The following is a 72,089-nucleotide window of genomic DNA, read 5'->3' as shown; positions in this document are numbered from 1 at the left end:
AAACGAGGGGGTTTCATGGCCCTTTAAAGTGAATGAACCATCAACAGAGCCAAATGTGAAATAACTGCAAGAGCTTTTCATGAGAACTTTGCTTTATTTTGGCTTGAAAGCACTTGCTTCCAATAAAGCTGTGCGGCAATCATCCCCCTTGCAATCCCTGAATCAGTGAATGCACATATTAGCGCTGACTGATGGATGCACTGCATATGATAAACTGTTGCCAGTTCAGCTTCTGTACACGCCATTTAAAGAGAAGCGAAAGTGGACACTTTCGGATTTGGGTGTGTGTTTAAACAAACACACTTAATAATATGCAAACATGTCCGTCCTTGTGTGTTATTTTAAACACAACTAATTTTCATTAAATGTACACAAACAGTTACTAAAGTAAATAAATGCTTTCATTAGCTTATAGATTCAAATACCCTAGTAGCAAAGAATTCCAGATTTGGCAAAAAGCTGGCACAGCAGGCATTCATCCGGCACTGGCATACAGCATGTGGGCCAAACATGGCCCGGGTTTGGCAGAGGTGGCACCGTTTTTAAGGCGGCACACAAGATTTGGGCCAGATGTAAAACGTAGTATTGGCCCAGATTTAAAAATTTGATAAGTGGGCCATGTGAGTTTGGCCAGTCTTGACCCACATTTAAAATACACTAAAATCATTTTTGAGTAAAGAAAAAAAATTCTACCAATCAGGTCACTTTGAGAAAAAGCGTGCCCATAGTGTGCCTAAAGCGCATCACTCCATGGGTTTATCAATTTCATTGCAATCGTGACACACCAACCTATCTGGCCCAGTTATGAGTTATTAACTTGGCTGAGACTTGGCCCAGATATGGTCTGTGTTTGGTCCTTGTCTGGAAGCCAGATTTGGTCCAGTCATGTACTGTAATTCACTGCGGCATGTGGGCCAAGCAAAACCTGATTGTGTGGGACAGAACTGGGCCAGAGAAATTTTGCTATGTGGGTAGTGCTACATTTTCAGAATAAGCCTATATGCATTTATGGCGATCGCAAATTATGTAGCCTAAGCTGTATGGCTGCATTTCGTCTTTAAAACGAACGCTATGAGGCTGTATGACGCCGTTCCATATTGAGCTTTCCAGCTGATGCTTACCTCCGTTTGGACGGCTTTCCAGCTGTTACCAATTTGTCCAATAGCTCAACATGTAGATCGGCGGACTTGATACCCAGATTGAAATTGACCACAACGGGGTTCAAAAGAAAATGAATGAATGAATGAATGGTTTGAGCCACCTTACCTTGTTGGGTTTTACAGTGTAGGCTAAATCTTTTGTTATTGACAATATTAACTAATGTCAATATTAACTAATGCTTGCTATGTATACTATCATTTTAAGCTAATTGTTGTCCTGTTTTTTTTTACATCCCATTGTTGACAGGTATGAACTTTTACATCAGAATGATAAACAATTACTCATGAGAAAGTGTCAAGAAGAAAGAAAAAAAAAAAAGAAATTAATTTAAAGGATTCAAAGATATCATGGAAATATAGTATTAAACTGCCATAATAATAATAATAATAATAATAATAATAATAATGTATATATACATCATTAAATCATGTTGTTCCAACATAAATTAATAAACTTTTTTTTCAGCAGGGGGCGCTCAACCTGAGGTCTGTGTGAGTCCTAATGCCCCAGTAAAAGCGAAGGCGACACTACACTGTCAGTTGGCGCCGTCTTTCGGATGAGACGTTAATCCGAAGTCCTGACTCTCTGTGGTCATTAAAAATACCATGGCACTTCTCGTGAAAGAGCAGGGGTGTAACCCCGGTGTCCTGGCTAAAGTCCCCATATTGGCCCATACTATCATGGCCTCTGAATCATCCCCTTCCACCGAATTGGCTCTATTACTGTCTCTCCACTGCACCAATAGCTGGTGTGTGGTGAGCGCACTGGCGCCGTTGTCCTGTGGCTGCCGTCGCATCATCCAAGTGGATGCTGCACACTGGTGGTGGTGTGAAGAGACCCCCCTCATGATTGTGAAGCGCTTTGGGTGTATGGCCATACAAAATAAATGCACAATATAAATACACATTACATTACATTAACAATTTAAGTTGTTTTCACATATTTAAGTGGATTGAACATAAAACAAGTAAGTTGTTCCCCCCAAAAACGCAAGAACTGTGTCAATTCAGCTCATTAAAAATAAGTAGTCTGAGCAAAACACAAAATCTAATCAAGTGGATTTGTTGCTTTTCAATATTCCAGTTTATTTTAATGAATTATTTTTAATCGTCAAATCATTTATAAAAGACTAACTGACAGGAGCAATGAAGCTTTTGTATGCTTCCTTTAGATCTCCCCAGGACCAGCATTCTAAGCAGTGGTAGTTTTATGTAAGGCTGTCCTTTTTTAGAGTGCTCGGGGAAGAAAATAGCCATCTGGCATTCTAAAAGCGGACTCTTGGACGCACCGTGCCCACGCTTTCCGCCAGTGGGTCAGTGGGTGAGAGAGGGAGGGAGGCCACAGGGGAGGAAGAGATGGGCTGAAATGGTCCAGAGAGCGGTGGGTGGTGTGGGCTGTGTGCACCTGGAAAGACAGTGTCGTTCAGGACATGTAGGCTGAGAGCGTTTGTGTTCTGCAACAGGGGTGTGAAGGTCACAGCACTCCACATGTCATCAGTTTTTTTTTTAGTTCTGTTTGATAGAGAGGGAGCCCAAAAAAAACACACTGACATAGATGCAACAGATTTGTTTGGTAGTTGCTTCCCTTTATTGGGCACGCTGAGTAATACGCAGGCTAAGAGAAACGGTTGTATAAAATGGCAAATTATTATTTTTTCCTTTATATAGAAAATGCTGTAAATGGATTATTATTGGCGACACTGAGGCTCAGTAGGTAGCACTGTCACCTCACAGCGATAAATTCGCTGCTTTGATCCCCGCCCAGGTCAGTTGACGTTTCTGTGTGGAGTTTGCATGTTCTCCCCGTGTTCATGTGCGTTTTCTCCAGGTGCTCTTGTTTCTCCTACAGTCCAAACATGTGGTATACATGAACTGAATAAACTAAATCTGCCATAGTGTATGTGTGTGAATGCGAGTGTATGGGTGATTCCCAGTTCTGTGTTTTGGTTGGAAGGGACACCGCTGTGTAAAATATTTGCTGGATAACTTGGCGGTTCATTCCGCTGTGGCGACTCTTAATAATTAAAGGTATTAAGTTGAAGGAAATTGAACGAATGAATGAATGAATGAATTATTATTTCTTCAAACAAGATATTGTTCAAAACTCTTTTCAAATGAGTAGAATTAACTTTCAGTAAATTTTGAGTTAACTACACTCATTTTATTTGATAAAGTTGACTGTTGGGTTTTACAGTGCAGAAATATACTGTATACAAGGTATATACATAGACACACATAGATGGATTTACTTATGCAAATGTCTGATAATCTGACCATTGGCAAATATTTAAGAAATTTATCAAAAAAATTTATAAATGAATAATTAATAATTATTATAAGAAACATATCTCATGACATGTATATATAGAGAGAGAATATAATAATGAACTGTATTTAACAATGTAGACGCAATATGCATGTACACTGACTGAATCCTTTTTAAGAACCGATTTGTCCAATCATGTTTTTTTTTCTTCTTCCGTCAATTAAAAATATTAGGCTACCTCAAATAGATTGCTTCACGGAAAATATGCATTTAATTAATGCTCTGCAGTAAGTATTATATTACAAAACCTCTGTCAACATTTTTAATAGACGTCATTAGTTTAAAGATTATCGGCTTCATTTTGACGATCTATGCGCAAAGTGCACAGCGCAGGGCGCAAACGCATTATGGGCGTGTTAGAATCCACTTTTGCTAACATATGGATGGAAAAATCCGCTTTGCGCCGTGGCGCTTGGTCTAAAAGGGTTGAGCTTATTTTCTTAATGAGCTATAGGTGTGTTTTGAGAATAAACCAATCAGAGTCTCATCTCCCATTCCCTTTAAGAGCCAGTTGCGTCGCAGCATAGCGCATTTGCTATTTATATGACGTAAAGTAAGTGTAACTGGAAAAACTGAGCATTTCACTAGCAAGAAAACAGTTAAACTGAGCATCTACAGCCTGAGAATGAGAGATAAGCCTCCTTATTCTTTTTCATATGTAAAGATGTTTGCGTATTGCTCTACATTTTATGTGTATTAAGCAGTGTGTAAGCGAGGTGCACATCTAAAACGCTTTGCGCTGGACAATAGACCGGGTTTGTTCTGGTCTTTTGAACAATCTATAAAAGTTTTTCAAAATAGCAATGCACCTGCAATGCACCTCAACACACCTCCATTTTTAGACCAGAACGCCTATGGGCACACAAATGAGCGCAAATGCATTTGCTATTTAAACAGTGTGGCATAAAACGTCAATCCAACTCTTGCGCTGAGCTAAAACTAGCAAACAACAATTGCGTTGCGCCTTGCGCCGGGTGTATGATAGGGCCCATGTCTTAATTATGATTACAACTTATTTCCTCTGTCAAACTAGAGGTTCATGCGCATGCTGCGTGTAATAAAAGACAATGACAACGAGCCTTAAGGCTCATATGTTGACTTTATGTGAAGTATAGGCTACTACATAACATCTAACAATTTTGTTGAGTACATATAATATTGCATTAATTTGCATACATGTTTTAATAGCTGTAAAATGAAAGGCTCAGTTTTGTGTGAAGTTAATGTTATGCAAACATCAAGAAAACCTTGTATTTGTTTGATTCGTAGATTAGGCAACGTAGGCTATTTATAAATGTATATTATATAAGAACTATTAATAACTGTAGTTTTCCGAATGGGAAAAGGTTGGTTTGTTGGTTGTAGCCTACATTAAGTCATCAATAGCCTATTTGTTAAGTTTATGACGCTGCTCCAGGCAGCACAGAGGCGATCAGCATCAGCGCTGCATGGTTTGTCAACTCCTCTGTGTCAAACTGTGACCAGAAATACCCTTCTTTCAGTTAATATAGGCTTCCCTGAAACTAAATATTTCACTTTAATTTTATTTAGGCTAGATTATTATTTTATTTAACAAACCAACACAGTATCACGGCAACTCGTGTTTTGGTGCTGAAGCATATAGCGGACTTGTTTTAAAGCACTTCACCCCAAAGGTTATTTGTTATTCTTTATTCCTTTAAATATTGTAGCCTAGATGTCTTTTTAATGATTAATGAAGGAATTAAAATGCTTTGTTTCTGTATCTTTATTTACAAGTGGCAGAGTATTCACATCTAATGTTGGCTATTTCTGTCAGTTCGCGTCCCATCCCTTTGTGTCACCTGGTGGCGTATTCACAAACTGCGGTCATACATTTAAAAACACATTCTAACCCATTTAGAGCAGCGACGCTACAAACAACGGCGATTATGGCCAAAATAACCTCTCACCTACTTTAATTTTATTTTTGGTGATAAAATAATAATTTTTTTTGTCATAAATATATAATAATAACAAATTATATAATACATTATATCACATATTAAGAAATATTAGCTACAGTATATAAACAAATACATGAAATGGTTTATATATATATATATATATAAACTTTGTAAACCCTGGATCCCAAAACTATATAATGGTAATAATGTACATGTAATGTAATGTGTATTTATATAGCGCATTTATTGTGTATGGCCATACACCCAAAGCGCTTCACAATCATAAGGGGGGTCTCTCCACACCACCACCAGTGTGCAGCATCCACTTGGATGATGCGACGGCAGCGACAGGACAACAGCACCAGTGCTTCACCACACACCAGCTATAGGTAAAGTGGAGAGACAGAGATAAAGCAAATTCAGTGGATGGGGATGATTGAGAGGTCATGATGGTTATGGACAGAATTTGGCCAGAACACCGGGGTTACATCCCTACTCTTTATGAGAAGTGCAATGGGATTTTTAAAGACCACAGAGAGTCAGGACCTCGGTTTAACGTCTCATCCGAAAGACAAAAAGTAGACAAAAATACATTGTATAAAACAAATCATTAGAAATTAAAGTAAATATTATCTTCCAGGTAATGTTTACATGTTTTGTAAATTTTGTTCCATAAATCAATTAATAAAATGCTTTGCTAAAAATGAAATTTGGATAACTTTAAAGAAGATTTTCTTAATATTTACATTTCTGAAACCTCAGATTACAGATTTTCATAGTTGTATCTCTACCAAATATGGTCCAAATTATACATCAATAGAAAGCTTATTAATTATTCTTATCAGTTTGTTTTTGTTTGTTGTGTTTTAATATATGAATCTCAATTTGCAAAAATTATATTACTTGACACTTAGTTTTGTGATCCACTGTCACACATGTGCATATTACATTGGCATACAATATGATGCAGCAGTTTATGCTATGTGGAGCAAAGTTGAAGTCAGTATTATTAGCCCCTCTTTGAATTTTCTTCTTTTTTAAATATTTCCCAAATTATGTTTAACAGAGGAAAGAAATTTTCACAATATGTTTGATAATTTCGTATTGAATTTCGTATTGAATTTAAAATATTACTTCTCAACTATAAAGCTCTAAATAATCTAGCTCCTGTTTATCTAACCAACCTTCTGTCTCGCTACAAACCAACTCGCTCTCTAAGATCTCAAAATTCAGGGCTTCTGGTAGTACCTAGAATAGCAAAATCAAGTAAAGGAGGTCGAGCCTTCTCTTTCATGGCTCCTACACTCTGGAATAGCCTTCCTGATAATGTCCGAGGCTCAGACACACTCTCCCAGTTCAAAACTAGATTAAAGACCTATCTGTTTAGTAAAGCATACACTCAATGCATCACCTAGCGGGTTCCACACAGGCTTCTGCATCTTGCTTATATACACTATGAACAGCAGCTACGCTAATTATTTTCTTTATTCTCTATTTTCACCTGGGGATACTCATCCCGAGGTCCTCAGATTAGGCGGAGTCACTGATTGGATCCAAGACCAGCGACGTGATGATCCCAAGGATTCCATATCCGGGACCAGGCCATATCCTGAGCTGCTGCTGCGCTGATGGTCGTGGGGAGTGGAGAACATGAGTCTGATTCCAGCGACGCTCCAGGGACAGATGAGTCTTCATTGAGGCTATCTTCCAGCCTAAACCACGACGGATGAAGTTCTGCACAAGACTTTTGGCCAGCGGAGAAATTAAAATGGTCGTGCCCAACTGAGTCTGGTTCCCTCAAGGTTTTTTTGTCTTCACTCCCATCAGGTGAAGATTTTTTTCCCTCTCGGCTGTCGCCACTGCCTCGCATGGTTCAGGATTGGTAGAGCTACGCATCGATGAATTTGCTCTTCAGTGTTTGAACTCTCAGTAATGATTAAATCACACTGAACTGAGCTAAACTGAACTGAACTGAACTTAAACACTAAAACCTGAACCACACTGTTCCAGTTACTGAACCACACTGTTCCAGTTACTATGACCATTTATGTGAAGCTGCTTTGACACAATCTACATTGTAAAAGCGCTATACAAATAAAGCTGAATTGAATTGAATAATATTTTTTCTTCTGCAGAAAATCTTGTTTTATTTCGGCTAGAATAAAAGCCAAAATTATTAGCCCCTTTAAGCTATTTATTTATTTCTTTAAATCTCTACAGAACAAACCATCATTATAGAAGAACTTGCCTAATTATCCTTAACTGCCTAGTTAATCTAATTAACCTAGTTAAGCATTTAAATGTCACTTTAAGCTGTATTGAAATGTCTTGAAAAATATCTAGTCAAATATTATTTACTGTCATCATGACAAGGATAAAATAAATAAGTTATTTGAAATTATTTATGAAAACTATTCTGATTATAAATGTGTTGAATATTCTCTCTGTTAAACATAAATTCGGGGGAAATAAGGGGGGGGGGTAATAATTCAAGGGAGCTAATAATTCTGACTTTAACTGTATATACAAATATAAATTCATTCATTCATTTTCCTTAGTCCCTTTATTCCTTAGTCCCTTTATTCATCAAGGGTCACCAAAGCGGAATGAACCGCCAACTTATCCCACATATATTTTACACAGCAGATGTCCTTTCCAGCTGCAACCCAGCACTAAGAAACATCCATACACTCATACGCTACGGCCAAATTAGTTCATTCAATTCACATACAGTATAGTGCATGTCGACTGTGGGGGAAACTGGAGCACCCGGAGGAAATCCACGCCAACCCGGGGACAACATGCAAACTCCACACTAGAAATGCCAACTGACCCAGCCAGGACTCGAATAAGTGACCTTCTTGCTGTAAGGTAACAGTGCTAACCACTGAAACACCATGTTGCCAATTAAATAAAAATGAAACAGTATTAAAAAAAAAATCCATAATGACTGTTTCTGGTAAGTTCCATTGTTTGAAAGCAATGATGTCCTTTGCCTGTGTCGTAAAACAAGAAATCATTATAAACCCGGCCTTGATCAAAGAACATTTTTGAAAAAGTTTAAAACTTTTTGTCCTTTATGCAGATTTTTTTTTTTTTTTTGGTCTTACAGTGCATAAATATTAAGGATACCCATTAAAATGTATTTCTTTTTCCTTGTTGTAACTGCTCAGATATAATTTAGATTAATGTGGATGTGAATGTGAATAAAATACAGTAATAGACCATTATGAGGGATGTAAACAAAAACAATGGTCTGAACGTATTTCCTGTTATACATTTTTAATTTCTATAAATGCCTCTTGTTACAGTTATGAAATATTTCGAAAATGAAAGGGTCTATAGGTATATTGAAATGGTCTATAGGTTTTGAACAAGTAAATGGTGAGTAAATGATAGTAGGATTTCATTTTTGGTCGAAAAATCTCTTTAATCCAGCAGCAGATCTTCATTAGTAAGTGGTCATGCAGCGCCCTCTGTTGACAAACTTTGAAGTTGAGTTTTGTGTTCATTTTTGTCAGAATTTCTCCAATAGTATCTGGATGCAGGTGGCATGGTGGCTCAGTGGTCGCTGGTTCAAGTCCCAGCTAGGGCAGTTCACATTTCTATGTGGAGTTTGCATGTTCTCCCATGTTCGTGTGGGTTTCCTAGGGGTGCTCCCCTATAGTCCAAAGACATGCATAGGTGAATTGAATTAACTAGATTGGCCATAGTGAATGAATGAATGAATAAATGAATGAATGAATGAATGAATGAATGAATGAATGAATGAATGAATGAATGAAAGTGTGTATGGGTGTTTCCTAGTACTAGGTTGTGGCTGGAAGGTGCATCAGCTAGGTAAAACCTTTGGTGGAAGTTGACGGTTCATTATGCTGTAGCAACCGCTGAAATTGAGACTAAGCCGGATGAAAATGAATGAGTATCTGGAAGCAGCCTTGATTATGCAAGCTGAAACTATAAGCCAATTTCGTTGTTCATTTTGAGGACTTTTTAGTTCAACATCACTAAAACATATTTCAATATAAAGCTGACGTCAGATAGATGTTATATGGCCCTTTAATTCAAGATTTAATTCAAGATCCATGATCAAGATTCACCATAAGACAGTATCACCACTGTTCTATTCTTGTTAAATATAGTTACTTACATTTTGACAATTCATTGCATACAGTATACCAATATTTGCTTACAATTATTCATGCAGCTGCTCTTCCTTTAAGAGGTTTTATTCCATTAACCCCAGAAAGAATAAAACAAAACACAGAGTTACTCTCTCAACTGCAAGAGCAATGTATAGGCTACTGTAGTATTCCTAAACTGCACTCAATAAATCTGCATTTTTTAATAGTTTACCAACAGAGATTATTTTGCAAACAGTGTTTTATAATGGAATTGCTAACCTGGTTTTCATTTCAATTGCTAATGTTTATCTAAATTATTTAACATTTTCAGGAATTACCTTCCTTATACAGTTGAAGTCAGAATTATTAGCCCCCTTCTAATTTTTTTCTTCTTTTTTAAATATTTCCCAAATGATGTGTAACAGAGCAAGGGAATGCTCACAGTATGTCTGATAATATATTTTCTTTTGGAAAAAGTCTTATTTGTTTTATTTCGGCTAGAATAAAAGCAATTTTAAATTTTTTAAACACCATTTTAGGGACAAAATTATCAGCCCCTTTAAGCTATATTTTTTTTCGAAAATCTACAGAACAAACCATTGTTATACAATAACTTGTCTAATTACCCTAACCTGCCTAGTTCACCTAATTTACCAAGTTAAGCCTTTAAATGTCACTTTATGCTGTATTGATGTGTCTTAAAAAATATCTAGTAAAATATTATTTACTGTCATCATGGCAAAAATAAGAAATGATCATTTATTAGAAATGAGTTATTAAAACTATTATGTTTAGAAATGTGTTGGAAAAATCTTCACTTCGTTAAACAGAAATTGGGGAAAAATAAACAAGCGGTCTAATAATTCAGGGGGGCTAAGAATTCTGAATTCAACTGTATATATATACAGTTGAAGTCAGAATTATTAGCCCCTCTGATTTATTACCCCCCTGTTTATTTTCCCCCAATTTCCGTTTAATGGAGAGATTTTTTTAACACATTTCTAAACATAATAGTTTCTTTAACTCATTTATAACAACTGACCATCTTTGCTATGATGAAAGTAAATTATATTTTATTGGTTTTTTTTTTATGACACTTTTATACAGACAACATTTAAAGCCTAAACTAGGTTAATTACGTTAACTAGGCAGGTTAGGAATTAGGCAAGTTATTGTTTACCGATAGTTTGTTCTGTAGACTACGGGGAAAAAAATTGCTAAAAGGGGCTAATAAATTTGACTTTAATATGGTGTTTAAAAAATTATAACTGCTTTTATTCTGGCCAAAATAAAACAAACAAGACTTTCTCCAGAAGAAAAAAAAAACATTATCAGACATGCTGTGAAAATTTTCTTGCTCTGTTAAACATCATTTGAGAAATATTTCAAAAATAAAATAAATTGAAGGGGGCTAACAATTCTGACTTCAACTGTGTGTGTGTGTGTGAGTGTATATATATATGTATATATATATACTGTATATATATATATATATATATATATATATATATATATATATATATATATATATATATATATATATATATATATATATATATATATATATATATATATATATATAGGCCCGTAGCCAGCCTGGTGAAAGTGGTGGCCCCATTTTTTTTTTTAAATTGTGGACTTTTTTGCAGTTATTCACCTCATTTTCTATTTAATTACGATGTATGTATGCTCCAATAAGTGCCATTTTAAACACTAATTTTAGCTAAATTAGCTTAGCTTAATTAGCTAAAGATTTATAATAAACAAATATAAAAAAGCTTCAAGATTTTCTTCTAGCCTCTCTTGAAAATTCATCTAACAACAGCATAATTAGTATGAACAGCAAAAGTCAGACTAAGGCACTCGAAAAATGTGGAAAAAATATGTAAAAAGCCTTTACTGACATGGCTATTTCTTAAAACGGCATCTACATGTTTTGAAAACACTTGACTTCATTAGGGTAACCTGATGTAGCTGCAGCTTTAAGGAACATTCTGATGAATCCCTAACACAAAGAGCACCAACACATTATTTAAACTACCCCTGAAAACTTTTTGTTTGGTTTTGGATTTTTATGCAATTAGTATTAAAATTAACTCTAATAGCCTGCTTTTGGTGCTTCTTTCGAACCACTCGAACTCCCCCCTGGCTTCAGACCTGATATAGGCCTAATTTAAAGGAGGTTTCAAATGTTTTCATGCCTGATTAAGCAATGGCTAATATCAAAGCAAATGTTTACTCTCTAGTGATGAATGAGTGTTGTGTATGTTAAGTGTGTGTGTTTTGTATCCTTAATGGGGAGATTTTGCATGTGTGTGAAGAATAATGTTGGTTGATATGTATATGTAGTTTTTGGACTATTGTATTACCAACCAGTTTATTTTAATCAATTGACACACAAATGTAGTAATAATTGGATTTATCACAAATACTAACATCACTATTTTGGTATTGATATTAATATTGATATTTCAGCCCCTCGTAGGACACCAAATAATAAAATAACAGATAAATATTTCCTTTAAACACGACACCAGACAGCTTCGACTGTCAAAATAATTAACAATCAAATATTGTTAATCGAATTATACAAATGTATAAAAAGGTGTTTATTATTTGGCCAAATATGAAGGATAATGAGATCGTCTGACTTGCTTTATCAGCACAAGGAAGACACAATTGTAATACATTTTTATTAACAAAAGAATATACAGAGGTAACTAAAATTACTAAATGTACAATAAATGAAGTGCATAAACAAGAGTCACGAAGAGGATTAAGCTTAGTATTGTGATTAATAGCTCTATTACCTTTCCTAAAGACAAGCTAGAGTCTGATAAGGTAAACCTAATTCTAAAATAAAGAACTGAGGAAGTTTTTGTTATTAATGAATATCAGTTATGAGCATCTAATTAATTAGAATATTTACTAAAACACAAAATGCCAAGCTCTCTGTTAAAGGGTTGAGACGTGCTATATTTACGCTTTTGCTGTTGATGCAGTGGTTGGAAGAAGCTGGGTATTCCTGCAGGCCCTGATGCATAGAACAAGCATATGTATGCCTCTTAAGCTTTGAGAAAAAAAATCGGAAGAATCTGGAACACACACAACTGGAGATTTCCGGACGTGGTGGTTCTGACACGCCGACGTCTTTATCCTTGAAGGTAGAGTTCCTTGAAATTTGGGGCACGCAGATTTCTGGAGGTGGTAGGCCTAGTCCTGGAGCAATAGTTTCAGATGCCTTGGAAAAAGCACTGTGAATCCAATCACTATGAAAATATAGCAAAGTTCTGAAGTCTTTGTACACTTTTGATAGCCTGGGATGTGCAGAAAATCCCTCAAAATATTAACTCTAAAAACATCAACCAAATGCTACTGGTGGAAGCTAGCATTAGCTTGCAAGCTACCATGCAACCTTCCAAAGACTGTAATAGGTTAAAATTTGTTGTGTATCTTCCTTCTACAAAATAACAACAACAACTAAAAACTGGTTCCCAATGACTAGGCCCACACGGAATCTGTGCGCGCAGGATTCCAGAGATTTCCGCAGATTTTTAGTCCATCATTGATTCTGTTTATTTACTTATTAGACTGCATTCTGCCCTACACCAACTCTACCACTTACAGGAAACTTTCTTTACTTTTTTTTTTTTTTTTAGGAAAATGGAGTAAACGCAGCCTGCTGTAAATTGGATTCTGCTTTGGTCTATTTTTTTTTTCAAAATTACACAATTTTAATAAATAATTTGTGAAAATACTTTGTTTCATTGTGAAATTTCTCTAACTTCATATCTATCCTGCACAATAATCCTGCTGGAACTGTATATTTTAATATACATGTAGGATTGTAATTTTTGCAGGAATAATCCATGCATAAATGTTGTTTCCTTCATAAAATTCCTACATGTATTCCTACAGGAAAATGAGCTGAAAATCTGCATAATACTCCTGCAGGATTCCATTTTTTTTTTTTTTTTTGGTAAGGGAATGTGTGTAAATTTATATTTATTCAGTTTTTAAATTAATTTCAGTACAATTATTGACTAATATAAAAATATTATTATTATTATTTTACAATACAGTTTGTAAAGTAATATTCTCTGTCTTTAAGTAGATACATTAGATCCGCTAAAAATGTCCACAGATTCTGTCTGGCCATACAAACAGCAATGTGCAACTCATTTCTTTTTTAAAAAGAGATTGTTCTCTAGTGGTCAAAATGTGTTCCTACATCTCCATTTTGTATATAGCAGACATATTAGCACTACAGTAGCCTGTCCCTGCTGAAAAATATATATTAATAGAAATAGAAAAATAGCCCAGGCTGGTTGGCTGGTTTTAGCTGGTTGACCAGCCTGGTTTTAGAGCGGTTTTGGCCATTTCCAGGCTGGAAAATGACCGGCCAAATCCAGCTTGATCAGCCTGGTTTAAACTGGATATAGCTGGTTTTGGCTGGACTCCCAGCTTGGCTTGGCTGGTCAAGCTGGTTTAAGCTGGTCATCTCCCAGCCTGACCAGCTAAGACCAGGCTGGAAATGGCTGGAAACCAGCCTGGAAGTGGCCAAAACCCCTCTAAAACCAGCCTGGTCGACCAGCTAAAACCGGCCAACCAGCCTAGGCTGGTTTAAGCTGGATTTTTCAGCAGGGGTACTTTAAAGCAGAAGCCACATGATCATAGTCCGTAGACCTATTTTCAACTAAAACTTACTTTACTTACTTATTTTCGTTATTGCTATAGAACTTTAGTTGCACAGACAAATCTAATTGTTTTCTGTTATAGGCCTATGGCCTATAGGCCTTGGCTATAGGCCAAGCAACGCCCATCGGCTCCATCAAGAAACATTTATTCATTCATTCATTCATTAATTTTCCTTCAGTTTAGTCCCTTTATTAATCTGGGGTCGCCACAGTAGAATGAATCGCCAACTTATCCAGCATATTTTTTATGCATTGAATGCCCTTCCAACCCAATACTGGAAAACATCCATACATACTCATACACTACAGCCAGTTTAGTTTATTCAATTCACCTATAGGTCATGTCTATGGACTGGAGAAAACACACGCAAACACGGGGAGAACATACAAACTCCACACAGAAATGCCAACGGACTCAGCTGGGAGTCTGGGACCAACGACCTTCTTGCTGTGAGGTGGCAGTGCTAAACACAGAGCCACCACGTCACCCTATTCTTTCACATTTTTCCCCCAACACTATGTTATTAGTTGCATTGTATGGTATATTATGTTTTTATTAGTGATCTGTCTTGACATTTAATTCAGCAAAGTTTTATATGTACAAAATTAATACATGTAGGTATGCTATAATAAAAAGTAACTATGACGAAGTGTTGAGCGGAGGGGTCATTAGTTATTAACTACTATATTTATTTATTTGTTTGCTTGCATTTTCAGAACCATGACAAAATTACAGCCATTTTAAAGACAAAATGACTACAAACAGTAAAAAAAACAAATAAAAATACTTAATTTATCTTTACTTTATTGCTATCAAAATAGTCTGGGTCTATAAACAACTGCCAGTGTGCGTTCCTTATTAGAACTTAATCAGCAAAGGTAAGTTTAGATAGTTTTTTTTATTTAAAATACATTTGTAGTAATATAAACAATAAATAAAAAGTATATACTGTACTGTATGTGTGTTTAGGTGGGCTTAGGGCAGCTGTCAAAAAAAAACAAGAAGGTTAAGCGACTTGAACTTGCTCAAGATGTCAGTACTGTAAACAGTGTGTGTGCATTCATGCGTGTGTGTGTGTGTGTGTGTGTGTGTGTGAATATTATCCCTTAATTAACTTAATTCGTTTTGTGGTATGTTATTTATCGACTATATATAGACATGGGACGATAACCGGTTACAAGGTTTACCATGGCTTTTTAATCAATTTTTTTAAGGTGCAATCTGTGGTTTTGAAACTAACGAAGATAGCAGAAATCAATGATTTATTTGACATGTTTATTGTTCCAAAATATTTTAAATCTTTTCTAAGATAAAATATATTGTGTTCAAGTTGTTGATGTTGTGTTTTACTCAAACATTTAAAAATAAAGTATTTTAGAGCAATAATCACAATAGTGATACCGTGATATTTTTATCCAAGGTTATCGTACCACCAGAAACTTATACCGGCCCATATGCTAATATATAAACATAAACATAAAGAAATTTTTGTCAAGTCTCATAACACCACACCAAAATACATGTTACTTCAGAAGTGTTTCTGGCCGGTTGACATATTTAAATAGCATCATATAAAGAAAATTACTCTTGCAAACTACAATACAATCAAAAGAACTAAAAAAGAATAATACTGTAGTACAAGGGTGTTCAATCTCGGTCTTGAAGGGCCGGTGTCCAGTAAAGTTTAGTTCCAATCCCATTTAGACACACATGGACTGGTTCAAGCTCTTACAAGGCTTTCTAGAAACATCCTTGCAGGTGTGTTGAGGCAAGTTTGAGCTAAAATCTTCAGGACACCGGCAATCCAGGACCGAGTTTGGCATGGAAGGCATTAAAATGAGCCTGTAAGCACAACTGCATCCATGAAAGTGCTCTTCGTGTGCCCAAAAACATGAGTTATTAAAAAGCTTTTCTTACCCCTTTAAGATATTACAGGCCCGCCTCATTCTAGAACGCAATGACATCAGTGGTTTAAGCAACCAATGAAAAAGCACGACGAGCATAAGATAGAGAGAGTAGTGTGTGTAGTGCGGATGCGTATGTGTGTGTGTGCGCGCGCGTGTGTGTGAGTGAGTGAGTGCGTTTGAAATTCTATAGAGACTTTTTATTTTAGTTATACACATTTCATCTTTCGTGTGTCGATTAAGATTGACTTTACACATCAATGGAATATAACAGCGTGTTTGATGAGTGATGTCACTGCCGCTGGACAACTCAACACGACACAGGACTTAAATAGTCATTTCTAATTAGTTTACCTTCGTCAGAGAAATGGATTTTCAGACCAATCGACGAGATTTTCTTTAAACTTGAACTTTAAAACCCGAAGCGGTCCCGCACGGATGTCTGGTGTTGTTTTGGCGCTGATGAACTCATGATATTTGTTTATTTGGGTTCCAGCACGAGTTTGTTTGCATGGAGCTGAACATCTCTGAATACACACATCATTATTGACTGTTCTTAGAAAGAGCTGATCAACTCAGGGCATGTGTCTCAGAGATGAATCTTTAATTTCTTGAAGTGATCTTAAACTGAGAGCAATCAAGGACAGGCAGAATGCTGAAGACCCTCACTAAAAAACTCAGAAGACACTCACTAAATGAGATCCACCCTTTTCAACTAAAGGTAAGCCAGAAAATAATTATATAAAACAATTTACTATGTTATAAAAAAAACTATGCATGTGAATTCACTGTAGTCACAATAATATGCCTTTCTAGGCCAAGATTCCTGTAGTGTAAATTAATATTTTTTACTTGGTATAGTTACAAATCTGGCCACATTTTTAAAATACAATGTCAATGTTTTTCTGCTTTTACATTAATAAGCGCAATATAATACTAATTAAATGATAACTTTTGTTGAACAAACAAACAACATGTAATAAACAGTTTATAGTACTGTATAAACATTATAAAATGAAGTGTTTCCACAAAGCTGCTGTATTGTGGCACATTGCATAGTCTTCCTATTTATCACATTCATGTACCATTGTTCTACTATTTGTTTGTCTATAGCTCAAGGTGGATTTGTTACAAGCACTAGAGACTGACTAGTTTAAAACTTACCCACTTATTTACACTGCTAGGCATATTTACCCAAGCTATCATCACACATACATTTCTTGTGAAACTGGGAGTTAACAAACATGAAAGACTTGCTTCAGAGACTATTGAAAAACAATAAACTACATTTAAAAATAATATATATATATATACATATATATATATATATATATATATATAATTACACACACAGGGCTTGGAAAACGAAACTAGTGTTGAAAGGCTCATGACTAAATGGCTAAACCAGTCTGGTGGCACATTGATTGCACATTCCACCAGTAAGAGCATAGTGTGAAGGTTTAATTAGCAATAGAACAGTCTTGCTTAAAATATTTCAATGCACACAACAATATGGGTGACTTATGAGTTCAAAGGAGACAAATTTGTGGTGTGTGTCTCGCTGGCACATTTGTGATGAAGTAAGCAAGTCTTTGTGATGTGAGCCACAGTATTCAGTGTAGGCATGGGCCGGTATAAGATTCTGACGGTATGTTAACCTTGGATAAAAATATCACGGTTTCATGGTTTTACGGTATTGTGATTTTTCGCTCTAAAATATATTATTTTTAATTGTCTGGGTAAAAGCAAACTCTTGTTTTATACAGTTCTTTTTATTAGCACATATATCTCACAAATGCAATGTTACATAAACAATGTTAAAGACAATGAGAGTGTCTCAATGTTTTAAAAGCTAAAATATAACATTTATACATAACATAAAATTATGCATAAAAACATAAAAACATGGAGAACTTTTTAACAAATGTCATTGTAATGATGTGAGGAAGAAAATTAAACCATTTTGCTAAGTAGTTAATCAATGTTAATTCTGTTAAACGTTTTTTTTCAGATGGATTTGTTGTTTGTACTGTGGCTATAGCTTTACATGGACCGTTTACATGAAAATTATGCTGTTGGAGCAGTAAACATGTCAGGCTGCTCTCTTCATTAGTTTCAAAAACACACATTTCTTTACAATTTAAAACAGCATCTTTTGGATTTTTTTTCTCTTTCTGCTGGCGATACTGTTTACCAATATTTTTTTTTTTTTACACATACCATAGAAATGGTATAGGTATGGTATATAAAATGTTGGCGGTTTTAAAACCTTGACTTTTCCAAACTGCGGTATACCTTGAAATTGGTTATCATCCCATGCGTAATTCAGTGTAATGTCAGCATACCACCAAGAAGCATGAACCACATCCAATAATAGTAACTAGATTAGGGCTGCAAGATAATCGAAAAATAATTGAAATTGACATTCAAAACCTATAATCGATCTAATTTTACCAAGTTGGTTTTATCGATTATTTTCCCGACTGTGTGTGAAGTCACGTGACCCCGCTCTGTTAAGGATGATTTACATTGATTCATGTCGAGAGTCTAGCGCAGCCTTCAAGCGGTCACATACCCACGCACCTCTCAAAAATGTAACTACACATTGTGAAGATTGAGATAATCGATCTTAATCGAGATTTAGCTTTTAGGCCAAATCACCCAGCCCTAAACTGAATGCAAGAGGAAGCTGCCTGAAAGGGATATCCGGGTGCTAACTTAAAAACTTATGTCCAAAAAAACATAAAATCTCAGCTGACCAATTCACTGCTGAATTAAATGTGCACCTTAACTCTCCTGTTTCCACCAAAACTTTGTTGGGAGCTCCACAGAGGCAATATACATGGCCGGGCTTCTAGAGCCAAACCTATCATCACTCATGACAATGCCAAACATCAGTTTTAATCAGTGTTGGGCAAGCTACTTGAAAAATATAGTTAGCTAAGCTATTAGCCACTCTTCTTAAAATTTCCATTTTGTCGCAAGGAAATGTAGCAAGCTAAGCTAAAAGCTACATGACAAAAGTAGCTTAGCTACATCTAAGCTATTTTTGCAATTTTAATTTTTAAATCGAACTAAAATCCAAGTCAATCATATCAGTGATCAATAAAACGGTCAATGAAACATGAGGCACAATTGTTCAGTTCAGTTATTTACTGTAAATAATATACTCAATCAAACAGAAACAAATTATAGTATATAACAGCAAAAACTAAAAATCCAATAAAACCAAGTGTAACACAGGGAATATTTAGAAATGAGCATTATATTGTGCACGCGTGTGTGTGTGTGTATTCAAGGTGTAACGATACGCGTATTCGTATTGAACCGTTCGGTACGAGACTTTTGGTTCGATACGCATTACAAACCGAATTATTCAATTCAGACTAATATCTAAAATGATAAAAGACAAATTATAATGTTTTCAGTGCAGCAACCCTCAACATGGCATCCCAAATGACTTGGCAGACAACATGCTGCCTTCCCCGCTGTCATGTTAAACAGTAGACCATCGCTTTTAAAGTCAGAATATTACTTTATTAAAGCATACACTTAGTGGTCTTGCTGCTTTCTGTGTCAGCCTGCTCGTGCTGGCTCTGCCCTCGTTGCGTTGCCCCAGCAACCCTGGACCCCGACACTAAAGAGCCAATCTCAATAACCTGTTCACATATCACCACACCTGCCCACCTCTAAACACTACTCCAGTCAGGCACGCGCTAATCCCAGACATCCCAAGTCCCCAAGTCTCCCGGAAGTTGCGGTAGTCTTCCGCAAATGCATAGAGACTCCTAGATGCCCGCAAACAAATGACAATCTTCCGCAAATCGTGCACCCCCCCCCCCAGTACTTATAACCGTCGCACACCCCTCTCCACCGCATCCCTCCCAGCTCTTCAGGTACGTTGGGCACAACTCACCTCCGCCGCTCGGGTACATCGCACGCACATGCTTCCACAGCTCTTCAGATACGTCGCACACACACGCCCTCACCGCTCTTTAGATACGTCGCCCACCATCATCGCCACCTAGAGAGTGGTGGAAAAAAACAATGATGTCTACTATGACAGTAAGCTATTTTAGTGGTAATATTACAGCATATTAACTCCTTTACACTGACATCACGGAATCAGTAACTGGAACTGGAACAGGATTCAGACAGGCAGTTCTTACAGATTCGAACAGGGCAGAACAAATCACCGAGGCAATCGGCACATTTATAGCAGTGGATATGAGAGACCTTAATCGGAAGAGGAAATTTCAGTTTTAAGAAAATGTTAAATGTAATAGAGCCTCGTTACATTATTCCTTCATAAGCCCATTTCAGTCAGATAATTCCTGGTTTCAGATCCACTTAAATGTTAGGTGACAGTTAAAACAAGCAGATCTGTGCTGTCTAAAGAAAAGGTGGACACTCATCTTTCTGAAAATAGAAAAATACTTAAAAATTGATTGAAACTGAGTTCCATATAAAATTTAATTATTCTTTCTTTTTTTATTTGTTTAACTACTACAATATTATATTTATTTTTTTATGGGCAGCTTTTGGGTTTTGAGTATAAAGAAGGATTAGTTTCATTTGCTGCTAAGCAGCAACCCCGGAAGTATAGCTCTAACGCTTTAAGAAAAAGAAGAGTAAAAGAAAAAAAGAAAACAAGATCATACTTTTATGATGTTAGTTTTAATACATAAAAAATAAAATCAGAGAAATCCTGGCTTTTTTCTTTTTTTTTTTTTGCTGTATCGAAAACTTACTGAACCGTGACACCACTGTGTCGTATCGAACCGAACCGTGATTTTTGTGGACCGTTACACCCCTAATATATATATAAATTACATCAATTCTTACATTATATTACATTATATATTACATCAATATATAAAACATTACAACTCTTCATTAATGAATTACACTACATAATGTAGTATCATTAGTAACTATCATGAACTAACAGTAATTACTAGTAGTAATTACCAGTTTACCACTATTGTAAAAATAAAACGTATATATCTGCAAATATATAACTGATCTGCAAATGTAGCTTGTGTGGATGCTACTACACTACTTGCTTAAAATATAGCATCGCTACTGAAAAGCTATTTGATTTAGAAAGTTGCGATGCTACCGCCCCGCTACTGAGTAATGTTGTTAAGCTAGTAGCGTCACTACTTGTAGCAACGCTACTGCGCAACTCTAGTTTTAATGGTGCCAGCAGCCGTCAGCTGTGGACAGTGTGAAATATGTATGGTTCTCTCATTCCACCTTCACTGTCTTTCCCACATCCTGGAGAGTTACAGTGTGGAGAAGCACAAATGAAGCGTAAAACTCAAACTGTAGAGTGAAGCATGGGTGTGGATCAGTGATTGTTTGTTTGTGCTGCAATTATCATATCATTCCCTAGGCTCAATACTTGTGTTAGATGGCTGTGTCACTGCCAAGGTCTACCAGACAATTCTGGAGAACTATGTATACCCAGTGGTTCAAACATGGTATCCTGAACTCAGTGCTGTGTATCAGGATGACAATGCACCAGTACACACAGCAAGAGAGTGGTTGCATGAACATGAAAGTGAAGTCACAGGCACCAGATCTAAATATTATTGAGCCACTTTGGGGTGTTGTGTATGAGCGAGCACTGACATCATGTAGTGACCTGGCCACTATTCTGCAATGAGAATTTGATGTGCTACGCCAACTTTTCATGGAAACATTTGCCACAGTATGTTCTTGTTTGAGCATATGCTGTTATGTTTCATAAAGAATTAGACCTTGAATGAACATGAATGCTCTCATTTATTCAGTATTTTTCTTGGTTCGTTACAGTGAATGACCGAATTATAGCTTTCGCATTCCCCATTACTCTAGTTATACTTATTACACAGTTTCATCATTTGTCATGAAAGATCAGCTTGGTCCATCTATTGCAATGCTAAGTTCATAATAGAAGATGTGTGTGTATAAGTATTTAGATATTCGGATAGCTCTATTAGACCAATGAGAAGCTATCTAAGAAAGTTTAGGATCTTCATGGTATTGCCCCACAAACACAAGCAAAGACCCTTTCACATAAATTATCCTCTGTTGTAATACTCCTTCATTTAAGCATTGTGTTGCAGCTTTTGACGTTTAAAAGACTAGAGCAGTGGGGAATGCTGAGCACAAATTTAATTTTGAACACAAGTTTATCGCAAATGTGAACCAAACAACATTGTATAAGGAAGACATAAACAGATTAATGCTAACTGAGTACATTGAGTTATACAGAAATCCCCTTCATGCAAGAACAGACACACACCCACAGATGTAGTCGTCATGGCCCCTGAAGGCTAATGTTGTTGTCTGAGACTTGAAATGCTGCTTCTTGTACAGTATGTCTTCCAAAAGTCTAAAAGTGTTTTTTTTAAGTGTACCAGTGTAAAACTTTACAAGTGAAGCTGTAAGTGTGTGAGAACATTTTACAAAATTGCCTTTGCAAGTCTTGAAGGCAAACTCAACTAGAAGTCTTGGAAAGCACAATGCTTTATCAGATTCTTTTAGTCATTTGCAATCTACGAAACATTAGCTGACCCACATAAACTTTGTTTTAAATTTACACACTAGCCAAAAGCTTTGTCGGTTGTGCAGGGCTAATGTAAATATGTCATGAATCTTATGTAAGGACAGTTGGCTGAATTCACATACCCCCCCAAATTCAGCTGACAAACCGCAAACGCTTTCTCAAACCTTGCATTTCTATTAGCTAGTAGGGGAAAGACTGGAAATTCTACCTCAGTGTCATTTACATGTTGGCCAAGCGTTTAATCCAGGAGCCAGGATGTAGAAAGTTGGATTCTTGTTAGTCCGCTTGAGAAAAAAGTATTTAGCAATTCTAAGAAGTAAATGTGTCATCGTGGACCACATTTATGCTGGAACATGTACTGTAAGCCTGCTTCTCGAGTAATTTTCAAGCATTCTAAAGATTTTATTTTTTCTACTTAAACCGCAAAGGTACTTTGGGCCTTTAGAAGTACACTACTAGTTTTAGGCATTTGGTGTAATTATGCTATATAAATTAAGTATGTTTGTCACTGTAGTAACAATAAAACATCATGAGTTTACAGGTCTGTCTATTTCCTCTGTTAACAAGTGGGTGACCTGAATTAAATTCCAAACTTTCACCCCTGTCATTTGGATCTCTTATCAGTTCTACTCCCTTTATACTTTATAAAGCCAGAAAAGGCCATAAAATAATAATAAAAAAGCTTAGGGTTGGGTGATAAAATGATAACGATCATTATAGAAATATAGTTTCCCCTTAATAAAACAATAACAATGACATGATAAGTTGAATATATAAGTGGAGCTAAGCTCCACATGGACCATTTATCAATGCGAACAGATGGTTGTGCAGGTTTGTTTACATGCTAACATGTCATAAATTGACCCAAGCTTCAAAGACAAATGCTTCAATTGTTAGGTATTTTGGATTTGAAGCGGCACTGCGCAGACTAGGGCTTGGCGGTTAATCGAAAAAGTAATCAAGATCGACATTCAGAACCTATAATCGATTAAATTTTTCCAAGTCAATTTTTTTTCAAATACTTTTCCTACTGGATGTGGAGTAACGTGACCCTGCTCTCTTTACACTTTTGAGTCTGGTGCAACCTTCACGTGGTTGCATACTCCTTAACGTGACTGACGCTGATGCTGACCTCTTAAAAAGTGTAACTACAACCATACGGGACTAAGGCAAAATAAGTAGAAGAAGATACAGCGAAGCTCTGTGATTGGTCAGCTTGGTAGCGTTGAAGAGTGAGGGCGTCGAGAGGGTAAAAAAATAAAATAAATAAATGAATAAAAGAATTGGTCACTAATTGTAATCAAGGTAGAGTGTTTAATTAATCGAGATTTAAATTTTAGGACAAATCGCCCAGCCCTAGCGCACACCAATTAGTGTATGATATTAAGGCACATTGAACAGTCGGTAATCTAAAGGTTCTCGCAGTGCTTTGATGTGTAGACTCATTCAGGACACCTTATGGCTTAAGTATGTATCACTGCAACATATAGAGAACACCAATTAAGAAACAACTACGGTGCAGTACGGTATTCTGCTCTTCTTCTTGGCTTTGTGGCTGCTCATCAAGATGACGACTAGATTTTTTTAATCTCTGGTCAACCACGCCTCGTTATTATATGTATATATTATGTTGGTGTAATGTCTCGGCTGGGTATTTAAAAATGGCTCTTCCTTTAGTTTCATTCTCCTACTTGTGTATGCACTAGTGACGTATCTCTGTATACCAATAGCGTTCAGCTGTGCTTCTAGCTCCGCTCTTTTGCTACCCTTTTGTCGTGGTAGGTACATTTTCAAAAGGGTACCAAAAAAGTGGTATGGTACGGTTCACTTTTTGGTACCATTTGACAGTGGAAACGGCCATAAAATTTGCACCGAATTATATCATACTGTAATACTCCGTGGAAATGGTCCAATAGAGAAAGAGACTTGAAACAACTCCATTGACTCCAATAGAATGTTTAGATTAATAAGGATAGATTGGTTTTGCACTTTTTAAAGGTACAAAGTAAAAAAATAAACATTGTGTATGGTGTAATGTTATCTATGGGCATCACGGTAGCACAGTGGGTAGCACGATGACCTCACAGCTAGAGGTCACTGGTTCGAGCCTAGGCTGGGTCAGTTGGCATTTCTGTTTGGAGTTTACATGTTCTCTCAGTGTTGGCATGGGTTTTCTCTGGGTGCTCCAGGTTTCCCCCACAAGTCCAAACACATGTGCTTTAGGTGAATTGGGTGAGCTAAATTGTACGTGGTGTAGGAGTGTGTATGGATGTTGCCCAGTGATGGGTTGCAGTTGGAAGGGCATCCACTGCGTAAAACATATGCTAGATAAGTTGGGGATTCATTCTGCTGAGTGTAACCCCAGATTAATTAAGGGACTAACCCAAAAATAAAATGAATGAATGAATAAAATTATCTATTAATTAAATTAACCACAAAGCACTTCCCGTAACTATTTGAGTTTACTCTAATCACGTGAGGATCAGACATTTTAGTTGCAACTATCCCTCTCTTATGGCTCTCGATGGCCATTTCTAACAACATGGAGGAAGATTGATAAATTGACAAAAACAAGACTGGACACTGATATCTCTGCTAGAAAGACTTTCCTTGTGACCTGAAATAAAAAACGTTATTTTTGATGGTATTTGATAAAAGTTTGTGGAGGCAAATTACTTTTTACAAAATAATGAAGTGCACAGATACATCGTTTATAACACGCACAGAAAAATGCAAAGTGCTGGGATACAGCTGCAGCTATATCAATATAGTGCCATTCTTGTGACACTGTAGCCTGGAACAATAATGATTAATGTTTTTAGATTAGGTAGGTTTAGGGTCGGGGTAGGAGTAGATGTTAATAAATCAAAATAGGTTACTGTGGGGGATGCGTTTAGGCAGATTGTACTGCCTACAGTTTATGGAGCTCATGCCACTAGGAGCTGCCTCCAACCTCAGCTTATATGACTCTTATATGACTTGTTTATTTGATTGTTTAAAGTCACATGAAAGTGCCGATGTTCTCATAAACACTGACTAACAAGAGAAACACTGCCACGACGGATCCTTTTAAATGATCATTCCACAGATATGCCATGGATCTACTGTAGTATCAGTCACTGTAATGTGATGTGTTTTTATATAGAGTATGTATTGTGTATGGTAGGGGGGTCTTACATCAGTGTGCAGCATCCACTTGAATGATGCGACTACAGCCACAGGACAATGGCATCAGTGCGCTCATCACACACCAGCTATAGGTGGAGTGGAAAGACAGTGGTAGAGCCAATTCAGTGGATGGGAATGATTGGGAGGCCATGATGAGGGCCAATGGAGGGAAATTTGGCCAGGACACCGGGGTTACACCCCTACTCTTTACCAGAAATACCATGGGAATTTATTTATTTATTTTTTTATCACAGATTCAGGAGCTTGGCTTAACGTCTCATCTGCAAGATGACGCTCACTAACAGCATAAGACTCGCACAGTATAGGATATTAGGACTCACACAGACCGCAGGTTGCGCCCCCTGCTGGTCACACAAAATGTACCTGAAGCAACGTATTTAACATTTCACAAAAATGTCGGCTGAGGTGCGTGTTCACAATGAGCCTAGTTTTGTTATCTATATCATCCATTAAAGTTCATTTTGTATGTAAATGCCATTGCGTTTTTGAAACTCTGGTGTGTTTACTTGTATATGGATGTTTTAAGGGCCATGACACCCCCCACTTTCGGTTAAAGTCTATTTCAGAATTTTTTCAAAAGATGCATGATTAATGGGCGTGGAGCTCTGCGAGCATCGGGCAGGAGTGGGCGTGACCAGCAGGGGAGAAGGGTAGCGAACAACTGTTGTTGACAGTTAGCTCACAAACTGAGACACAAACCGTGAGAAGACGCATTAGTTTATAGTTAACAAAGTTAAAATGCAAAGAAATAAACAGTAATTTAATGCCATGCTACATTTGTTATTCGTAATTTCATATACACACAACCACAATTTATATCATTATAAAGATAAGTGTGTTAATGTAAACACTATAAATGAGGATTCTCCCTCGATCCCCGGGTCTAAATTATAGGTCTTGAATGCAGACTTAGTGCAGCAGGTCTCCTGACCTGCCTATTTTAACCATTAGTCCTGCTGAGAATATAGAAGATTTAGGCAAACACAGCAGCACGGTGATGTGTCTGAATGTAAACGAACTCCTGATAAAAGTCAACGTCCGCCATTCTTCAATTCTCGTACTGCTCTCCCGACAAAAATGCTTGCAGCACACACACAGCTTTGCTGTATGATCGGCCCTGACAGGATCGCATGCAACAAACCCCGTGGATCATGGAAACAAACACATACGAGCCTTCATGAACGGCTACGTGCCGTTGGTCCGTCTCAGCTTGCTTGAAACTGGCAGGTCTGTCTCGCCTTTGGAAAGCACGTGCTCTCATGAATAATTAAGCAGCTGGCTATTCTCATAGGATAAGAAAACTCCGCTATGAATAATAATGATAAACCGACGCGTCATTATTGCACTTGCAGTACTGCACTACGTCGCCGATTTTGATCCTGCCCCAAAAATCATTTTAAACCCGGAAGCTGAAATTAGCTGACAAAAGCTCAAAATTTTTTCCCACAATTAAAGCTGACACGTGCAAACATTGTCTTAACTGATTCTCAACACACACAAACCTGTTAATATAAAAAAAAGTTCTCCAGGGTGTCCCGAACCTTTAATTTGAAACAAATCCTAACATAAAATTATAGAAGGAGGCATATTACAGTAGTCCCACTTACTCGTTTTATGTCACACATATTATCTACAGACACAGACATGTTCACAAACATGCTGGCTAGCCATTTTTATAAGACCAACCACCATCCTAAACTGTTTAGCAGATGGTGCAGCTAGAGCTCATGTCTATGACACGCGTGTTGAAGCCCAGTATGCAACTCTCACCTACCGCCCACCACACAGCATACTGCTTTGACATCACAGACTCTTTTAAAACTCTAAGAGGAATTCTCTTTGAGGATGAAGATAATAGCGGGTTAGAACATTTATTGGCTTGTTGATAAGAGTTATCGCAATTAGATTTTCATGGTTTAAATGTGTAGACTTACACATAAGTTTGGTCCCAAATGAGGGGCTTGATATAACCTTCATTTGCAAAAGAGGTTAAACTGAGTCATCTATGACTTTTTGCTAATTGCAATAAAAAGTACTTTATTAAAATGGATGATTGTCTATAATAATTCACAGCACATAATTGAAGCAATTGGTGGAAAGATGGCAAAACACATGGAGGATTTGCTATCAGAAATGTAAAGCTTACCTTGGTTGACTCATTGTTTGGCTAAAACAGTTGAGTTATAAAGTGCACATGCAATGTTTTACCTGAACTCAAACCATACATCTAGTTCTCTTTTGTGACCTACCTAGTGTTTAATTTGTAAATTGCGAGGTGCCAGAACAGAACTAGGTAATGGATCCAGCATGTTACCAGAGAAGGTAGAGGTGTCAGGGATGAGTGAAGAACATTTTGTTTTTTATTTTTTTTTGTGGGTGGGTGTCAAAGAAGAAACTGTAGAAGGGGGGATGGCAGGGTGCATGTGAGGAGGGGGATCGATAAAATGAGGTGCTGGATCAGATTTCAGAGGTGCCAGGTCCAGATCTGGCTTGTTCTGCCACAAATTAAGCCCTGAACTTACTAGTACCAAGTTGGACCCCCTTGTGCCTTCAGAACTGCCTTTATCCATTGTGGCATTGGTTCAACGAGATACTGGAAATATTCTTCAGAGATTTTGGTCCTTATTGACATGATAGCATCATGCAGTTGTTGCAGATTTGTCGGCTGCACATCCATGATGCGAATCTCCTATACCACCACATCCCAAAGCTGCTCTATTGGATTGAGTTCTGGTGACTGTTGAGGCCATTTAAGTACAGTGAACTCATCGTCATTTCCAAGAAACCAGCCTAAGGTGATTTGCGCTTTATAACATGGTGCGTTGTCCTGCTGGAAGTAGCCATCAAAAGTCACTATGGTCATAAAAGGATAGACATGGTCAGCAACAATACTCAGGTAGGCTGTGGCATTGACATGATGATTATTTGGTAGTAATGGGCCCAAAGTATGCCAAGAAAATATCCCCCACACTATTACACCAGCATGAACGGTTTATACAAAGCAGGATGGATCTATGCTTTCATGTTGTTGACCCCAAATTCTAAGCTTACCATTTGAATGTTGTAGCAGAAATCGAGACTCATCAGACCAGGCAATGCTTTTCTAATATTCTATTGTCCAATTTTGATGAGCCTGTGCAAATTTTAACCTCCGGTCCCAATACATCAGCAATTTCTGAAATACTCACACCAGCCCATCTGGCACCAAAAAACCATTCCACAAAGTCACTTAAATCCCCTTTCTTCCCTGTTTTGATGCTCAGTTGGAATTGCAGCAGATCGTCTTGATCAAATCTACATGCCTAAATGCATTGAGTTGCTGCATTGTGATTAGCTGATTAGAAATTAGTGTTAACAAGTGGTTGGACAGGTGTACCTAATAATCGGTTGCCAGTGAGTGTAGGACAGTATAAGCCTGTTCAGTATCCTTTGTTAGAATAATAAAAATGAATGAAGAACTCACCATTTTTTTTACTTGAATGTTTTTCTTCAATGTAAAATATGTTATTAATTTTATTGTAAAAGGTTAATATTGACATTTGACTATGTAATCTATACAAATAAAGGCATGTTGTATATAATTAGCATGTGTATTTAATATGTATAATTTGTATTTAGTACAAAGATTTGTGCATGGAAATAGAGCACTTTAAGCACATTATGGAACTGCATTGTAGTGAAATTTTTACAATTTGGATTAAGATCACAAAACATAAAAGATATAAATAGCCTTTTTAATATTTAAAAATAAAGTTGGGGATGATAAAGCTAATATCATTTATACTTTGTGTAAAGTATGTACTAGTAGTTTGTACTAGTAGTAATAATAATAAGTATGCTTAATCTAATTTAGTGCACTTTTCCACCTTGCTATCTTCTGCTTTTTGTTTTCACATGTTTTCTGTTTTTAATAACTATTAAAAACACTGTATTGTGCTTCATAGGTATACTTGGTTAAAAATAATTTGGAGACATTGTGATGCATCAGGAATTTTTTTTTGCATCTAATAATTACCATCTGGAGTGTAATGTAACCGAATTGCGAGACTAATGAAGATCCACTAATATTCACACATCCACTTTCACGTTTATATACACACACACACACACACACACACACATATGCGCACGCTAAAGCCTGTAATCCATTACCGTCATCACTGACACTAATCTACCTCACACATTCAGATGAGAACAGGTAGTGCTGATGTAGCAAGCTGATCTGTCATCTCATCTCATTTTTGTTTGAGGTGTTGGCGCATCAGGTAACTAGTTAATAAACAACGGTTACTACAGGTGAAAAGTACTGATGGTTTATAAGAAGTTGTCCAAATAAGCTCTACTTCAAAGCTGCAGTTAGGTCCATCCACTTTTATAGGGGGTTTAAACACTGTTGTGTGGCAGCAGCATGTGAATATAGCCATATGCAAAGGGTAAAAATAATTCAGTTTTTTTTTTTTTTATAGTCACACTTTGATTGGCATTCTCTCTTTGTATGTGTCATCAGAGGAAGTAAACCCCACCCATTAGTGACTATCTCTCCCTCATTGCCATAGGACAATGGCCTTGATTTTCCATCTGCATCTACATTGCATCTGACACATGGGCATTTATAGCTCCACCTTCTTTTGAAGCGAGTGTTGGGAGAACTATCTCATTTGAATTTAAAGCGACAGTCACCAAAATAACAAAATTCGGATCAAAACCTAAAGTGTGCGGTTTCAAAGAGCTATAAATCATTATTTATGAGGTATTTTAAGCTAAAACATCACACACACACATTCTAGGCATATCAGAGAATTATTTTACATCTTGTGCAGAGAGGCATAATGGGTCAGCTTTAACATCAAAGAACACGATCTAACTGAGTTTAAGAATGAAGAGTTTGAGTCTCTTGAAAGTGCTAATGTCTAATCTCATTATGTTTTAGCTGAAGGCCTATAATCTGTAGCATAAAATGGTTTAAAATGACAATAATATAACTTATGATAAAAGAAAACAAAGTTATGGTCCTTTATATAAAACAACGATCTGCTCTGTATACAGCTGGATCCAAAATTATGTGAACCTCAGGACAAAGACTGACTAATGAGAGTGAAAGGGTCACGAAACACCAAAACACATTTTTTAAGCTGTTAACAGTCGTTTATGTGTCCCACACTGCTAAAAACACTATTAGGACACCTATATTTCACTAAAACGTGTAAATTGGTTGTTTTTGCGTTATTTCAAGCAAATTCGTACTTCCTGTTTGAAACGAATTTTTGAAGCTGCGTCACGGCCATGACATAATAGCATGTATTCCAGCGTGCAGACTAGGCGTCTGTGCCGGAGTGAGTCTTATTACGTCTTACAGTGTGATGCATTAATGCATGAGTAATGCTTGGTTCAAACCAATCAGCGCGCTCTATTGTGCAACTTCATTAATATTCATTACTGTCACGGTGTTTAGACGACAGAGACGCCACGTTGTATTGGCAAAAGAAGCATGAAGTGTTGCTTTTATAGTTTGCTGCAGTTAAGTTTTGTTTTCATTTTCTCTCTGTGAGAGCTCATCTGGATCACGTGTGGATTAACAGTGTACGCGACGCTCGACAACAATAACTTACGTGTCTAAGGAGGATTATTGTTTACCTGAGAGCTGTTCTCATCTGCAAACGCTGAGATCCAGATTTGCTTTAGTCTCCTCTTAATAAGGCTCTAGTTTCTGGTGATTGTCCTATCTCTACAGATTTGGTAAGTGAGCGACCAGTGCTCTGTTTATTCAGTTTGTTCGTATTGAACTAAGTTAACTATTGCACCAAGTGTAAACATGTTAGCACCACAACCAAACTTTAACCTCGTGTAGGATTTTCGTCGCATTTTGTGACCGGAATAACACACGCCGCTTTCTGACACTACCTGCTGTGTGCATGTAATTTTCCGGGAAATGCTGAGGGTTTTTTTCTCTCATTCGCCGTGCGGTATCAAACATTGCATGGAAAAATACACGCTTAGAGCAGCTCCTCGAATCAAATATCTCGCTTGTTGTGAGGGGCATGAATGAATTCCCTAATTGAAAGAGCCAAACTGCAGTTAAAGTCCACCATTTAATAATTTGGCAAATAATTCGACTACAGATGTCCCTGTAAACACAGTCACTTTCTCCCGTGTGTGTGTTTGTGTGGATGTGTTTTGACTCTGAAACTCGCGCGTGCCCAAATAGACACTCCCACACCATCCCACTTTAGTTCCTCCGACACTCCCCCCTAAACAGAGCTGGACACGCCCACTTTTCTGTCTTTTTCCAAAGTAGAGGTGTGAAAACACCCTGCTGAAACAAGGGGGTTTCATGGCCCTTTAAGTGTTCCTAGTTTCCGTTGCCCTAATTAATGCAGCCTAATAGTATGATCATGTCAGACGCTAATAAAGGGTTATGCGTGAGGGATTTACATGTTCAGTTTACGCGAAGATGCAATAGACATCCTGTGGTGTGGTTAATGTAAATGAGGCAGTGAATTGCGTTTTGTCTTCAAGGTTAGGGGTTTTCAAACTGTGGGGCGTGCCCTACCAGGGGGAGCGCCAGCACCTATTAAATGGGGCGCGAGACATTGAGGCGTGCACTCGAGAAAATTATGATGACTATTTTTATGTGTTTACTAGAGGGAATATGATTAACGTCAGCCGCACAGCGTACTATTAGACACCTGTAGAGTTAATGCGTTTCAGTAAAATATACACAAATAAAATGGAGCAGGTGCTTTTTAAAATGACTGACGGTGAATAAATGAAAGTCAAACGGGTGAGCTGTCTGACATAATTGCCCTTCTGAATCAAATCAGCAGGATGCCCTTCTGGATCTTTCACTCACTTTAAAGACACTGACTATGTTTACATGGACATCAGTTGTTTGACTTAATAAGACAATAATATAATTAAGTTGTTACGTGAAATGTATTGTGAAATGTAATGTTTTTGAATGTTGTGTCACCAGGCTACTCACATTTCCTGCACTGCAGAGGCTCATGTAATTTTCGACTTTACTGCAGTTCGTTTCAAGTTTCACTTTCACTCATGAACATTCACTCCTTGTTGGGATCTGTGGTATTAGATGCGAATATAAAGTAAGGACTGGTGGAAGATTTTTTTATTAATGAAAAGCCAAATGGAAAAAAAACACTCCGCATTTCTTGATGTGTGTGTGTGTGTGTGTGTGTGTGTGTGTGTGTGTGTGTGTGTGTGTGTGTGTGTGTGTGTGTGTGTGTGTGTGTGTGTGTGTGTGTGTGTGTGTGTGTGTGTGTGTGTGTGTGTGTGTGTGTGTGTGTGTGTGTGTGTGTGTGTGTGTGTGTCCTTTACTGACAGCCGCACCCACATGTGTGGATCTTGTCACAAAATGTGGTGAAAAGTCCTACATGACGGTAATAGTTTGATTGCGGGTTGAAAACCCATTCCAAGTAATTTATTATAGAAAAAAGGAAAAAAAAAAGCACATTTTTCAATAGCTTTAAGTTAAAAGTACAATTTATCTGTATGTAATAAAAAAAGACATCATGATTGAGGCACTTAAACTGTAGATTCAATTGATGTAGCCTACATAAGACCTAGTCATCTGACCGAACCTGGTTTCTCCTGGGGTTTTTCTGTCTTCTCCAATTCTGTTGCTTTTTTGGCTTGCATGACTGGGGTCTAAAAGACATTGTTGAACACTTAAACAACTTTTAGGAATTAAATGAATTGAGCTGAATAACGTGTGTAGCACTATTTGGATTTACCTCAAGTTTGTCTCAATGATTCTCATGTTATGTCCTGTCATGTCATTTTCATCCGCTTATCTGGGGCCGGGTCGTGAAGGCAGCAGTCTTAGCAGAGAACTCCAAACTTTTCTCTCCCAAGACACACCCTCCAGCTCCTCTGGGGGGATCGTGAGTTGTTCCCAGGCCAGCCGAGAGACATAGTCAATGGGTTCACCAATGGTGCACCAATCTGCCTGTCAATCTCACGTTTCATCTTTCCCTCACTCGTGAAAAAACCCAAAGCTCATCAAGGCCTCCTCCCTGTGGGACATGCTTGAAACACCTCCTTAGGTAAGCGTCCAGGAGGCATCCGAAACAGATGCCCGAGCCACCTCAGCTGACTTCTCTCGAAGTGGAGAAGAAAACTCATTTCAGCTGCTTGTATCTAAGATTTTGTTCTTTCGGTCATGACCCAAAGCTCATGACCATAGGTGAGAGTAGGAACGTAAATTGACTGGTCAATCGAGAGCTTTGCCTTTTGGCTCCTTCTTTACCACAATGGGCCCGTACATTAACTGCATTACTGCTGCACCAATCTGCCAGTCAATCCCACATTCCATCTTTCTCTCACTCGTGAACAATACCCCAAGATACTTAACCTCCCCCACCTAGGGTAAGGACTTTCCTCCAACCTGGAGATGGCAAACCACCTTTTTCCGGTGGAGCACTATGGCCTCGGACTTGGAGATGCTGATTTTCATCCCAGCCACATCACACTAGGCAGCAAACCACCCCAGTGCATGCTGAAGGTCCATGTTCGATGAAGCCAACAGATTCAATGATTCTGTTTGAAACTCTCTTTTGAATATACAAATTATACAGATGAAGTTGACATTACTTAACTATACTTGTTTTTTTACAGAAATATTGTTAACAATTGGCACCTTTAGTTAGTAATAAAAATACTTGAGGGAAAGTTTATACCTTTGGTTCAGCTATTTTATGACAACACAAAAGTCCTTGCAGTCTACCATGCTGTGTAGCTGGAGATCCCAACTAAATGCTAAATATGGAACATGTTACTAAATGCTACCTAAACTAAATGCTAATTAGGAACATGTTTCATTGTTATTGAAAAGTGTTAAAAAATAAATTGGCAAAAGTAAATTCCACAGCCCCTTTTAATCATTTTTCATGTTGATTTAATATTTTTTTTATGTTTCACATAGACTGCCAAGTTTTATTAAATACTCATCATGTAGTAAATCACTCCTTTATGTACACATTTGCAGTTCAGTGTGTTACCTGGCTGTTCTTTGTAAGTGTTTGTGAAATTTGTGAGTAATCTCTGAGTGAAAATGATTGCTACACCCTTATTGTTTAGTGTGGTGACTTCACAGAAAGTTATGTGTTATGTTTTTTAAATACATCAGAATGCTTAATCATAACTGCCAGCGGCTACGGGACATTTTTTAGCAAGGGTTTTGGTGGTGTGCAAGGATAGTTTGTGGTGGCTTTGAGATTTGAGACCGAGACCGGATTTCAGTGAGTGGAAATGGCTCTTCTGGGGGTTGCCGTGAGATTCAAGTACATGTGAGAAAGAGTGACACATTTGAATCATTCAGTTCTTCTCACTTTTTGCTCGGTGAAAGGCAAAAGAGATGAGAAGAGAAGTGGGGTGTGTGTGTGTGTGTGTGTGTGTGTGTGTGTGTGTGTGTGTGTGTACTTGAGAACAGATGGCAGCTGGTTAGTTGAGCTTGGACAAGGTAATTACCGTACTTAACTCTATACTGGTGCAATCTGTTGGGTTTTCTCTGGGTTCCATTTTCTATTTCTTATCAGTTTTGCTCTTGATAATCCTGTCTAAATGAACCTTTTTCACTGAGACTAAGCAAAGCCTTAGCATTTTGACCTGTCTTGTTTTACTTCTCTTAAGTTCATGCTTTATTTTTTTTATTTTACACTTTTGGATCTTTACTCAAACAATGTGAAGAAAGGCTCAAACAAAACAAAGAAAGATTCAGACTCTGAAGATGAACTGAAATACAAATACATTAAAGGAACACTACACTTTTTGGGTTTTGAGTCTGGCTGTGAGCACTTTTAGCTTAGCATAAATCATTGAATCAGATTAGATGATTAGCACCTCTCTTAATGGTCAAAATAAGTCTTGAAACAATAGTCAAGGAACTTTGTCACCATACCATAGTTGCAGCAGGTGCAATTATATTATGCAGCGCCTGAAAATAGTCTCCAGCACCAAGATCTACACTTGCACCACCAGTAAGAATCTGCTTAATATCATTGTGCTGCTGCAGTCATGGTAAAGCAGCAAAGTTCCATGATATTACACCAAAATGAGAAAATAGGTCCTGTAACTGTGGAAGAGTCAAGCTTTTACATTGAAAAGGAAAATTATCAAAACTCTTTTTCGTTTTTGAACAAGATACTAATAATCTAATCTGAGTCAATGATCTATGCTAAGCTAAGCTAAAAATGCTTCTGCCAGACTCAGCTGAATGGATTACAAAAATGGTTAAACCCCCATGTTTATTTGCTAGGGGACTTGTGAAATGAGCCTATTTTCCAAAAAAAAAAAAAAAAAGAAAGTGGGATGTCCCTTTAAATAACTTTCTCCATTTGTTTGTTTTAGCAGTTGGACATGACACTCTTGAGTATGCTTGTTTTGCATCATGGTGATTCAGGTTTGTCTGACCTTTGCTTTGCCTTTAAAACAGATTTCCTACCATGGCAGTGAGGAAGGGTGGGAGAGTGAGGATTCAGAAGGGGAAAACCAGGAGCTGGCACAGATTGACAGAGGTAAGTGTGTTTTGCCATTTAATATTGGTTAGTTAATGCAAAGCTTTAACAACTTATTGATAAAAATAGTAATAATACTCAAATAAGACATCAAAAATGTTTACTTAATTTACTGTTATTTTTGTATAAAAGTGTAAGTATAGTTTGCTAATTTTATCTTGTATACAAGTTGAACTGGTTTTATTTACATTTCAAATAATTAAAAGTGAACAAAATTGGTTCATTGTAGTGTAAATACAGAATAGGTTAACTGAAATAAATTAAAACACCATTAGTGATACTAATATTTTTATCCCATGTTTTATACAGAAAAAATTTTCATATATATATATATATATATATATATATATATATATATATATATATATATATATATATATATATATATATATATATATATAAATACAATTCTTCTGGAGTAGACTTGAATCGAAAGGGGGGTTTCATGGCCCTTTAAAAAAAAATCTAGGTTCTCCATACCAAACACTATTGCATTAACACTGCATAACTAAATGTATGTAATATGTATTTTATCTCAGTTGTTGCTGTGGTTATGGTGTCAGACATCTCAATTTCAGACTCAGACCTGCATTTTAAAATAGCTGAAACTTTTAAAACTTTTATTTGGTAGTTAGAACTAAAAAATGCTATTTTTTCAAATTCTGAATTAGTTTAACATTTATATTTTATCTTTTGGAGAACAATAGAAGTAATCAAAAAATGACATACTTGACATAACTTGCTTCTAATAATTGAATCATAAATGGGCTTTTAGGTGTTCTAGTTGATTGTTACCAAAAATCCCGAAGTTTTTCGACCCTTAACCATAACACTCTCATGTTGGTGGCTCAGCAGTGGTGGCCAGCCAATATTCCCTCTCTTTCTCCTGACTGCCAGTTAACTCCTCCCTCCTACTCCAGACCAAGCATGAGGCTCTCTCTGCTTCCTCCCCCATTCTTCGCACTGCTTTCTTTCTTTCAATCCCTCTCAGTGAAATATCTGTCATCAGCTTCCAGGCTGGGAAGCCCCTACATCGCACCAAGTCTGGGTACAACCATGTTTGTCTTTCTTAATTTTTGAGATCTGTTGTGCAGACATCAAACCTGTCAGGTTGCACCAAATTTTAGGCTGCCGAAAATTATAGACCGGAATTGGCATTTCCAATTGATGTTTTTGGAAAATATGAGTCAAAAAGAATATTATGCTGTGCTGTAATATTCAACACTCTTGTTTTTACTCTCCCTCCAGCTGTATGTCTACTCATTGTATGGAGTGAAACAGCTTTCACAGTGGGTGTGAAAACCGATGCGCTATGAAACCCATTCATTTTATATCGTCTAGGAAGTGTGGTGTGTTGCTTCGTCGACAAAATTGCAAGAGTAGTGGAGCATGTGCACCATGGTCAAAGTTCGGAATTGCTCAATATTTGGCTCTGTGAATATTCAGTTCATTAAACCGATACTTATCAATACATGAACTACACATGCTCCCCGGAAAAACTAAATCCAAATGACTACTGTCATGTCAACGCTGGTAAAATTATGCCTATTGACTCCTTTAATATCAATAAAATGTGGTTATTTTGTGGTTTTTGACGTCAATATGATCCAAGTTATTAAGTTAAATTGAAAATGCTTAAAGAATAGTAAACAATCTTTATAAACCAAATTTTTGGTTTTCTGAATTTGGATGAATCATGATTAAATCAATTACAGTCTGGTGATAGTCCATGCACCGCCATAAAACAAACATCGCTTTGTAATGAAGTCTGTAGCGTACAGGAAGCCAATGCAGATTAATTAAAGCAGGAGTAATATGCGCTCTCCCCTTTATGCCAGTTAGATGTCTGGCAGCAGAGGTTTAAACATGTTGCAAATGTGACAGGGAGAGCTGATTCACACCCAGGTACAGCACATTACATTCGCCCAAACAAGATGACACAAAATTGTGAACAACCTTCTCCAAGTCTCTAAGTAAAATGAGGGAATGGAAATCTGTTTTTGACGGCTCAATTTAACATCAGAGTCGAAGATGACACCAAGATTTTTTTACATTTTACATAGGACAGTTTCTTCCCTGGAAGTTAACCTAGGCAGTCATGGACTTCATTGACACGAGTCTTATTGCCAAATATGACTATACTTGTTAATTAAAGCTAACATAGAACAATATACATTTTAATAGCTTTGTCTTAAAAATGAGCAGTTCAAAGACTGGCCGTTAAAAAGTACTCTAAAGCTTGGCTCACACTGTGTGATTTTCATTTATTTATTTACTGTTATTTTTTAAAATTTCGAATCTTAAACAATTGTTGCTTTTGCAAGGAGCACGGATGGCGTGGCGCGAATGGCGCTGCACAAATTGTGCGAATGGTGCGCAAAGTTTAAAAATCTGAACTTTAGCAAACCTTCACGCCACGTTAACCAATCAGGAGCTTACTGTTGTGGGGGCCATCAAGTTGCTTTCTATGAACATTCCAAATCAAAGATCAGAGATTTCAGCCTATGATTTCAGGATTTTATTAGGAATTTCTAATTTTTTCTACAACCAAATTGTGCCTTAAATCCCTCAGTGTGAGCAGGGCTTAAGTTTGTAAAACTACTATTGAGCTTTCAAAAATGGGGGGAGAGCACTTTCCAGCCAAGCAAAATTATATTCAAGCTAAAATCATTTTGATATTATATTACTTAAAACACAAACAGTTAGGTCCATAAATATTTGGACATTGACACAATTCTAAGAAGCCAATTATTCAATTACTTTTGGACCCTTAACAAGTGGGAGGCACATACGCAAACCGTGGTAATTCCTACACCGTTCACCTGATTTGTATGTAAATCCCCTTAAATTAAAGCTGACAGTCTGCAGATAAAGCACAAAAATGTAATTTCGAATCTATTGTGTTGGTGTATAGAGCCAAAAATGTTAGAATTGTGTTAATGTCCAAATATTTTTTTACCTAACTGTACAGTATTTAAAATCAGTGAATTATTTATTTATTTATTTTATTTTATTATTATTTTAATTTTTTCATTTTTTTGATGTCATGAAATTTTTTAGGCAGGGAATTTGATATTTGACTTAAAGTGGGATTATTATTTATATAGCACATATTATTTTTATATAGCACAATAAATTAATTACTGACCATTTGTTTTCTCTTAATCACAACCTTTTACCTCCTACAGAGCATCGAAGGAACTGTGCCTTGACCCCTCTAGCCACCAGCCAGCAGCACAATCAGGGCATTCTTTCACCTGCCCACTTACGCCGTCTCCGTTTACTTCTGGACCCTGCCCTAGAGCGCCACAGTTCAGAAGAAGAACTGGAACGCATCGCAGGGGCCATAGGGGCAGAAGGGGGCAGAAAGTGGCACCGACATGGAGACATGAGTAGCGCTTCAAGTGATGAGGAAGTTAAGGACCTGTGTGGGCCAAATGAACCAGCGACTGGGACTAACTTGAGTGCCACTTCTCCAAGCCCTGTTCTCTTCAGTTCCTCTCCTCCGCGAGGGCTTAAGCCTTCTTACACACCAGCCCGCCTGCCTGTCCGGCCCATCATTCTCAGCCACTTTGAACAACCTTCCATGCCTTACTGGCGGCACCGGCCCATTTACACAGGAGAACCTGGTCGCCCCAGCCTAGACCTCGAGAAAATGCAGCAGGTAAAAGACACTGTTTTAAAAGATAGAGGGTACACGGTGTATGAAGCCTACATGTCAGAGATTTAGATATTACAAAAACATGATTGCTTGGGGCAAATAGCAAATATAAAAACACAAGTTACCAAAGGAAAAAATAATCTTGAATTTTAAATAATTCCATTATCTTTTTAGACTGTTTACATGACTACAATGTACCCCAAAATGGACAAGGTTTTCTCTTTGCGTTTTTAAAAATGTTTCACATTTACACAATGACATTTTCAAAACATTCTGCATTTACACATTTATGAAAATGACCAAGAACACTTATGCTTTTTTCACAAAAGATGCGGCATGTGTGAATATATTGCGATATTCATGCGTAAATAGACACATTAACATTTCGAGTTTACTCGCTTTATTCGCAGGTCAAATTCACTTTATTCTCGTGTGAAATTCCCTTCTCAATAGATGTGGATTCGCGTCATGGTCAAGGCTTCTATCTGCCCCGTGACACTAGCTTTGTTGCTAAATGGCTAACATAGATTTTTTTTAGATATTAACTGTGTTTATGTGCTTTAGGGAGTCTGAAAAACAGCATCATTAACGCATGTTGTGTACATGCATGACGTCATCATTTTTAAAGACTCTCGTTCTTGGATGGCTCCATGGACACAACAACAACTGCATTATCAAAAACATCTAATAATAATCCCATTAATCTAGTAACAGTACATGTCCCTGTTGAAGGTCAGTGAATTTAAGCTAATTATTTTTTAAAAAAAGGACAAGCCATTCTCCTACGTGACTTTATTCTTTGTGTGACTGAAATGCAGGTAATAGCTATGTTTCCATCCAAATATATTAATTAAATTTATGTGCAAAACTGGAATAACGCATAAAAGATGTGCAAATAAAGCAGTGTTTCCATCCAACGAATCAAATCGAACAAAATCGTCACTTCCTGATTAACTGGCGGCAAATATCAACAGTTAAACTGAATTTACTGATTTAGAAGAAGCTGCGTTAATCTTTTCTTTATTTAATAAATGTACTTGTGCCTCAGAAGACAATGCTGACACACAATGAACACATGGTGGCATTTGAAGCCATGAGCTGTGGAGAACAGACACTCTTAACACGCTCCAGATGCTCTGCAGGTCATTAATAATATAATAACATTAATACTGAAATGGTTAAGGTGTTTTAGAATGAATGAGCAAAACAACATTTCAGATGTGTTACAATGCCTGCTGGTTTGTTTATTCAGTAACTGTGTTTCCATTGTAGTTTAGGTGCATCTTTTCTATAGAATAAAAGTTTATTCTACTCAGTTATGCACATGTTTTATTATGCGTATTTTCAAAAGTTATGTGCATCATGACGTTTCCATTGATCGTTTTTATGCGCATATCCAAAATGAACATTAAAATAGATGGGTGGAAATGTAAGGCTAAGGTTAGAAATCGTTTCGTCTTTAAAAAGGGAAGGAGACCGACAGAAACTCAGAGTTTAGAGAATAAAACCTGCTCTTGACCAGGTTAGGTTCACAGAGTAAGTTACCACAGTAACTGACTTTGAGTTAAAGTTACCTCTCTTTCAAAAGGCTTGGCTTACCCTGCTTTCTCGAGTAACAAACCTGCCATTTTAAAGCAGGAAACCCAGAGTTTCTCTCATTTCAGGGTTAAAATACTTAGTTTTCACTTAACCTCTTTTCTGAAACGGGACCCCTGTTGTGCATTAATTTAGTTTATTATTGTTTTTAAAACTTACTTATAAGCTTTAAAAGGTATATTACTAGAGTTTGCTTGTTTTGACACATTATTTAAAATATGTGGCTAAGAACTAACCAAATAAACCAAATCCTTTTAATAGGGCATAAAAAATCTTTTTGCTGTACATTAGAAAAAAATGCTTTGCGTTTAGAACTGTGTAAGTCTGAAATTGTCTTCATTAATGTCTTAAAAATGTCTTAGTCTTAAATTTGACTTAATGAAACCAGCAGAAGCACTACAGCTAAAAATGTATTGTAAACTGCATCTTAAATTACTTTATTAGTCTAAAATTAAATTAATTGTAACTCTGAATTTAACAACAGTTCTAGACATTTTGCACAACCACGCTTATTCCAACAGCTCCATGTGCTTCAGGGCTCTGTGCCCGCCACCTCCAGAGAAAAAGAGAGGATGACAGATGTCAGCCCCCCCCTCTCTTCAGTTTGAACAAAAGCCTGATAGAGTGAATCTGTGAGTGAATGAAATGGGACAAAAGTGGGACAAGTAAAGCCTAGTAGTTTGGTTTTCATGTGTTCAAATACAGAGGCCAGATTGTGCCAAATGGAAACAACGTTATGTGGAGATGGATAAAGGTGAGAGAAGAGAATAAAGAAGATGGCTTTGAGGACAATGTAAAGCACTCAGTATGTGTGTTTGGTCAAGTCTTAGGAGTAGATGGAAAACAAATATGGAAAAGTTGCCAAAACTTCGCTGATAAACCTAATTTGTCTTTAATCTTTTACATGTAAACCTGTTTTAAAGCATAAAAACATGTATAAACCTTAAAAAAAACACATAAATTTGTTGAAAAACAATTAAATTGGTGTTCAGCTTTTTTCTGCAACTGTATGTAACGCACGTTTACTTATTTATGGCGGCTTGTGTTAATATATTGAGCCATATTTGGATTAGTTTTTATCAATATGAATCCTTACCAACTAATCCATTCCCTCGCTTATACATGATCTCAAACGTAGGGGTCCAGCTATTGTTTGTCTGACAGATGTCTAAATGCTGCCCTCCATGGTTGACTGAGCTTGACAAACATCTCCTTTTTTGGAAACCCTGAAATGAGGCTGAGCTGATTTCAAACTCCACTCGGGCTTTAACTATGACTGCCTTCCAATCACACAGATCTGGACAAATTAGACAATTCCGGAGTTGTTGTTTTTGTTTTACTGTGAATTTCCCTTTTAGACCAAAGAGATTGCTTGAAATAACTCCTGTCGTTGCCAGTATTTTTTACTAATATAGAAAGAACCCTATTTTTTGTTTTTCATCCGCTCTGGAAGGAGTTTTGAGAGATAATTTGACCACAACTTGCTCTGTTTTTCAGCAAATGAAATCATTTTTGATGACCAATCTTATTTGGTTGGATATTTTGGGAAATGCTTTGAAATTTGTCAAGTTCAACACAATCTAAGCAAATTGACTTCACTTTTGTTATGTTTGTGGCTGTTTTTGCCATTTATATTTGTGTGTGTGGAACAAAGGGGTTTAAATAGTCCTAATAATCAAAGATCGCGAGTATCAGCTGTGACCCTAAGTATCATGATCAGGAACCGGTTGTGTTTGTGTGTGTGTGTGTGTGTGTGTGTGGTGCATGACTGAATATTGTAGTCCATAAATGGCGGATTTGTAGTCCATTAGCGATCTGCAGTCGCTAGATTGCTGATAATCATAACACTATAGTGTAGGTTATTTTATCAAAAATCTGAAAAATTACAAAACACAGCACAAGGTTGGCTATACTGTGGTGTTGTTGTTAAAATTAACTTTAACCCTTTATTCCCAGCAGCCAGGGCCGGCACATCCTTAGAGGTGACCCAGGCGGCCGCCTAGGGCAACAGGATAGAGAGAGGGTGTCAGAGACATCTCCTCACTTTTGTCCGCGATAACCCCACCACCACCTTGGTTCTCACTATTGTATGCGCAATCACAATCGCTTCTCTCATTTTCACTTTCAGTTTGAGGGCGGTATGATCATCTTTTGCCTAGATTACCAGTTCAGTTCAGAATCTCTGTCAGTTACCGTCATCTTTGCGTCATGATCAGTCCCATAATACCCGCACCCACCATATTTGGAGATGTACCGTATCGAGGTCGATGCGATCCAACAAAAGATCCGAACCCATCTCGATTCGTTTATTCGACTCTGAGTCAAATGTTTCGCTAAAGAATCAATAGTTTTAAGCATGCTGCAATTTTAGATTTAAACCTCAGCTGAATGTTTTCATTCCCTTAGAGCTGTGTTACACACTGCAAGGAAGCTTTTTTTTTTTAAAAAAAATCAGACTCTTCAATGACAGTTACATGTTATGATCCAAAGGAAGAAGAAACTGGTCCATTTAAACTGTAAAAATTACTGACTAAGTCCCAAAATCTCTGCTGCTCCTTCAATGAATCCTGCAGCATAGCTTATTGTATTAATCATCAGAAAAATGACAGGAACCAACACAGAACGGGCTCATTAAAATAGTTGAATCTCGGCCAAATATTGTTCTATCTTGACTAACCAAACATCAGTTGAAAACTTTATTTTTCAGCATGTAATGTACATATCTCAATTAATTTTTTTTTCGGCTTAGTCCCTTTATTAATTTATTCGGCTTAGAAACCCTTTTTAGTGGGGTCACCACAGCGGAATGAACCGCCAACCAATGTTCTAAGGAGTGGAGCACATGTTCTAAGGAGTGGATGTCCTTTCAGCTGCAACGCATCTCTGGGAAACATCCATACACACTCATTCACACTCATACACTACGGAGAATTTAGCCTACCCAATTTACCTGTACCGCATGTCTTTGGACTGTGGGAAAAACCAGAGCACCCGGAGGAAACCCACATGAACACGGGTGTACACATCTCAATTTCCAAAAACTGACCCCTATGACTGGTTCAAATGTAATCATTAGGTAGCACTTTTCTATTACAGTACAATGAACAGTTTAGACTCTGCCCTTTCACTTTGTAAAATGAACTTTAAGGAAGCAGAGTTAACCTCCGATCTTGATTCACAAGGCTTGCTTTAGCAATAACAGCAGATGTCTTGATAGAGATAACAAACATAGTTCTGTGGTTGTTCTGAGTGAGTGCCCACCGGATGTTTTACTCCGCTGCACAAAAGACTCGATGGTTTTTCTAGCTACAGTGGCCCAGAGTTTCCAGGTGTCTTCCATGACAAATCAAGGGCAAAATAACTGTAAATGTTTATGCTGAAAATATGAAAACTGGTTTGCTATTGTGTGGAATTTGACTCGGCGTAGACATCATTTAAGGTTTATTGGTCACACTTTAGTTTACAGTAAGGTTCTATTAGTTGATGTTAGCTAATGATTGCCCATTTGCAGTTCCTGTTTGTAAATACATTAACCAACATTAACTAATGGAACCTTTATTTCAAAGGCTTATTGAAGGTGCTTTTTAACCCTGCTGTGTTTTCTCCTTTTTGCTTCAGAAAATGCTTTTAAGAAAGAACTGTGGAGGGAAAACGAGGACTATCAAGATTCGGGTAAGTGTCCCTAATAACTGCTTTCTCATAAAGTGCCATTACTGTTATTATTATACTGGTGTTATACAAACTTATTTATATTTATTATAAAGTATGCACTCTTTTGAAGAATATCTATAGAGGTATACACACACACGATACTTACTACATAGATGTATTGATTTCTCTTCTGTAAAACTGTAGTTTCTATCCAGCAACCCCTAAAACCATCCCTCACAGGAAACAATCAACATTTTTGCTTTACTTTGTGTGATTTTTTTTTCTTCATTAAGACCAAAAAAAATGTCCCCATAAGGTCATAAATGACTGGTATTGCTATACTTGTTGGGAATAAAGGCTGACTTATACCACGAGTATGCTATGGCGCAGCCTAATCATGGACGCATAGCCCTCGCCATGGCCATAGCCGTCGCTAACGCGCATCTCTCAAAAAATTTAACTTTTTTGAGCGCAAGCTCTGTGATTGGTCTGCTTGGTATCGCTGCCGAGTGTGGGCGAGACCGAGAGCTGCGCGAACCCGTTGGAAGGAATGTTTACAAGTGTTGAGACCTGTGAAGGAGCTCCAGATGAAAAGTTTTGTTTTGTGTTTACCTAATGGTTAAAGTTGTTGCACGTCCGGAGATTCCTGCCTCTAAATGAGCGAGTCACCTGTACATTAAGGTAGTTCAAAAAATACAAAACAAAACACCAGCGAAGAAACTTGACACAGAGGAACATAAACACCTCACTGCCAGCTAGCGTTTCGGAAGTGTTATTGCAGAGGAACACAAACTGCATGCAAAAGTATGAATGCACGGCAATGCGCAAGACATGCGCTGTGGGTCACGCCGATCACTCGACGCAGAAGTATAAGTAGGCTTAAGTAATACAAGCTACTGTAGCTACACTGCTATAACTAAAGCTACGCAGACTCAAACCAAAATGCAATAACAAATTATTCTCAATACTTGTACAACATTAACTACTTTGTAGTGAAATTTCTTTGTCTGATGCTATGGCATTGAACATTACCGCAGTGTCCTAACAACATGCAATACAGCACTTCAACATGCGATAAAAGGTCCAATGTTAGAGTTTAATATGTATTAAATAGATCTTTAAAATCTTTACCATTTCCATGGGAGTGCAGTGTCTGATATTTAATTGTTTTTATCATTTTGTGTTATGTATGGCAGTGGTTCCCAACCTTTTTTGCCTGAGACCCCTTTTCACCTAGAAATATTGCAAGCCCCCCCTTCCAGATATTATCACTCGTATAAGTTTGCAGTCATGATGACAAAAATGTTGTTTTCAAACAAATGGTACATTTATTACTATATCAATATATGCACAAATAACAGCCTAATGTAAAGTATAAAAGCAAAACATCAGTAGGCCATTTGTAACTGAAAAACGTAAGCCTTTGGCCTTTAATCTGGACCTATTTGAAATTCAATAACAAAAATATCAGTAATCACACTGGTGTATAAAGGAAAAATATAATATAGGCTAATACAGTTTAATACTTGCATGTTTTATGTTGTGCTCTATCAATTAGTGTGAGGATTGCTGCGAGGCGTATCTGTGAGACTTTTTTTTTGTGGTGGTATAATTATAAATTTGTCCATGTTTGCAGTGGTCCTCAACCTTTTTATCATCAACGCTTTTATGGTCAACGCTTGACAATTTTACCGTGGATGGGGGGAGGAGGTGTTTCGTAGGATGTAGATTGCTAGGCAATCATCAACTGTTTTCTCAGAGGATTATAAGCTGACAAAACATTGCTGTTACTCTAATACAAGTTTTATTAATGGAAAAAAATTACAAAGCTCTTCAGATTTTGGGTGTTCTGTGTTTGTCTGAGAAAATTAGTCTTAACGCAATGTGAATATTCCATACACGCTGAAGCTGATCGGTCAAGTCTTGTCACGTGACTCGCAGTGCGCTCGTGGGATTCATTGGAAACAACAAACTTGTGCAAACTCTAAAAATACGTTATATGCGAACGGCCCCTAAAAGGCCGCCGTCATTTGCGATCTTCACCTGATGTTGACAAATGGGTTGCGAATCCATTCCTTGGCAGTTCACCTTCACTGGACCTTTCCCCTTTAGCAAAGAAACTTTTCAAAGATGTCTGTTTCTTACTTGTTTTGCTAGATTGTGGGTTAAATTTTGGCGCTCAAGGTGTAGACGAGAAGATATAGTCTTTTTTCAAAATAAAAGACTTTTCAAAATAAAAGATTGTTAATAATAAATGAAATAAAAATAATTAATGATTTCTTGAGCAGCCTGGTGCCAGCTGATCCCGGTGGTTGAGGACCACTGAGTTAGGGGATAAAAAGAATTAAGGCAAAATGAACATTCTCCTAACTGTCCACTGCTAAGAAATTTTTTAAATATGGCGCGATTCCCCCACAGGGCTCGCTGAGGCCCCCTTTTGTGTCGGGACCCCCCTGTTGGGAACCACTGTATGGTAAAGACAGCCATATTGCTTGTCTCAGGAATCCTGTCATGTTGCGTATTGTTAGGACATGGTGTAATTTTTAAAATCAGTTTAAATCAGATTTATCTAATTAGAGATTACAGTCGAATTAATGAAACTGGTTTGAATGCTTTGTAAAAACTCTGACCCATGAGGATGTGGGGTTTTTTTTTTACGTTGCACTGGAGCCTGGCCATAGTGCGCCCGCTGATCCTCATAGCCGTGGCTGTGGACTCCGGGTGTTTCTTTGGCGCTCCTCACACTGCTCCAGAAGGCCTGTGCTGAATAATGCCAGTGGGTGACGTCATTAGTCCTTTCGGACTGCAGAACAGTGACTCCTACTTACCTCCTCTCACCATGCATGGCACAGGAACTGAAGATCTCATGGGCAACCCTGATATTAGATGATCGTTTTATTACATTAATGGAAAGAGATGAGGAGACGAGACCTGCAAGAGATGAAAAGGAAGTGTGTGTATGTGTGTGTGCGTGTGCGTGTGCTTGTGTGTTAGAATGAAGTCATTTTCCTTTTATAGAGTGCCGGCTGTTGCAGGATCTTCAGTCAGAAAAAAAAAAGATGCTCTCCACTCCTCCGTCTTGTTGTTTTCAACTTATTTTTGCTCTTCCCACTCTCTCTTTGCTTACATACTCTCTGTGACTTTGTGGTTTGCCCTTGATTGTTGACTCATATAACATACTCTCATATTATGTATATCTGTTTTATCAGACCAGCTCCAGAAATCCTCTTTGGGAGGATGTATTTTTCAACCTCTTTTCTCCATTTTTCTCCATCTCTTTTCATTCTTTACCACTTCTCACTAAGCATTTTATAGTTTTGTGCTGTTTGTTTTCAAATGCACTCTTGTAATAGTTTAAGATTTTACATTTTATTTTAAAACATTATATTTTCAGTATGGTTAATTTTATAGAATTATAATTCAAAAAGGATTATTTAGATAACAAATAATATCACTTGTTTATTAAAGGGCACCTATAGTGAAAAATCTACTTTTCAAGCTGTTTGGACAGACATGTGTGAAGATTTAGTGTATAAACCGTCATATTAGAGTGATACTGTATAAACACACTCACTCCTTTTTGTTTTTCAATTTAACTACATAAAAATGGTGGACCAATTGGAGCGGTTTCCAGATCGACCGCAACTTGACGTAGGAGTGCGGTCCCCCCACCCACCAAATTGATTGACAGCTGCGCGCATTAACATGTCTCCGTAGTAACGCCTATAATCATGTCAACAAAACAGGACGTGTGCAAAGCAACCGGGAATAAAAGGTCCGTTCAGTTTGCTAGGATCAGCAATCATCCACAAATGTGATCAAGAGTGAGCTTTACAAGTTTAAAAAGTTTTGAAACCTAAAACCGTGCATGTGTGTAAAGAGTTACAGCGATTTACTTCTACAGCACAGCTGTGTGTCAACACAATAAAAAAAACAAAAACGCTTCAATCCCAGTTTGTGGACGTTGAATCAGGTTTATTTTGTACATTAACAGCAGATATCCATACAGCAGTGGATATGAACCTGTATTCTGTCACATATGCATGCAAAAAGAGTGCAAAGCTAAACGCACGTGCTGTCTGTGTGTGTAAGTGAACTGTAACGTCAACGTGTCAGACTCATCGTTGCAACTCCACAACAAATGCATCAAATACTCATTTGTAAATTTCTTACTGTAGTATTTCTTACAAACGTTACGTAGGATCTTCTTCCTTTATGTCATTCTGAGTCAGCTGAGGGAGCAGATTAAGGCACACTGACATGCACGTGGAAACGATGGGCGTGAAGGACTAGCCTTAAAGTCCCAGTACACAAAAACCGCTACCTGCTTCTCAGAAGTATACAATAGAAACTTATAAAAGGTATAATAAATAATCTGATGAGTGTTTTGAGCTGAAACTTTAAAGACACATCCTGGAGACAAGAAATACTTTAAATCTGGAAAAAGGGGTAACCTAGGTGCCTTCTAAATAAAAAATGTATGGGTTACTGTCACCGTACTGCGTTTACATCACTTTTTTGTAATCCTAGTCTAATCATAACAAGCTATAAATTGTTGGAAAGGTGTATGACTTTTATGGAGTTAGTTTAATTTCTTCAATATTCAATAAAAAAATGTAGTGGTAAATGCATAAAATAGCAAAAGTATTTTTTTAATTCTATTTTTTAATTTAAAAAAAATATTTTTTTAAAATTACATTTACAGTCTATCTAGTTTTGTTCTAAAACTACATTTGTTTGTTTGAAAAGAAAGACAAAATTAACCACAGCATACATGTTTTCAAAACTTTTTAACTTGCAAGCAGACATTTCAACACGCAAGCAAAAATTCTAGGCACTAGGTGCAATAAGTTGCAAGATGTGTTTGGAGCAATTTGTTGCTATTTTCAGACCGGTGCAACCCTAATTTTCACATTTTGCACCACGTTGTTAAATAGCACATCCATTTGTGCCACTTCGTGGACTCATGGTTGTGCCGGTCTATAAAGGAGGTGTGTTAAGGCGCATTGTTGGCACGTTGCTATTTTGAGAGACTAAATTAGATAGAGCCATTGACCAACTGAAAGTCTAGCACAGAGCGGGTTAGTTATGCACCTATGCAGGTCCAAAAGGCTAACTTATTGCTTAAAACACAGGATGTACAGCAATACACAAATATCTTTACATATGTGAAAAACTAAAGGATTTAAATGCAACAAAAATGATTATTTTGTACATTATTATAAAAACCACTGCATCCATACCTTCATGTCGGGGGTCTTTTTTCAGTTTATTCTTGAAAATTTGCATTTGTACAATGTTGTTGTTATTATTATTATTATTATTATTATTATTATTATTTTTAGCAGTATTATTTATTATATGCATATTTATATTTGTTTTAATAAAAAAAAAAAAAAAAAAAAACAAGTTTAGATTTGTGCACCTGTTGGGTTTTGGACCATTTGGGGCACAAGAATAGGTGTGTTTGAATATATCTTAATATTTTTCATTTCTTCGTTTGCTGGAAAATAGAAATTAATTTAGAAATTTTTGAAAAAGTTTTAAACCAATCTTTGAGCTTCACAAACAAAATTAAATATGTAGGCTAATAGATGTCTTCAGTGAACATTGTGTACAACATCATTGTGTACAACATTGTTACAACACACGAAAGTAAAGGAGTAAAGAGTAAAAGTAAAGTAAAGAGAAAGTAAAGAGGCCAAGTAGTGGAGGCTCGTTCTTTATCTGCGCACTGCAGAGGGCTTGTTTAACTGTTTTCTTGCAAATGAAGCATTCGGTTTTTCCACTTACAAAATCCGCCATGTAAATAGCCAATGCGCCATGGCGCAACCCAACTGACTCTTAAAGTGAATGGGAGATGAGACTCTGATTGGTTTAATGCAGGTTATGCTCAAAACACACTTAAAACTCATTAAGAAAATAAGCTCAACCCTGTTAGACCATGTGCCGGGATGCAAAGCATATTTTTTCATCTTTAAAATAGCAATGGTGGATTCGGACACACCCTTAATGCTTTTGCACCATGTGCTTTAGACTTTGCATCTAGATTGTTAAAATAAGATGTGCAATAAATGAAAACAAAACAATTAAGTGTGCAGTGAAAATTGTGGGAACTGCATAATATGACAATATTTTATTTTTTGCAATGCAAAACATTTACTATTGACATAATTTTTTTTTTATTAAACTTTTTTTATTTGTATCGTCCTATATTTTAATTACTATATACTTATTTTTTCCTTAAAACTATATATTTATGATTGAATAGTAAAGAAACAAAACTAACTGCATAGACTTTGGAATACATATTTTACTAGTTTTTTTTGTTGCTATGTCGGAAGAGTAATAGATCAAAACACATTTACTGTCAGCCTAAAACCTGTGTGACCAATTATGATTACATTTTTAAACCATAATATTGAAGTCATATGTAGTTTATTTCTGGTTTATGATAGGGATTACTTAGTAACAATGATAAGGATACTCGGGTAATCCGTGTTGTAAAACATTCCTTTGCTACAGCAATCTGAAACGGTTTTTAGAGGTTTTAAGCTTTTTTTAGAGGCTAAATACAAACCAGGTCACATCAAACTTACCATACTTTGTTTTGCCTACTTTACAAATATTGTCAAAATTATGACAAAATATGTTTTATATTCCTTTAAACTTAGGGGGGCCCTTGTATGGACACCAATGGAAACTGGATGTCATCTGGTCATGTTTGGTACTGCAGCCAAACAAAATTTTACTGAAAGCTAATTGTTTGAGCTATCAGCTTCAGATTTGGAATATCATTTCTTCAAATATGTAGCTTTTTTTGTCAATTTTAGGCTAAATCAGTTTTTGCAAAACACATTTTATGTTATATTTTAAAATATACATTTTTAGTTTTCATAAACATAAATGCACATAACTTTTGATTTATTAAAATTGTTGAATTGTTTTCACTTCAGCTACAATCCGACATCTGTCTTTTTAAAACAAGACCAAGCTTAAATCAGTGCACCAGAGCCTTGAAGATTGGCATTAATTTAAAAAAAGGGGGGCTACAGTTAAGAGGTTAAGTTTCATAGTTTCTGTCTTTTAGATTTAACCCTGTTTCTCTCCTACTCCCCCTCTTCTTTCTGTCCTTTTCCAACAGCACATGTAGTAGTTGGGGCCCTGGTTTAATCTCAGAGCCCCCATTCTCTGCTGGCCATGCTCCAGGTGAGGGCTAGAGAAAGAGAGGGAAGCAGCTACAGTATAGTGTGGTCTGTTAGGATAGAGGGAAGAAATGAAACCAAAGAAGAAGGGACAGGAAAAAAAGAAGTCATTGGTAGATGAAGTCAGATAATATAAATGGCCTTATTGCCTTGGTCCAAACTTGTTGACAAGACAGATGTTAAGGGTCGAGGGGTTAATTTGTTCCCATGTATATGTACTATAGTATAGTGTGTAATGTTTTAAAAGAAAGACTTTTAGAATGTGTTTAAAAGTGGTTATGATATGTATCAGAAAGGAAAGGATTCATTTGTCATACTTAGTTGCTGGTATACGTCAGTCCGGAGCTCTATTAATAGATAAAAGAATAATTCACCCAAATTTGAAAACTACCACATAATTTACTCACCATCGAGCCTTCCTAAAGGCTCCAATATACACCACCTGATAAAAGTCCTGTCGCCTATCCAAGTTTTAGGAACAACACATAATAATTTGACTTCTAGTTGATCATTTGGTATCAGATTTGGCTTATATGAAAGGCAACGGCCTGTAGATTATGCTTATTTTACCAAAAGAAAATATGATCCTTGATATTTAATGATTTAATTAGGAGAGTAAGGTCTGTCTTTGCTAAGACAAAAGTCTCGTCACTTAACATAAATAATGTACAGTGTAGAATATAAAGTCATGGTGCAGTGGAAAAAGAATTAATATTGTGTTTGACTCCCATGAGCTTGGAGGACTGCATCCATTCATCTTTGCAATGACTCAAATTATTTAATAAAGTCAACTGAAATGGCAAAGAAAGCGTTCTTGCAATACTCCCAGAGTTCATCAAGATTCTTTGGATTCATTTTCAATGCCTTCTCCTTGATCTAACCCCAGACATGCTCAATAACGTTCATATCTTTTAATTGGGCTGGCCAATCCTGGAGCTCTGGTTTCCCCCACATTCCAAAGACACGTGGTACAGGTGAATTGGGTAGGCTAAATTGTCCGTAGTGTATGAGTGTGTGTGTGAATGTGTGTGTGGATGTTTCCGAGGGATGAGTTGCTTTTGGAAGGGCATCAGCTGTGTAAAAACTTGCTGGATAAGTTGGCGGTTCATTCCGCTGTGGCGACCCTGGATTAATAAAGGGACTAAGCCGACAAGAAAATGAATGAATGAAAGAACTCCTCCAAAAAGTTTCGAACTTACCAAAACAAACTCAAAAAGTACTTTGTTTTGGCCAGATTTTGTTAAAAATTTCGTTTGAAGCGCACCGGGGCTTTAAGTGTATATGACACTTTTTTTCTGCCAGATAAACACAATAGGAGTAGTTTTAAAATGTTTTAAAGTTGATATTGGCTTTTATTGTAAAGCTTCCAAAAGTGCATACATCTGTTGTCAAACTAACACTAACACATTACCACACAGATCACTCATTACCACACAGTTTTTTTGCTCAGAAGACGAACAAGAAAACTAGTTGGCTTAGCATTACTATATAATGCTATACTAAGTGGCAACATCCTGTTCTCCCTTGTGAAGCCAATACGCAAGTAACTGAAACTGCAATTCATCGACTTGCTTTGGGGGCGGGTTCCAGGAACTTCAGATGTTCATTGACTGCAAAATGGTCAATTGGCCATTTTTACAGCTAATAAATACAGCCTGTTTATGGCCTGGTACAAAAGATGGATTTGGTTCATAAAGCTAATATTACTCTTCATGACAACTGTGAGGGGGTGAATTTTTTCATAACTGATCCTGAAAAAAAAAACTGATTTTATTAAGTTATATTAAGTCTGCATAATAAGGGGCGGGGCCACTTAAATGACAGCTTGGCCTTGCTGGTTGCTGTCATGTCATTCTGGCTGATTAGCCGCTGAACTCTGCATAGACATCATATTTTTGTTTTGTTTTATGTGGTTTCACGCAGTCAATTGGTTTTTGGAATTGTTTCCTACAATTATCATATATTATGAGATGCTGTGCAATTAATTGTGCTCTCAAACCATTCGAGTTGCCACTATTTCCCAGGTGAGTGAAATTTGTTAATGCTTGTAAACCAAGTCTATAAATTTATTTGTTTTATTTAGGATCATTCATCAATTATAATTTGATTTCGAGTTTGAATGCCCTTCAGAATCTGACAGATTGATTAGCTGTAGGCTCTAGTACAGTCCTCTAAAACGTTGTCATACAGTCTTATGCCTAGATTTCATCAACAGCCTTGCATTTACTAATACAGTATTTCAAGTATTTGGAAGACCTAAGGTGCGTCCCAAATGTTATACTTATGCACTATTCTACGCCATTTTGTAGTGTAAATAGTGTAAGTAGTGAGTTCACACTAAAAACTCTAAAAATAGTAAGTGCACTTTAATTACCCGGATGATGTACTTATTCAACCAGTAAAATGAAGTGTGTAATGATGGACACTTCATGCACTCAATGACCGCAGATTGTTGGCTGTCTTGCTCACACAAGCTTTTTCAACTCTGCCCACAAATTTTCTATAGGATTGAAATCAGGGCTTTGTGATGGCCATGCCAAAACATTCACTCTGTTTTCCTTAAAGCACATTTTAACTAATGCCATATGCCAGTTGTGCATAATGTGCAGTCGTTTGCCACAAAGTCAGTGTTTGGAGTTTTTAATTTAAAGATTCAAAATATTTTGGTTACAAAAACAAGTTGATCTGCTTCATAAGACATGCTATGAGTTTTTTTTTTATACAGGCGGTGTATGGGTTAGTTTTATGATGGATTTATGTGCTTTTGAAAGCTTCAAAATAAAAGTTACTGTCCAACACCATTTTACAGCATTGAAGAGCCAGAATTACATTTAAAACTACTCTGACTGTTTTGCCTGACAGAAAAGAAAGTCATATCCACTGAAGAAGGCAAAGAACACGCATCTAGTATATACAAACTTTTGCTTTTTAGTAACCCAGTTGAAGCTCTTCTGATAAAGTGAAGTTTTATGAACAAATTTCGAGAGTATCACATGTGTATGATTGACCACGGCTGGTCTCGCATCATCAAATAACTAACCAACCAATCAGACATATTGGAATGCATATAAATAGTCCGCCTTCCTCACCTTTGTCATCTTCATTTTCGACGAAACCCCCCTTCCACCCCGACTCTTCAGAGCTCAGGGTTCTCTCCTGGGATTTCATGCCAATTACGCTTTTAGTTTCTTGAACTGTATGCTGTTACAAAATTGTCACGGTTAAGGTCTGTTTTCTTTAAAAGTCAATGATCCTCACTGTATGATTGATTTACAATATGGTTGAAACCAGAAGTTTACATACACTCTAAAAAAAAAGGAACACAAATGTAAACAAATGTATGTAAACTTGACTTTCAAGACAAGTTATAACAATTTCTGGAAAAATGTCTCATTATTCTGCTGTAAAGCATAGCAGAAACAAATGTGATAATCCTAACTTGCCTAAAAGAGAAAAAGTTTAGTCACATTTACATCTTATGTGCCTTTTTATGCAATGTATATAAACTTCTGATTTCAACTGTATGTGTGTGTATGTGTGTAATCAGCTCTTCATCTCATGTTATGCTTGAATAGCTAAATGAATGCTCAAGTTTATTTAAATGATTATATTTTAATTACATTACAACATCGATGCTGTGGAATGAACTGTATAAAATTAAAAAAAGTCACATCGGAAGTTTATCAGTTGGTAATAAAACCCCTAGCTGTGCATAGGCCCTATTTTATTTGATAAATCATTGGTTCCTGAAGCGAGACTCATGGAAAACAGCTGCTTGTAGAAAGTACATGGAATCATGTAGCACTGCAATGAAACCCAGAGGTCTCCTCTTTTTATTTTGATGAAGTGTTGATCTAGCCCCTTGATGGATTTCAAACAGAGTGGCTTTTTTGACAGGAAAAGAGCCTAACCTTGTGGTATATATATCTTTGTGAGTACTCGCAGTTTAAGCCAAGCTAGATTTAGCGGGCCATATGTGAAACAAATTAACTACTTCTTTCATTCCGTAGGGCTGGAACTCCTCCTTTCTCATGCTTCTTTTCTCATCTGGTGTTTCTCATCTTTCTTACTCAGGTTTTGTTTTAAAGATCATTTTGGTCATCCAAGTCGATAACGATACACTAGAGAAGGATTTTATACCATGTTCAGATTACACAATATCAGCCAGCCTTTGTACCGTATTTTCCGCACTATAAAGCGCACCGGATTATAAGACGCAGTCTCAATTACAGGGTCTATTTCTGTACTTTACCCATACATAAGGCGCATGCTAAAATATACTGTCTGCAAAAAAAGGTATTGGAAGCAAAACAGTTAACATAGTTTAATTGAACTTTATTGTACTATTTAACAATACACTCACATTATTATTTTTTTAATCAGTCTTCTCCCACAAATCCATCAAAGTCCTCATCTTCTGTGTCTGAATTGAACAGCTGGGCAGTTTCGTCATCAAACACGCCGGGTTCTCTCTCATCATTGTCGAAGTCAGTCTCATTGCCGGGTGGCCGTTCAGCAATGATGCCGGCTTTTGCGAAAGCTCGGACAACAGTTAAAGCAGACACCTTAGCCCAGGCATCCACAATCCATTTACATATAACTCGCCCGGCATGCCTACCATTCTAAAAGTGTGTTTGCCGTCTGTCATCCATTGCTCCCACGCAGCTCGCAACTTCACTTTAAACGCCCTGTTTACACCTTTTTTTTGTTAGTCCTCCCGAAATGACAGCAAGCTCCAAATTCATTCAAGTTGGTCTTCTAACTGTGGCCACCTTGCTTTGTTCCCGCGGAAACTCTGTTTCGTCTTCTTAACTTGGCGCAGTTCATTTTCTTGTTTCCTCCACTTCCGAACCATAGATTAATTTATGTGGAATTGTTTCGCAGCTGCTCTATTCCCATTTACAACCGCGTAACTACACAGAGACGTTTTACACAGAGACGTTTTACGTCTCTGTGTCGGCAGGAAATGCTCCGACAGCCAATCAAGTGGAGCGCTTTTCGAAATCACACAACATTTTTACAGATTTTTGAACTCCATGCACACATAAAGCACACCGGATTATTAGGCGCACTGCCGTTTTATGACAAAATTGAAGGCTTTTAGGTGCGCCTTATAGTGCGGAAAATACGGTATATATCAAGCACAGCACAGTCTGTTTGACATGCCATGTTCATCCATGAATGGGTATTGTAATGTAAGAATGTAAATGTAAAAATGTTTCATCATGAATTTTTGACAAAAAGACTAGCATGTTTTTTTTAACCCTTTATGACTACTTTTTGGCAAAATGAAAGGAATACAAAAGAGATATATTGGTGCTTCTGTAGGTGTAATGATATGATTTTGGAAATGTTCTTAGAGCTAGGGCTGCAATCCTCCTGTATTTATAAGGATTGCTCTATTGTACGCTTACGATCATGCTTAAAGATAGCTGCTAGTTCCGCTTCTATGACATAGAGATGGTGCACATTTAGACCACGCCCACACTGCAGGCAAAAACAATCCAACCTGCTCTATTGACTTTTATGTTGTGGGACATTGTTTCCCTGTCATTCCTAACTTACTGTTAAATCATTTTTAATACATCCCGGACGAGCCCCCGATTATATGTTACATCCTTTAGAAGTTAACTATAAACTAATAGTATAAACTAACGGGATGTATGTTAAGTCCTTTAGACATAGATAGTTAGAGGTGCTTAAATCAAATAAAGGATTAGAACAAATACATTATGGACAAGCCCCCAATTATATGTTACATCCTTTAGAAGTTATTTAGAAACTAAGGGTATAAACTAACGGTATTTATGTTACGTCCTATAGACATAGATGGTTAGAGGTGCTTAAATCAAATAAACAAATAGAACAAATACATCCCGGATGAGCCCATAATTATATGTTACATCCTTTAGAAGTGATTTATAAACAAACGGTATAAACTAATAGTATATATGTTACGTCTTTTAGACATAGATAGTTAGAGGTGCTTATATCAAATAAAGGATTAGAACAAATACATTATGGACAAGCCCCCAATTATATGTTACATCCTTTAGAAGTTATTTATAAACTAAGGGTATAAACTAACGGTATACATGTTACGTCCTTTAGACATAGATAGTTAGAGGTGCTTAAATCAAATAAAGAAATAGAACAAATACATCCCGGATGAGCCCCCAATTATATGCACTCTCCTGAACCTAATGACATACTGCATAAGTTAATCTGGGTGTTGCAAATGTATATTGTGCGACTTGCTCACTTCTACACCATCTCTGAGGTATTAGTTAAAAAGTATCAGTTAACTAGACAAGTTTATGAACAAACACATTGCAATCTTAGTAGATTTTAGACAAGAGTATTTATCACAAGCCAAACAAAACCAAATTCTCTCATACAGAATTTGCTATTGCAGATTGAGTCTGGCTTTTTAAACGCTATGCGACCAAGCAATTTGTGGTGCAATCCCAGCACCAATAATTTGCATTAGCACTGGTGACAGGTAACAATTTAAATCTAAACGTCTAAACGTCTGTTGTCTTAAGATGCATCAATTATTTCAGGTGCTTGACTGTTAATATGGCCCTCCTATGGAATGGAAGAGGTCAAAGAAACTGCAGGTTTCTGGAAATCTTGATCTTGACCTTTTTTTCATTCAATTAGAAAAAAAGCTTTTGATTGAGTGAAGCTTCAATAGTTTTGGAGTACACTTGATGCTTTTGGCTTTGTGTCTACCTTTAGATGAAGGATCAAAGCTTTTTAATAGATGGATTTGGTCCCCTGTTGGTTGAAAAACAATGATTTTTGGATTATTTGTGATTTTTATTTTCTATTTTTTTGCATCACAAACACACAATGTAAAGATTCTGGTGCTAAACAATTAATATTTTTATATTACATGGGTAAAAATAAGCTGGAATTGACTTCCTTAGTATTTGTTTTTCCTACTATTGCTGTCACTATGACATCTACATATCTACTATGGACATATCCTTAAGACAGCTTTGGAACAAGTGAAGAGAGAGTAAATGATGACAGGATTTTCCTTTTTGGGTTTTTCCTTTGTCTTTACCCAATGATCTTGCTTCATTTTTCAGCTTGCAGTCCCCATTAAATGTTTGTTTTCTATGTGGTTTCCTTGCAGAGTCTGACTGGTGGCCGTCACACACCTCGATACTCCTATGATCCATCCATCTTCGCTTTCCGCCCCGTCAGCAACGTTCCACCCTGCAGCCCTGTGCTCCCTGCTGAAGAACCTCCATGTGCTTGAGAGAATGGACTGGAAGCCTGCATCGACAAAACATGACGAAGTCGTGGACCAAAAGTTCCCAGCACAATGACAGTGTATGTTTGCATTACCTGAGATATAAGTGTGAACAAAGGCCTTTTGACAAAACAGGAAGTGTGGTCAGGGCCAGAAGTGAGAGGAATGAAAGACGGCGACCTACCAACTTTAGACATTCCTTTCTCTCGGTCTCTCAGGAAACCCACTTAGAACTTGTTGCATTGACAAGGCTATGATGACCACTGCAATATCTATAAAAGTACAACCAAAAAGTTTGTTTTTTTTAATGTTAAAAGAAGACTGTTTTTTTTTTTTTTTGGAAATTGCCTCATTTTACAAGTCTCCTAAAGTTAAACAGTTGAGTTTTGCCATTTTTTATTTTATTCAGCTGATATCAGGTATGTCGGAAGCATTTTTAGCTTAGCTTAGCATAAATCATTGAACTGGATTAGATCATTAGCATCTTGTTAAAAAAACAAATTCCAAAAAGAGCTTAGTTTTGATGAAGAGTAATCTTAAAGAAGAAAATCTTCCAATTTAAAGCTTGACTCTACTGTAGTTGCATTGTGTACTGTGACTGACAAAAAATAGGGAAGATATGGATAGGAACTATACTTTAATACCAGCGTATTAATCAATAAACTTGCCATAGCATAATTGCAACAGGCGCAATGTTACGACGCACTGTTAACCTAGTTACCTAGCTTGGGACTATTTTCAGGCGCTATAAAATGTTATCGTACCTGCTTCACCATTGTACAGCAGCAAAGTTCTTTGATTTTTGACAGCGAAATGCAAAAAAATAGTTCCTAGCCATGTTGACTATGAAAATAGAAACTTTTCTGACAGTCTTCGTACACGATGTAACTACAGAAAATGTAAGATTTAATTAGGAAAATTATAAAACTCTAAAAGTGCTCCCATCAGATTGAGAGAATGGCTGAATGGATTAAAATAATATACAATTGTAAGACTTGTAAAATGAGCCTATTTCCAAAAATAAAAAATAAAAATGAGCTGTTGCTTTAGACAGGAGTGAGCAGACATAGGTAACAGTCCAGTGATAAGTATAATCCTCCTAACTGGGCCATATGGTTATTGTTGAGACTCAGTTTGAGGGTGAAATGCAAGAGCACATTTAGGTAAGGCATTAGGATGTTTAGACAGCAAAACATGATAGGAGACAATCAGTTTGATTCCTGAACAGGCCTTAATAAATAAAGCCATTTGTTATATTGCTTAGAGTAAAGAGTAAAGCAGAGAAGTAACAATCAGACACAACGAAACGCAGGCTAGATTTTCATGCTAGAAGTCATTGTTCGACTTCTGATGTTACGTAAGTCTGACCATAATTTGTCAGTAATCACAGAATGGACTGTTTGGCTGCGTCCGAAACAGCCTACTACTCAGTATGTACTGCATTTGAATTTAAAAGTATTACTCAGCCGTTAGAAAAGTACATTCTATACAGGATGCATTTTAAGGAGTGAAAAGTATTAGTGGAATTTGGACGTACTACACCTGCCATTTAGTCATGGTCACGTGACCTACCTGCATCAGTTGCGTCGTTTCATTCCCATTCATGAATTCTCTTGCGGAGCATCATGGGATAGCGCAGCGTGCATGGGATGCGCACTACAAAATTTAGCCAAAAGTAGTAAGTCATCCGGGTACTTCTCGAATTCTATGAACTCAGATGTACTACTCGGCTCGCATACTGATATTAGCGTACTGTATACTATGGAAGTATGCGGTTTCGGACACAGCCTCTGTTTTGTCTTCAAAAGCTATCAGTTCATAAGTGAAAAATGAGGTTAAACAAATCAACACATTACTAGATTTTCTTAAAGGAACACATTAATTTATTTGGGAAATACTCTCCTACAGTTTTAACAACAGTTGAGTTTTGCCGCTTTTAAATCCTTTCAGCCAATTGTTCCACGTCTTGACTCTTTGGTCTTTGATTTTTGAGCAAGATGCTAATGGTCTAATCCAGGGGTGTCAAACTCAATTCCTGGAGGGCCGAAGCCCTGCACAGTTTAGTTCCAACCCTGCTCCAACACACTTACCTGTAGGTTTCAAACAAGCCTGAAGGACTCAATAAGTTTGATCAGGTGTGTTTAATTAGGGTTGGAACTAAACTGTGCAGAGCTGCAGCCCTTTTGGAACGGAGTTTGACACCTGTGATCTAATCCAATTCAGGGATCTAAGCCAGGGGTGTCCAAACTCGGTCCTGGAGGGCCGGTGTCCTGCAAATTTTAGCTCCAACCCCAATTAAACACACCTGAACCAGCTAATCAAGCTCTTTCTAGATGTACTAGAAACCTCCAGGCAGGTGTGTTAAATGAAGCTGGAACTAAACTGTGCAGGACAGTGGCCCTCCAGGATCGAGTTTGGACACCCCTGATCTAAGCTAAACCAAACATGGTTAAACTCGACTGTTTAAATACAGGGGACTTGTAAACGAAGCTTATTTTGCCCAAAAAAGTTATGTTCCTTTAATGCCATATATAAAATACACGCCTTATGTAGCATACTCAGAAATTTGTACATAAAATACAATGAATGTTATCGTCAATATTATGTAATGTTTTGACACTGAACACACACCAGGGATGTGACTAAAGCCTTTACACATTGTTCAGAATGGAATACTAGTTTACTGCTTAATACAAAGTAAACACTGCATACATTGTGTAAACTAGGGGTGCTCAAACCTGTTCCTGGAGATCTACCTTTCTTCAGGGCTGTTTCTCAATATGCGTTCTTGCGTCCTTGTGTAATGTCGACATCCACTGCCAAAGTTCTTTTCCAAAACTCAAGAATGGAGGACGCGTGAAAGTTCCCGGATGTGTTCTTGATATCGAGGATGCATCGATGCAGAAGTCATTGTGGGCGAATAAAGGAGATGGGAAGTGCAGCATTTTATGTATCTTTATAAAAGAATAAAAACATTGAGGGTGTTAATTTGCTGAATTTCATATTAAATGAGTTTTATTTGTATTGTGCTTTGTATATTTGTATGGTCTTTATGCATAGGATATATCAGGGGTGTCAAACTCAATTCCTGGAGGGCCGAAGCCCTGCACAGTTTAGTTCCAACCCTGCTCCAACACACTTACCTGTAGGTTTAAAACAAGCCTGAAGGGTTCAATTACTTTGATCAGGTGTGTTTAATTAAGGTTGGAACTAAACTGTGCAGAGCTGCGGCCCTTTTGGAACTGAGTTTGACACCTATGGGATATATAGTAAAAAAGGGGAAAAAACAATATTTGTATGAATGCTGTAATGTTAACATAATTTTCGGTTAAAAACGCGTGAGGGTCATCAGAAAAGAACGCAGCGTTTGATTTTTCACAGGGCGCGTTGTCTGTTCTCAAAATCTCCCGAGTTCGTTCTTCTGAGGTAACTTGGCAAGACCAGTCTCCACAAGATTGCAAGTCCAATCTTAGCGTTCTTGGAATTAAGAAAAAGCCTAGATTTCAGCTCCAACCCTGATCAAGCACACCTGAACTAATTCATTAGGTCCTGAACAGTACTTCATAATTACAGACATATATGTTTGATCATGGTTGGAGTGGAAGCGCAGGAAGGTAGATCTCCAGGAACAAGGTTGGTCACCCCTGGCACACACTCAGGGCTTAATTTGTGCCGGAACACTCCGAATCCGGTACCTCTTTTTACCAATCCCCCTCCTCAACCGCCCTCCTCCCCCATCCGCTGTTCACTTTCGTCCGCAACAACCCTCCGCTCTTCACTTTTGTCCTTTGTTCGCGACTCCCCTCCACCATCCAACGCCCCCTCCCCCTTATCCACTTTCGTGCACGACACCTCTCCAACCTCGGGTAACATGCCGGATCCGTTACCCCAATCTTTTCCAGGACCTCGCAATTCACAAATGAAGCACTGCATACACTGTTTAAAAAAATACATTACATTTGTAATAAATGTTGTGAACTGTTTTCTATAGTTCCTCTTATGTACTCATTTAAATAATAAAGTACATTTTACGCTCACACTTTAAACACTTTATACCCAATTTAAAGCTACGTCATTTGAAATGTTAATAGCTTGAGGGTGTAAATAACTGAAGAATTTAAGACATAAATATTAGTGTGAAAACTTAATGTGTATATAAATGTAATATCACATTAATATTTTTTTTATTACAATTCTAATTGACTGATTAAAAAAAAGTTTATTATTTTTTAATCCTTTTTAAAGACGTTGAAATATTGACTTAACCTCAGGAGAGACAACTGAATGGAATTAGAATGATATAACCTCTCTACATCAGTAATATATTCCTATATAATTGATTCTTATGATTACAAAGATGTGCAGCATGGTTTTGTGGGTAGTGCTGTCGCCTCACAGAATGAAGGTTGCTGGTTCGAGTCACGGCTGGGTCAGTTGGCATTTCTGTGTGAAGTTTGCATGTTCTCCCCGTGTTGGCATGCATTTCCTCCGGGTGCTTTGGTTTCCCCCTACAAGTCCAAAGAAATGCACTAAAGGTGAATTGCGTAAGACAAATTGTCCGTAATGTATGTGTGTGAATGGAAGTGTATGGGTGTTTCCCAGTGATGGGTTGCGGCTAGAAGTGCATTCGCTAAGTAAAACATATGCTGGATAAGTTGGTGGTTCATTTCGCTGAAGGAAATAACCTGAAAAGAAAATGAATTAAAGATTAAAAAGATATTATTAACTTCATAAATTTAAAAATATTATGACAAAATAATTGTATTTGATTTTTGCCAGTCATGCAGTCCTATTTATAAGAAACTAAAACAAAAATCTACAAAAAACACTTAAAAATGCAAGATTTTGTATGACTTATGTTAACCAACATAAAGAACAGTCCATGTGTTGATAAATTATTGAATAATGAATAATATTCTACAAGTTAATATTTTATATTAAGGCAGTTTGCCATCTTCAAGTTGGAGGAAAGTTTTTACAGAGGGTGAAAAAGTTTAAGTATCTTGGGGTTTTGTTTACGAGTGAGGGAAGGATGGAACATGAGATTGACAGGCAGATCGGTGCAGCAGTAATGCGGTCAATGTTGTTGATGCACACTGTTGTGGAAAAGACAGAGCCAAAAGGCAAAGCTCAAAGATTTACTGGTCAGTCTGCGTTCCTACTCTCAACTATAGTCATGACATTTGAGTCATGACCGAAAGGACAAGATCTCGGATATAATTCCGCAAAATGAGTTTTCTTTATAGGGTGGCCGAGTGCACCCTTATAAATAGAGTCAGGAGTTCTGTCACCTGGGAGGAGCTTGGAGTAGAGCCACTGCTCCTCCACATCGAGAGAAGTCAGCTGAGGTGTCTGTGGCATCTGTTTCAGATGCCTTCCTAGGAAGGTGTTCCAGGCATGACACACTGGGAGGAGGCTTCTCCAAGTTGGAGGAAAGTCTTTACCCCAGGTGAAGGAGTTAACTTGGGGTTTTGTTCACGAGTGAGTGAAGGATGGAACATAAGATTGACAGGTGGATCGGTGCAGCAGTAATGCTGTCGATGTATCGTTCCGTTGTGTTAAAGAAAGAGCTGAGCCGAAAGGCAAAGCTCTCGATTTACCAGTCAGTCTATGTTCCTGTTCTTACGTATGGTCATGAGCTTTGGGTCATAACCGATAGGACAAGTCCTCTGATATAATCGGCCAACATAAGTTCCCTGTGCAGGGTGACAGGGCACACCCTTATAAATGGAGTGAGGAGCTCTGTCACTCAGAAGGAGCTCGGAGTCGCTGCTCCTCCACATCGAGAGAAGTCAGCTGAGGTGGCTCTGGCATCTATTTCAGATGCCTCCTGGACGCCTCCCAAGAGAGGTGTTCCAGGCATGCCCCACTGGGTGGAGACCTCGGGATAAATCCAGGACTATATCTGGAGGGACTATATCTCTCGGCAGGCCTGGGAACGCCTTGGGATCCCCTCAGAGGAGCTGAAGGAAGTGTCTGGGGAAAGGGAAGTCCTGGGGTTCTCTCCTGAGACTGCTGCCCCAAAAAAGTGGTTAAAAATAAATGAATGAATAATGTTTTACATTGGAAAAAATGGTAAATCCTCCCTTAAGCTACATCCGAAAACACTGTTCACATAATTTATTCCCAATGTGATGTAGTCGTTTTCATTTTTTAAAACATCATAAAATTATAAGAAGTAATTTTGCATAAATTATTTTCTGAAAGTCACTTTTCTGAAAACTTCACATTTTCAAAAACAGCTTAACATTTTTCATAGGTCTTTTTTTTTTTTTTGCCAAAGGAATTTTTAAATACATAACACGATTGTATTCGTTCATTCATTCATTTTCTTTTCGGCTTGGTCCCTATATTAATCCGGGGTCGCCACAGTGGAATGAACCGCCAACTTATCTAGCACATAACACTATTTATTAAAATTATATATATTATTATTTAAAATGATATTATTTAAATACTATAGTTATCTGTTTTTGCAAATCAAATCTATTTGTGTATATTATACTCGAGCAAGAAAACACATGTACAAGCATAGTATAGCATTCTGAACACAAACTAATGCGATATCCTTCTGCTGTGTGTAAAAAAAAGAAGTACATCAGTCAAAACATGATCATAATATTGACAACTGGAATCCTATCAATGCAGTATATTTTAGAACCAACGATTGAGGATTTAATTTTGGGTGTAATTTTCTTCGCAGTATACTTATATACAATACATTATGAAAACTGCAGTTTCTGATCTGCGAATGAGTAAATAAGCTAGAGCAACCATATGGTGAACAATAAGGACAAATGTTAATAGTTGTTGCATTGGTTTCACCTAGGTGTTTTGTGTATCTCTCTCTAACAAATACAACATATATATATTTTTAAACATAGCTATGGGACAAACAGTACTTGCTTTCAACGTGAAAAGTTGTCCTTTACTGTCTCAGTGCCTCAAATGAGGGAAATAAATGTTTTTTTTTTTTCTTAGTTTGTGTCTTGTTACTTTACTGTTTTTCAATTTATTGTTTTGATTTTTCATATTGCAAAAAACTGTTTGAAGCTCTTAGAAGAAAATGAGCTCCCTTTGACCATTTGTTTAACCGTGGCGACGCAGTGGCGCAGTAGGTAGTGCTGTCGCCTCACAGCAAGAAGGTCGCTGGTTCGAGCCTCAGCTGGGTCAGTTGGCGTTTCTGTGTGGAGTTTGCATGGTCTCCCTTTGTTTGCGTGGATTTCCTCCGGGTGCTCTGGTTTGCCCCAGTCCGAAGACATGCAGTATAAGTAACTTGGGTAGGCTAAACTGTGTGTAGTGTAGGTGCGCGAATGAGTGTGTATGGATGTTTCCCAGAGATGGGTTAAAGGTGGAAGCGCATCCGCTGTGTAAAACATGTTGACGGTTGATTAATAAAAGGGCTAAGCCGAAAAGAAAATTAATGAATGATGTTTAACCATTTTTTTATCTATTCAGCAGATCTCTGGATCTAGTCCAGGGGTGGGCAAAATCGGTCCTGGAGGGCCGGTGTCCTGCGCAGTTTAGCTCCAACTCTAATCAAACACACCTGCTTATAGATTTCTAGTGATCTTGAAGACACTGATTAGTTTGTTCAGGTGTGTTTGACTAGTGTTGGAACAAAACTCTGCAGGGACACCGGCCCTCGAGGATCAAGTTTGCCCATCCATGGTCTAGTCTGACCATTTTTAGCTTAGCATAAATGACGGAATAACATTAGACTATTAGCACATCAAAAATCTGCAGTACGCCTATACTCGCATTCACATACATGCATAAATTACACGTACAGGTACCCTCAAACAAACACACATATGTATATCTATGTGTACCGGCCACTTTGTTAGATACACTTTACTAGTACCGGGTTGGACCTTTTTTTGCCTTCAGAACTGCCTTAATTCTTCGTGGCAAAGATTCAACAAGGTACTGGAGATATTCTTCAGATTATGGTCCATATTGACATGATAGCATCACGCAGTTGCTGCAGATTGGTCAGTTGCACATCCATGATGTGAATCTCCCGTTCCAGCACATCCCAAAGGTGCTCTATTGGAATGAGTTACAGTGACTGGGGAGGCCATTTAAGTACAGTGAACTCATTGTCATGTTCAAGAAACCAGTCTGAGATGATTCACACTCTATGACATGGCATGTTATTCTGCTGGAAGTAGCCATTAGAAGATGGGCACACTGTGGTCATAAAGGGACGCTCATGGTCAGCAACAATACTTAGAAACTGGCATGGTGTAAAATACAAATAAGCAACACACATTTCTAAGGCGATTTTCATGGTCTGAAAATATAGACTGCAGACACGGTAGGTTCACTGAAAATATTTATTCATTAGATTAACTACATTTTTTTTAAAGGCAAATGGTTGCAAACAATTTGTATGGGCCGAATTTAAACAAACTTAATGTAGTAATTGTTAGCTGTCGCCTTACAGCAAGAAGGTCGCTGGTTTGAGCCTCGGCTGGGTCAGTTGGCGTTTCTGTGTGGAGTTTGCATTTTCTCCCTGCGTTTGTGTGGGTTTCCCCCACAGTCCGAAGACATGCGGTACAGGTGAATTGGGTAGGCTAAATTGTCCGTAGTGTTTGCGTGTGAATGAGTGTGTGTGGATGTTTCCCAGAGATGGGTTGTGCCTGGAAGGGCATCCGCTGTGTAAAAACGTGCTGGATAAGTTAGCGGTTCATTCCGCTGTGGCAACCCCTGATGAATAAAGGGACTAAGCCGAAAAGAAAATGAATTGTTAAACTTAATTTGTTTAAATTCAGCCCATATAAATTGTTTGCAACCAGTTGCCTTTAGAAATTGTAGTAAATCCAATGAACCACGTTTTCCTGTTATATTAAGTTTTAACAATAAAATATAAACTTTAACACGGTATTTGGTCTATATATTTATTTTATTTTTTTTAAATAAATTAAATCATCACAGAATGAAAGCCAAATATAAAGTGCTTATGCAAAGAGAAACGTGTGTGTGTGTGTGTGTGTGTGTGTGTGTATGTTTTTGTATGTCATATCACAAAGCAGGCTTTACATAGTTAAGGCTTTAATGATCCAAAAACACTCAAGCAACCACAAATTAGAGACAGAAGCAAAATGTCTATTTAAGTAGACATACACACAAAATACAAAAAGTCTCCAAGCAAATGGAGAATTCAATAGAACTAAAAGTGATGGACAAACTGAGAGAGACCAGTGAATAAGTAGGCCTAAAAAAATCCAAGCCAGCTCACACTCTCACACATCACCAACAGTCACTCTTCATTAATATGAAGAAACAGCGAATACACACAAATGATGTGCACAGAGCTCACTTTCACTGCCTTTTATGCAAACACACACACACAGACGGACTGATTCATTAACAGCTTGCTCCCAATCCTAGAATGCCAAGGAAGTGTCCAGATGGCTGGTAAAGCCACCTCTCTCTGAGGAGGCATCGTTAGTAGTCAACAGAACTGCATCCAAAAGCGAGCTCTTGCCATACAGTGTGTGTGTCCACTCAGCCAATCAGAGCAGGGAGTGTGTGCAGGGATGACCAAACAGCCAACGGAGTGGTCAATGAGTTTGCTTTATGGGATAGTTCACCCAAAAATGAAAATTTCCTGTTAACTTACTCCCCCAATAGGTCATCCATATGTAGATCCGTATAATGCTTTCAATGGTGGTAGATTAAAAATAAAGACATACAAACAACTCCAAATCAATAGCCATGGCTTCTGATGACACATTGACGCCTTCTAAAGTAAAACGATCACTCTGTGTAAAAAATTAAACAGTATTTACATTATTATGAATCTTAATCCACAGCCTGGTCAAACTGTTCACAGCATGTCTAAATGTAGTCCTGACGTTTTGATGACAAATACATGAGGATTAGTGACAAAATCTCCGATATGAATTGATTATGTACAGCAGGCTTTAAATTTTGAGAAATGCCCTGTGAAAATAACATGACCTGACACGTTACAGGGTCTGAAAGGTTTAAAGCAACAGGAATACAACTGGACTACATTCGCATAATCGCGCCAAGATCTGTTCGACCAAGCTGTGGATTGAAGCTAATCTTGTAAATAATGTCCACAGACTGATTGTTTGGCTTCAGAGGACCTCTGTGTCATCAGGAGCCATGGCTATTGATTTGGACTTGTTTGTACGTGTTTATTTTTAATCTCAAAAGACTGTCCCCATTGACTGCCATTAAAAGATTCACAACAGATTGATAGAAAAATAGTCTTTAATGATCTACTGAAGAAAGAAAGGGCACCTAGATCTCAAATGACCTGTAGATGAGTACATTCATTTTTGTGTGAACTGTCCCTTTAAGATTATTTAAAATGATCCCAGAACGGAAATTTGTGGCTAGAGATTTTTGTCACCAACGACAGTGATCAAACAACTGACATGATATTGTCATTAAGAAAATATAACGTCAAAATGAAATATATTGTATCTGAAAGAACAGCAAAAAAATAAAAATAAATCCAAAATACAGTTTGAGAAATCTTCTAGACCAGTGGAGCATTTTTGTTTTGCTAGCATATAGGACAGTATGCGGAAGTAAATGTTGATATAAACAACAATGAAAATAGACCTTTTTGCAAACCTTAAAGTGATAGTTCACCAAAAAAAAAAAGAAATTTATTTCTTTAACTACTCCCCCTCACGTTGTTCAAAACACAGTTTAAGAAACTTTAGGTGTAAACGAGAGCTCCCTCATCCTCCATTTTCAGAGAAGTACTGAAAAAACTCCTCAGAAACAGGTCATTATGCCTTCAGTGGATCAATCGGAATAATATCAAGCTAAAAAACACAAATAATATTGACAGTTTCTTCTCCTCAGTGTCAGTATAGGGCGCACACTCACATATCATGCTTACCACAAATACGCCCATGCTTTGTTTCAAACAGAGAAGGTTTTGCTTGAAAGTGGCACTTTAGAATGCGCACAATATACTGACACTGAGAAAAAGAAAATGTTGAATAAAGTTATTATTTTTGTTATATGTGTGTGATAAGTCAATAGTTACAGACATTCAGCTTTCTTCAAAAATATCGTCTTTAGAGTTCAGCAGAAGAAACAAACTCAAAGATTTGGAATCACTTTAGGGAGAGTAAATAGTGAGTGAATTTTCATTTTTGTGTGAACTTTTCATTTAAGCTTATTAAAATGATCCAAGAACAGAAAATTGTGACATGAGATTTTTGTCACCAATGACAGTGATCAAACAACTGACATGATATTGTCATTAAGAAAATATAAAGTCAAAATAAAATATATTGTATCTGAAAGAGCAGAAAAACAACAAATAAAATCAAAAAAATCAGATTCAGAGAAATTAGTTCTTCTACACCAATGGAACATTTTTAATTTGCTAGCATATAGAACAGTATGCGGAAGTGCTGATCTAAAAATAGACCTTTTTGCAAATCTTAAATTGTTAGTTCACCCAAAAGTGAAATGATGTCATTAATTACTCCCACCTCATGTTGCTCAAAACACAATTAAAGATATTTTAGGTGTAAACCGAGTGCTCCCTCATCCTCAGTGTCAGTATAGGGTGCACGCTCACATATTATGCTTATCACAGATATGCCTGTGCTTTGTTTCAAACAGAGAAAGTTGCGCTCAGAATCGGGACTGCAAAACAACAAATAAATCCAAAATACAGTTTGAAAAATTAGTACTTCTCAACCAGTGGAAAGTTTTTGATTTGCAAGCTTATAGGACAGTATGCGGAAGTAAATGCTGATCTGAAAACAGACATTTTTGCAAACCTTTAAGCATAAATTCACCCAAAAATGAAATGTCATTAATTACTCCTACTCAAGTTGATCAGAACACAATTAAAAATATTTTAGGTGTAAACCGAGAGCTTCCTCATCCTACATTTTCAGAGAGGTACTAAAAAGAGTCCTCAAAATAGATCTATACGCCTTCCGTAGTTCAATCGGAATAATATCAAGCTACAAAATTCAAAAATATTTTTTTGATTAAAGTTTCTCAGTGTCAGTATAGGGCGCACACTCACATATCATGCTTACCACAGATACGCCTGTGCTTTGTTTCAAACAGAGAGAGTTGCGCTCGGAACTGGAGCTTTTCAATGCGCACAATATACTCACACTAAGAATAAGAAAATGTTGAATAATTTGTTATTTTTGTTATATGTGTGCGATAAGTCAATGGTTACAGATTTTCAGCTTTCTTCAAAACATCATCTTTAGAGTTCAGCAGAAGAAAGAAACTCAAAGATTTGGAATCACTTTAGGGAGAGTAAATAGTG

The 72,089-nt window shown here is 37.2% G+C and overlaps 2 protein-coding genes and 1 long non-coding RNA gene across 4 annotated transcripts in view; 2 read left to right on the top strand and 1 right to left on the bottom strand.

The window, feature by feature from the left end:
* The first annotated feature begins 2,705 nt into the window (after positions 1–2,705).
* On the top strand, positions 2,706–7,524 carry LOC141378445 (uncharacterized). The gene is made up of 3 exons (XR_012393090.1): positions 2,706–2,733; positions 2,829–2,925; positions 5,650–7,524. It is a non-coding gene; the product is annotated as an uncharacterized lncRNA (long non-coding RNA).
* Positions 7,525–16,259: 8,735 nt separating this feature from the next.
* On the top strand, positions 16,260–60,084 carry si:dkey-16j16.4. The gene is made up of 5 exons (XM_002665221.7): positions 16,260–16,858; positions 36,333–36,414; positions 39,603–40,078; positions 45,290–45,343; positions 59,672–60,084. The coding sequence occupies exons 1-5, from the start codon at positions 16,790–16,792 to the stop codon at positions 59,795–59,797; spliced, it is 807 nt and encodes a 268-aa protein (XP_002665267.1). The 5' UTR covers positions 16,260–16,789; the 3' UTR covers positions 59,798–60,084.
* An 8,797-nt stretch (positions 60,085–68,881) lies between these two features.
* slc4a1ap (solute carrier family 4 member 1 adaptor protein) overlaps positions 68,882–72,089 on the bottom strand; it is a 24,135-nt gene continuing 20,927 nt past the window's right edge. For both annotated transcript variants that reach the window (XM_685743.11, XM_009293235.5), the window contains exon 14: positions 68,882–72,089. This exon is cut by the window's right edge and continues 1,346 nt beyond it. The gene's annotated coding sequence lies outside the window, so the exon portion shown is untranslated.

The sequence above is a fragment of the Danio rerio genome, chromosome 17 (assembly GCF_049306965.1).
Source record: "Danio rerio strain Tuebingen ecotype United States chromosome 17, GRCz12tu, whole genome shotgun sequence".
Lineage (NCBI taxonomy): Eukaryota > Metazoa > Chordata > Actinopteri > Cypriniformes > Danionidae > Danio > Danio rerio.
The sequence above is the reverse complement of the archived record's forward strand: the minus strand, read 5'-3'. Positions and strand labels throughout refer to the sequence as shown.

Bases quoted from the DNA above. Each gene is read 5' to 3' on its own strand.
- si:dkey-16j16.4 (XM_002665221.7), top strand. From the start codon at position 16,790: ATGCTGAAGACCCTCACTAAAAAACTCAGAAGACACTCACTAAATGAG. The intron at 16,859-36,332 runs GTAAGCCAGAAA...CCTTTAAAACAG, and splicing joins TCCACCCTTTTCAACTAAAG to ATTTCCTACCATGGCAGTGA. The intron at 40,079-45,289 runs GTAAAAGACACT...TTTTTGCTTCAG, and splicing joins ACCTCGAGAAAATGCAGCAG to AAAATGCTTTTAAGAAAGAA.